General features: G+C 38.7%; 1 protein-coding gene and 1 pseudogene across 2 annotated transcripts; both read right to left on the reverse strand.

Moving 5' to 3' along the window:
- Positions 1 to 28,005: 28,005 nt before the first annotated feature.
- LOC308666605 (cytochrome b5 type B-like) lies at positions 28,006 to 28,919 on the reverse strand (the record flags this gene model as incomplete). The annotated part of the gene is made up of 2 exons (XM_081325498.1): positions 28,156 to 28,919; positions 28,006 to 28,108 (listed from the first exon to the last, which is right to left on the reverse strand). Exons 1-2 carry the CDS (start codon positions 28,533 to 28,535, stop codon positions 28,006 to 28,008), a joined length of 483 nt encoding a protein of 160 aa, XP_081181624.1. The 5' UTR covers positions 28,536 to 28,919.
- Positions 28,920 to 34,204: 5,285 nt separating this feature from the next.
- Positions 34,205 to 34,633, reverse strand: LOC308665612 (small ribosomal subunit protein uS19-like; annotated as a pseudogene). Its single transcript has one exon. The product of its transcript is annotated as a small ribosomal subunit protein uS19-like (transcript).
- Positions 34,634 to 72,089: the final 37,456 nt, after the last annotated feature.

Below are 72,089 nucleotides of genomic sequence, written 5' to 3' on the forward strand. Positions count from 1 at the left end.
GGATTCAAATAACTGGCATGAGATTGAGATTTTAATCTGGAAACAAGGAGACGTTAAAGGTAACTCCTTTTCTATTCATATGGCAACCAGATTATTATCCATGTCTGTTTATGGTAATCCAGAAATTGTCAAAATTGTCAAAATTGTATCAACAGTCTTTCCCTGACTCCAAATCTAGTCTAAGGCTACTTCGAGAACTCAAAATATTTTGGTATGGTATGCTTGAGGCAGTTATTAGTTAATTCATCTATGGACCTTTTCTAGTCCTCCTGCCTAGACAAGACTCCCAAAGCTCAAAAGAAAAGATGGTGAGTTGAAATATGCCAGTTGATCTGATTTTGTTTCCATCTTCATTCTCTGCAATGACATAAAAGACATTGGGGTTACTGGGGTTCAGTTCCTCTAGTTACCTAACTAACATTAAAAATCACCTCTTCTCTTGATTCAGTTGATTTCTATATACTGTACATATTTGAGTCTGTGTGACTCTGGATAATTAATTAGGCCCCTATATAATTAATGCAGACATATACATATTTACAAATAACACTTCTTATATATGTCACAGAGGGACACGGTGGCTCAGTGGGTTAGGACGCTGAGCTTGTCGATTAGATGGTCGGCAGTTTGGTGGGTTGAATCCCGAGTGCCACGTAGCAGAGTGAGCGCCATCTTCTGCCATCTTCTGCCAACCTAGCAGTTCAAAAGCACATAAAAATGCAAGTAGAAAAATAGGGACCACTACGGTGGGAAGGTAACAGCGTTCCGTGTGCCTTTGGCATCTAGTCATGCCAGCCACATGACCATGGAGACATCCTTTGTAGCGAAGGTTGTTGAGAGTGTTGTAGCGCATCAGCTTCCGCAATTCCTGGATGAAGCGGACTATCTGGACCCGTACCAGTCCGGTTTCAGACCCAGTTACAGCACAGAAACGGCATTGGTCGCACTGGTAGATGATCTCTGGCAGGCCCGGGACAGGGGTTGTTCCTCTGTCCTGGTCCTACTTGACCTCCCAGCGGCTTTTGATACCATCGACCATGGTATCCTGCTGTGACGGCTCGAGGGGTTGGGAGTGGGAAGCACTGTTTTACGGTGGTTCTCCTCCTACCTCTTGGGCCATTCCCAGTTCATAGTGGCAGGGGGGCAGAGATCTACCCCAAGGCCCCTTTCTTGTGGGGTACCCCAGGGGTCGGTTCTCTCCCCCCTCCTTTTTAACATCTATATGAAGCCGCTGGGTGAGATCATCCATGGCTTTGGGGTGAGGTATCACCAATATGCCGCTGATACCCAGTTGTTTATCTCTACCCTGAGCCAACCCAGTGATGCCCTTGATGTGATGTCCCAGTGCCTGGAGGCGGTGCGGGTCTGGATGGGAAGGAACAGGCTCAGGCTGAACCCCTCCAAGACTGAGTGGCTGTGGATACCGGCATCTCGTATTGTCCAACATGTTCCACCTCTTTTGATGGGGAGGAGAAAGGGCCTGCAACTTGGGTATCCTCCTGGATTCACGGCTTAATTTGGAGTATCATCTAACTGCTGTGACCAGGGGGACCTTTGCACAGGGTCTCCTGGTGCTCCAGTTGTGCCCCTTTTTGGACCAAGATGCCCTATGCACGGTCACCCATGCCCTTGTCACTTCTTGCCTAGATTACTGCAATGCTCTCTACATGGGGCTGCCCTTGAGGTGCACCCGGAGGCTTCAAGTGGTGCAAAATGCGGCCGCATGAGTGCTTATGGGAGTATCTCTATACTCCCATGTTACACCACTCCTGCGCGAGCTGCATTGGCTTCCGGTTGCCCTCTGGGTGTGATTCAAGGTGCTGGTAATTACCTTTAAAACCCTACATGGCTTAGGCCTGGGGTACTTGCGAGACTACCTGTTGCCAATTCAACCTCCCATCGCCTGGTTCGCTCCCACAGAGTTGGCCTCCTCAGGGTGCCGTCGGCCAGGCAATGATGGCTGGTGACCCCCAGGGGGAGAGCCTTCTCTGTGGGTGCGCCGACCCTCTGGAATGAACTGCCGCCGGAGCTGCGGACGGCCCCTGACCTTCGATCCTTCTGCCGTGACCTGAAGACATGGTTGTTCCAACAAGCAGGCCTGGACTGATCATGGTTTTTTAAATTTGGTTTTTATCGGTTTAAATTGTCCTTTATTTTTTATTTATTGTTTAATTCTTTTTTAATCTTTGTATTCTATGTTTTTTAATTTTTTATTGTTGTGAGCTGCCCTGAGTCCTTAGGGAGAATGGCGGCATATAAATTTAATAAATCATCATCATCATCATCATCATCATCCTTGGACAAGCGCTAGCTCTTCGGCTTTGAAATGGAGATGAGCACCGGCCCCTAGAGTCGGAAACGACTAGCACGCATGTCCGGGGGAACCTTTACCTTTACCTATATATGTAATTCATAGGAGATAAGTATGCTTCTTATTACAAATGGTGTTTTTTAAGTTTATTTTTTATCTCCTCTTTTCTTCAAAAGCTCATGAGGTGAACTTAGTCCTCTCTTCCTTACATTTTTCCTCTTGGCTTGAGCTGAGAAAGTATGCTGACCCCAAAATTACCCAGTGATTTCTTTGGCTGGGTAGGCTTACATTCTGTGTAAGTCAATTTTGTCCTACACTGAATGCATGAAAAACAGAGTGCATAAATCCTACTTAAAGCTGGGCATAGAAGCAGAAATACTTTTTTTTCTGAAACATTTTGGCCTACATAAGGGGAAAGAAGGAGCAGGAAGAGGAGGAGGAGGAAGAGGAGGAAGAGGAGAAGGAGGAGGACAATCCTCACACAAAGCAACAGATATTTCCCATCTGAGCCAATGGTATTCAGGTGGAAAAGAATCCAATAGATGTGAGAAAAATGCCAGAGTGGAATTTGCTTGTTGGAAATTTATGGGAACTACAACAATTTGGACCCATTGCATACAAGGCAGCTAGTTATGATTTTGGGTTAGGCAGCATATTTCAATATGTGAACAATAAAAGTGGTAAATCTGAATTTGTTTATCTAGATGTATCTCTGGATACAAAAGGACAAATAGATCTGGAGGTTTCATAAACATCCTCTTTAAGACTCTCAGTGTGAGATAGCAAATATATCTGTGAACATATGTGTAGTGTGTGTGTGTGTTTGTATGTATGAGACTGTGTGTGGATGATAGATAAAGATAGATAGATAGATAGATAGATAGATAGATAGATAGATAGATAGATAGATAGATAGATAGATAGATAGATAGATAGATAGATGATAGATAGATGATAGATAGATAGATAGATAGATAGATAGATAGACAGACAGACAGACAGACAGACAGACAGACAGACAGACAGACAGACAGACAGATAGATAGATATTGATGATGGATGGATGGACAAAGACACACATAGATAAAACATACACACTTAAGAAGGGGCTACAATCAGTGACATGTGCTCTGAACACAGACACAGATAGGGACATGTACCACCATCTTCTGGAAGAAGTGGATGACCTGTTCTCTTTTCACTTTCTGGAGGAGAGATTGATGACTTCTCCTGTACTTGACTGTGATAGCTAGTAATACTGGGTGACTGATTCAGATTGAAAAAGCTCCCCAAACTTAGAACTATCTGAGCAGCAAGGCTTTTCTCAGATTCGAATCTGGCGAAATCAGACCTGCGCTCAGCTACTAAAAGCTTTTTATCGGAGAAGAAAACAAAAATAAATGTTAAAAGAAAAGGATACAGTGGGGGAAAAAATTCATTCCTTTGTATCCTTGACATCCCGCGCATGTGAGATCAAACAGAAGCACTATTAAGGCACACAGAATAGACAATATTTGGCTGCTACTGTTAGTGACCCACCTTTAGATCATAAATTCCAGGATACAAATGGACTTCCTGGCCTGGAAACCTCCTATTATTCTCATGGTATGACTATGTCAGAGACTTCTTCCTAGAGTCTTTGCTCATTGCTTTTTACGGAGTGCATTTCTGGCAGTTTTATCCTTTCTCTCTCACCCTTAGATAACTTCAGCATGAAAAACAAGGCTTTACAGGAAGACTGCATGTTCCTTCTACCCTATTAGAGGTTAAATACTGTCTTCTGCTATCTTGCAAATTTAGCATTCACAATTCAGAACATTGCCTTACTCACCAAAACAACACCTCCCCATCTCTTCCCAGGTCTTTCTTCTTTCCCTTCCCTTCCTTCCTCAGAATAAATAATCATGTCCCAAGGCGACTTTTCCTTTGGATATCCCCCAAATAGTGAAATCAAACTATGCTGTTTTTCATTTCTCACCAGAGAGGGAAGCAACAGCACAACAATCCCAAGCAGAGGAAAAAACTGCTTTTCCTACAGGAATTAAGATCAATACCAACACTAACCATCATGTAGATAACCTGGACCAAGCCAACATCCACACACCCAGAAGCGGCATTGGATTCACTAGCATACGGTTGAGATTTTTGCTTTCCTTTGGAATTCCTGATTAATCAAATAATTTTTTAGAAATTGTTTGTTTGTATCCTGCCTTTTTTATTTTTAGAAACAACTCAAGGCAGCTAATATATCCAATGTGCATATCTAACATACCTTCCTTCTCTTATTTTCCCCACAACGACAATCCTGTGATTGTTGGGCTCTCCCTTGGCTGAGAGAGAGTGACTGGGCCAAAGTCATCCAGATGACTTTCATGTTTAAGGTAGGACTGGAACTGACGGTCTCCCTCTTTCTAACCTGGTGCCTGCCCTTAACCACTAGACCAAACTGCCTCAAAGGTAACTAACTGAAGTAAATACAATTCCACTGCTCAAGTTTGAAACTCTTTCTTTTCCCAGAGATGAGATCTTCCTCTCATTCAAGATTTTTAAGAAGAAAAAAGAGAAACAGACCAAAGGTCTAGCTTGAAATACAAAGCTAATGGGACCAGTCATCATAAATATGAATAACATCTTCCCTCAGAGATGTTAAATGTTCATAGCTAAATCTGACCGGTACCTAGCCAATCGAACATACTTAGTTTTCATATTCATATTCTGGTTGAATGCAAGTTGAATAAAGTGCAACAAGTATGCAAAATCTAAGTTTGCATGTTTTACATATTCTTCTCCCCACTGCTGGCTTTGAGTTTTCATTTTCAACAAAGCTGCCCCCCCTTTTTTTTTTTACATATTCACAAACTGCAGGCAATCCATTTCTAGACAAACCAACTTCAAAGCATGGTTTGGGAACCTGGCTTCTTGGTTAATAAAACATAACTTCTGATGCTAAGCAGCCAGAAGCCAGCATTCATTGAAATTTAATCTAAACACCAACAATGTGCTTCTAGACATTTGTCAGAAAAAGATAAAGAAAGGAGGTTGGGGAAGCTAGAGAGTTGTTCAGGCTTGTTTCAGCCTTGGTATGGCACTAAAATGTATCATGGTGAGTGAATCATCAATATTCCTAAAAAGAAGCTAAGAAGGCAGAAAGCCTTTGAAGGTTGAATACTGAAAAAGAGCCTTTGGTGTGGTTATTATCCAGATCTGCCTCTGTGGAACATAGCAAGACAGAAGTTCCTGGGCTTTACATACATGGTTTTGGCACCTTTTGCTATAGCTTCCTGTCTGGACTCGTGATTATTACTTTTACAGTGGTAATAATCTTGGTGGTCTTGATGATTTCATGGACATGCCAAGCAGTTTTCTTGGAGACAGTACAGAAGGGATTTACCTTATGCCTAGCAGCATAGCACGGGTTTTGGCCTGCCTAAGGCAATATCATAGATGTACAATATGAAGCAAGAACTATCCAAATCTCTTGGCCTTGGATTTTATTAGCTGATCCACAGTACAAATTTTTTTTGGGATGAATGTAAATCATCTCTGCATGAAGAGTACTTAGAGTTCTCAAGATTTTTTTTATTTTTATTTTAGAAAAAGACTAGCATCATTTTCTTTTTGTTTCTGTTGGAAAGCCATTACACTGCTTACCTAAATCACTTCAACAGGGAGGTTTCCAGGTAGCAATTTCTTGAGCACAATAAATGACAGTTTAATCTTTACATGTCTGAAAAGCAGCTATTTGTAAGCTGCAGATGTCCAGGCTTTTGACAGAAGCAGATTTCTACCCATGGGACGCAAAAGGTAGGAAGGAAGGAAGGAAGGAAGGAAGGAAGGAAGGAAGGAAGGAAGGAAGGAAGGAAGGAAGGAAGGAAGGAAGGAAGGAAAACCTTTTTAAAATAAAAAGCATGTTGTAACTTGACTCTTTTCTGGTTTTTTTATTCCTACTAAATTTCATGCACAATATTTTGACATTTTCAAAGATTAAAAAGATCCTACTATAAAGAAAGTTTCCTTTGGATCAGGAATAACAGAGGTCATTCATATGCCTTATTCAAACTTGTAAAAAAATGCAGTTGCATTTTTGAAAGCTGATAAAAAAATTCTATAGATTCACTGCTCTGAAAGTTCCTGTGTGTTTAACCTTTGAGTTAGTAAATATATTCTTACTTCATTCTTCTTATTACATGATTTTTATTCTAAGTATTATACGCATGAAACTGTGGACAAAATAGACTATTTTAATACATAAACTGTTTATTGCTCTGTTCAGTTTGCTTCCCCACCTTAACTTTATTTGGTAACTTTGATATGCTAAAGGTATCTTCTGTTTATTCTGAAAACCATTTCCATTCATTCTTATTCATTTGATGGAAGAGAAACACTTTTTAGAAATGTTTGTGGAGATTCTGTCATCCAGGTCATGGTTGTCCCAAAGGTGCTTTTTCAAAAGGCAATTGGGCTTTGTTTTTGGTTGAAGATGTTTCACTTCTCATCCAAGAAGCTTCTTCAGTTTTGATAGAATGGTGGAGAACCATTCATTCTCCACCATTCATTCAGAACTGAAGAAGCTACTTGGATGAGAAGTGAAATGTCTTCAAGGAAAAAGAAAGGAAGCCCAGTTGCCTTTTGAAAAAGCACCTTTGGGATGTTTTTTTAGAAATGTTGCCAAAGAAGAAAAATTCAGTCGCAGGAGGAGTGGTTCTTGTATTTAGCTGACTAGAATTATGTCCCATGAAGTTAGTGTTAACTTTTAGCAACCATATAGGTAGATTTTTTCCCCACAGATGATCTGTTCCTACCTTGGCTCTTCAAAATCTCCTAGTAGTGCACCCATCAACGCTGTAATCAATTTCTCCACTGTCAATCCTCCCAGATAAACCAGACAGAAACACAACTAGATGAATTAATTCTACTTTATTGTAAAACTGAATTAACAGAATCTTGCAACTCTGAGAGTACAAACTTCCTATTGCCACTTTTAACTTCTTGACCCATTATAGCAGTGGGGGGAGGTCAAACTGCCGGCCCACAGCAGGTCAAACTGCCAGCCCATCATCTGGAAACTGCACCCACCCCATTGCTGGCAATGGAGAAAAAGCTCCGATACGTCACGCGACGTCACGTGATGTTGCGAGTTTGACATGTCTACATTTTAGCAGGTCCTTCCTAGGCTTCTTTCTCTGTTAAACCTCTGGGGTCTCCTTCTCCTCTTGCCTGATTCCTGGGCAGCATTTCTTATCCTCATTCCCCAAGGCCATCCACATATCCCATTACATCCATCTTGCCTCTGGTACTCCTTGTCTTCCCTTTCTTTCATCTTTCTCAGGATTATAGACTTCTCAAGAGAGAGGAGAAAGCTATGTGTGTACATAATGTATCTAAATAATTTGAGTTTTGGAGACATGTGCCTTCAGTGAGAATGCTAGATTGATTTGTTCTATGATTTCTTTGCTTTCTTGGCTATCAAAAAAAAAACAACAACAGTCTTCTCTAGCATCAACATTCAAGTGGCAGTCTTCAGTCTACTCCACAGCAACTTTTACATCCATAAATTGTCACACAGTTGGTTTGGAATATATCTTGTGTTGATATGGCTAAAAGTTATGGAAACTGTTATCCAAAACAACTGGCAGGCATCACGTTAGTCCAAATTATCTTGAAAACACCAGGCAATTTCACTTGATTATAAAGTCTGCATCTTTGTAAAAACCCATCTAATTTTTTGACATGGAAATCTAAACTTAAAATCCTTCATCCTTATTTTGGGATGAAGGAAACAAGATATATGGTTTCGCTATGAGATTTTCAGGTTTCTCAAATCACTTTAAATGGCAAGTTTCAATTAGTTTATTATAAATGGCAAAGAGCAGGAAAACAGTTTTGCATAGATCAAATTTAAATTTATAAAATGTCCCCGTATTTTGCCACTTGAGAAGTACTATACAAGCCGCAGATGTGTATGCAAAACATTCTGACTTGTTTCTAGGTGTGTATGTGATTGTATATTTTCATATATATGTATATGAAAATAATATGAAAAATAAGAGAATAGCCCAGCAGTCAGTAAAGCTCTCAATCCTTGATAGAAAAGAGTCACATACATTTCTAAATAAGTGTATGTCTATATCTTATGGAATAGATGTGATTGACTCTAACAAGCATTTATGTACTGCAAATATTTCTTGGTTTATTGTGAAACTCATTTTTCTCCAAGTTTCAGACGTATTCAGTGACTAATAAAGCTGGAAGGTGCATGATACGAATAAAATGAACAACCTGTGTTTTCTAATTTATGAATGCTGGCATAAACTTTTACTCTGGAAAATCTTTTTCTATTAGAGTAATTGCCTCTTATATAATAACATCCTAGATCAGTGGTGTAGACAACAGCTATTTAGGCAGCAGTTATTAGATGGAAACTGAGTATTCAGAGGAAGAATATTTGGGAAACCTTTAACACATTTTTTTTGGAGTGAGTTCTCCAATTCCTCTTCCGCTAATAATGACCTATTTATTAGAGAGAAACAGCATAAATCTCTTTTATTCTGGAGGTACACCATTACCCCATATGTATTTTTCCCCCTCAGTTTGACTGCATGTCCAGCGACCAAAATACCACATACTAATGAAAGAAACTGAGTCTCAAAGTGAACATGGGCATAAACAATTAATAGCCTTTCTGAAGCAGAACTGAATCAAAGAACAGGATTTGGAGAAGTGACAGAAATAGGAAGAAAAGCCTAAGAGAAAGAGATGGGGCAGAGCCAGCTAGGGGAAAAAGTTGCCTGTGGAGATCTGAGGGGTGGGGGTGGGGGAATTCTTGTCAGATACTGCTAAATTGGGGTTGTTCAGAGGTTGTAACTCAAGCTATCTTGGTGACCAAGCTGAAGTTCAAACAGTGGAACATAAGGTTTCTTTATCAATGTCTTTTTCCTCAAATGTTGATCTAAACAAAGGGAACATATGTCTGGGAATAATACTGCCTTATCCAAGTTCACCAAACAATTCAAGGTTATCCTGCTCATGATAGAGAAAACTGTCAGGTCAAATAAGCCAACCAATATCCTGTCTCCTACTCCTACAGATGAATGTATTTCTCATTTATTAATGCAGCACCCTAAAATGTTTCATTTCCTAACCTTCAGGTTATTGCTAACTATATTCTCTAGCGTAGCTATTTTCAATCCTGAAATGAACAAGAAGCCAAATTTACTGTAACGTAGTTTATTTGCCAGAAAACCAACCAGACATTTCCCACAAGATTTAGAAAAGGCTGCAGTTCAGTTTGAGAGGAAGACCTGATCCAACGCTCAGATTTTTTTTCCCCAGAGTTTCAGATTTTGTATTTTATTGGGCTGTTTCCCCCCCCCCACCCACACACACACTTGGTCTTTTCATGTGGTCTACAGAAAGCCACTGTCATTTATAATTATGCTTGCTGGTAAAACAAGATATAATAATAAAACCCGATGGTACTGCGACAGAGATAAAACAATTATTTTAGAAGATCAGCAGGGTGGCCTATTGAATAGAGCTCCTTTCCCACAGCTTTGATTCTGTTTGTCTTCTAGTTACTGAGACATAACAAAGAAAGAAGAAAACAATAAGCTTGAGAAACCAAGCCTGTTTATCATGTAGCTAGAGTGAGTATGAAAGCACAAAGCTTGATGGGAGTCTTATGGAATTCAGATAAGAATTCTTTGCCCTGAAGAAAGGTTTGTTTTTTTTATAAACAGATCCAAGGAGCCTTAGTAGGATTCAAGTATTAGAAGCCAGAAAGGATGAAATAATGAAATAATCAGCTCCACCTGGGATTATGGCTTCGTTCTTCTAATTTGACCCCTGATCTGAATCTGATACACTTACAGGACACTTTGTTTATGCTGTACGTAGTGTTATTCATTAATATGGAAATATTCTAGAGATAAACAGGAAAAAAAGTATTTATGGGGAAGAAGAGTCCAAAGTCCAGGTTCAACAACATTTTATTCCCTCTTTTAAACTAAACTGGCAGGAGTAGTCCACATCCCAGAAGACAAGCTTAGGATTCAAAGAGATCTCGACAAACTTGAACAACGGGCCCTATTCAAAAAAATGAGTTTTAACGTGGAGAAAAGCAAAGTTTTACATTTAGGCAGGAAAAATCAAATATATAAGTACTGATCAGGTGAGGCCTGGCTCAAAAACTGTAACTGTGAGAGGGACCTTGGAGTCCTAATGGACGATCACTTGACTATGAGCCAGCAATGTGCAGCAGCAGCCAAAAAAGCTAATCCATCCTGGATTGTATAAAGAGAAGCATAGAATCAAGATTACACAAGGTATTAGTACCGCTTTATAAAACCCTGGTGAGACCACACCTGGAATACTGCAATCAATTTTGGCCACCGTATTTATAAAAAAGATGTTGAGACCTTGGAAAAAGTTCAGAGAAGAGCAACTAAGATGATCAAAGGCTTGGAGACTAAAACATATGAAGAACGGCTGCAGGTCTTGGGTTTGGCTAGTCTAAAGAAAAGAAAAAATAGGGGAGACATGATAACAGTATTCCAGTATTTGAGAAGCAGTCACAAAGAAGAGAGGGTCAAATTATTCTCCAAAACATCAGAGGGCAGGACAAGAAACAATGGCTAGAAACTGATCAAAGAGAGAAGCGACCTGGGATTAAGGAGAAAGTTCATAACAGTGAGGACAGATAACCAGTAGAACAGCTTTCCTTCAGAAATTGTGGGTGCTCCATCACTGGCGGTTTTTAAGAAGACACCAGACAGTCACTTATCTGACATGGTATAGGTTCTCCTGCTTGAGCAGGGGGTTGGACTAGAAGATCTTCAAGGTCCCTTCCAGCTCTATTCTATTCTATTCTTTTCTATATAAGGGCTCAGCGAGGTGGCAACACCTAACTGATTAAAAAGCCAAGCAGGATTGTACATGTTTCATACCTGAATGGGAGACCCCCAAAATACCAAGACCATGGGCTGGATTGAGATGTCAAAAATACCTTTTAAGTGTATACAATGCTAAATGACTTTTGTACTGTTGCTAAGAAATACATAAGTGTGTCCATGAAGTTTGCAAGGCTTGATTTTATTCTGTTATAAGAAATATGAATAACATTAACACACTAAACAAGGGCTGATTGATCTACAGAGATTTTCTTCCAACCCTGTGCCATTTAGTTATAATGGAAGACATTAATTCCCAGCCAAGGTCACCAGCATCCAAACTCTCTGCAGAATTTTGGGCGTGTTAACATACTTGAAAAGCACCTGGTTGAACTTAAACACGGGAATGATCCACAAGTTACAAAAACTTTGTAGCCCAAGCCTATAAAGACTGGCATGCATGTATTGAAAAGATCCATAGATGGATGTTCCCAAAGTTTTCTGAATGATAGGCTATTTTACCCATATTGGGTCCATTTGATATGAACTTTCTTTATGTGGTTATTCACCAGACTTCGTATGGGATCAACCCAGCCAAGCACATCTTAAAGGCTATGTGCCATCATCCAACAGGATCTTGATAAAGCTCCTGTCTTTACTACCTACATAAGACTTGGAATGCATGTTATTAAGCATCTTATAGGATGCTTTCAGGTATGTGGCATTCAGTTTGGTGGGTCACCAATTAGTTAAGACTTCCACTTATGATGTATGGTACATTGTAGTTCACAATCTAAGTTACTTATATAAATAGATAAGAAACCCTCAATAATCAGTTCCTTCTTGATTCATATACACTCGCTTAAATGTGTAAGATTTACTAATAAGGAGAAACTATATGAAACCATCACTGGTGACATGGATTCAGATGATCATTTTCTTTTTGCTATAAAACACATTAAACTGCTTTTTTCCCCCTCAATGAAATGCATCTAACATTAAGGCAGCAGAAGCAATCTCCATGTTGTTTTGTTAGTAGTGATGATGTCATGATTCAAGTAAGCTTAAAACTGTGAAACAGCATATGCTCACAATATTTATGTTTGATCAGAGTTGGCAAACTGAGTTTGGTCTGTTTGTTTTCTGTATTTGGCATTTAGAAAAGTTAGAAAGCATGGGATGGCGGTGGAATAATATCACTTATGTGCTTCTCAAGTGAAACAATGCTGATGTAAATTAACTGGCTGTATTACTTCTCAGTAGATATTTAAATTCAAGTCTTTCCAGACTAATCCAAAATACTTTCACTTGGATGATTGCCAGCACTACCAATCTAAATATACTGGGAAGCTACTGTGGTTTTCCTTAACTTTTATTTCTAATCTGTGAAAGGAAAAACCATGAAAAGAACAAAAGGATGATATGGGAAGAGGATTATAATTGATATACAAAGTCATAATATTTCTTGACTGTACAAAAAAAAAAGAACACCCTTACAATTATGCCACCCTGAAGAAGGATGGGAAGGAGAAAAATAAGAATCTGTGCTGATCATGCCAGTAATAAAGACCACTACACTCTAAAACCATTTTACAAGATCATCCAGGCTAATACTAAACTGTATTTTTAAATGGACCCAGCTGGACTTTTATGGCTGATTAAGATTTCTGTTAAACAACAGGCTACTTTAATTTTTCTTGAGAATTTCTTTTTTTTTTCTTTTTTCTTTCTTTCTTTTCTTTTCTTTTTTTGTAGAAAGTAAATAAAATTTATCAATAGCTGGAACAGGTGGTTCCCAAGCCACATCATTGTTTTAGCGAAACAAATTGAACATGATGCAGGCAGTGGAGTACAATCAGTGTGTTTTTCAGGAAGTAATTCTAGACATCTCTGCAAAAAAAAAAACACCAGTTCAGATGCTTTCCCACAAGAAGCAGCAAAATATGGATTTTTCCAGATGGTCCATTTTCTTCTGCCCGGTGGCTGTTGATCAGTTAATGATGATCCTTTGTTAGTTTATTTCCTAGCAGATTTACTTTTAACTCATGAGCTATTTTCATGCTGTTAAATAAATATTCAAATAGATATTAGCCATATCCATTTCCTTAAACTTCTAAGTAATGCTTTGCATGCAGAAATAATGCTGGTTTAACTCTGTGTCTATAGGCAGGGTAAATTAAGAACTTTTCAAATTCCAGAGAGGCACTGTGACTGAGTTAGACAAAACATGGCTTGTTTGATCCAACCCATGTTCCAGGCCTAGAATACAGTTGTTCAAAAGATGGTTATTCCTTTTGAAAAACCACCTCTGAATAAGCTATAGCTTAACTACAGATTTATAATCAGAAACCAATAAATAAATGAGTGAGTGAGTGAGTGAGTGAGTGAATTGTACTAGAAAGGTTGTCATTAAATTAGTAAACCATTATAAGTTCAATATTTCTGATTCTAGAGTAGACTGATCACATAAGATACTTTGTGAATGCTCAGGTTTTAAATCAAGCTCACATAAGCCCTTGTGCCATCTTTCTCTTTGATCCTCTGCAGCCCTTCCAAAGTTGCCATCAAATGATAATGTTTAAACTGATAGATATAAAATCACACTAAAATTACAGTAAAATACAAGTTATGACTAAAGATGGGGAAGAAAGGAGGGGAATATCTGGGCGGGGTGTGGGAACTGCTGTTAACTGATCAACCACCACCAGTATGAAATGGTCCCATCAGGACCCCAAGCCAACTGGTAGAGCTAGGTCTCCAGGCTCTTATGGAAAGTCAGGAGGGTAGGAGCCAATCTCACCCCGGAGGGCAAGATGTTCCAAACGGCTCTCACCATGCCAGAGGAGGCTCTTCTCCTGGACCCTGTCAGCTGAAATTCCTTGACTGACGGGATACTTGGAAAGCCGATCAGCTCAGATATTTCCTATGAAATGTCCAGAGAAGGATGGAAAGCCACAGCCAGGCTCCTTTTCCTGCCCAAAAGTTTTTTTTGTTTTTTTTAGCTGACAATATATGTCATCTCTGTGCCTCCACATTTGGGCTTATAGGATTCATAATTCAGGTATCTTGGAAGACTCTTGATGCAGGAGGATTAAGGCAGTGATTAATCTCTCCCTTTTAGTAGATCATCATAAAATACAAGGAAGCTCCCTTTATGCCACACTGCAGACAGGTATCATTCACCCTGTGTCTTTTGCTATTAATTCAAAATGATATTAGATTAACCTCACAATACTTTGCACTTGGCTGAGTTAAACCACGTTTCATCAAGTATCCTTTTGCTGAAGTGGTCAGATCAGGGTTTCAGAAAGGAATATCCCTTATCCCTTGCGTTCAATCATGTATTAATTAGAGGTATAATTGCCCCTAGAAATGGAGGTTCAATTTCACACTCTTATTTAATAAATACTTGGCAGACCTCTTCAGCTCAGTACTTTTGTACTGAATTTTTTTTCCAGAGGACTTCAAAGGAAATTATTTTAGCAGAATCTTAAGATCTATAGAACTGATCAGGAAAGGGACACCACTTAGAATAGTTTAAAAAAAACCTGTACATATCTTTAGGTTTACCCAGATGGAGGCTTTGTGAAGAAAAATAGAAGAGAAAAAAATTAAAATACAGCATATAATATGTTATTACAACAGTAATTTGTCTTCATTTATTTTTAACCACTTGTAATTTATGTGTGTGTGTGTGTGTGTGTGTGTGTGTATATATATATATATATATATATATATATATATATATATATATATATATATATATATATATATATATATATATATATATATATATATATATATATATATATATACTGCTCAAAAAAATAAAGGGAACACTTAAACAACACAATGTACTGTATTTAATAGTAGGATGTCTTATCTTGTGTTCCCTTTATTTTTTTGAGCAGTATATATGTATATATATATATATATATATATATATATATATATATATATATATATATATGTATATGTGTATATATATATATATATATATATATATATATATATATATATATATGTATATATATATATATATGTATATGTATATATATATATATATATATATATATATATATATATATATATATATATATATATATATATATATATATATATATATATATATATATATATATAAAGGTAAAGGTTCCCCCGCACATGCGTGCTAGTCGTTTCCAACTCTAGGGGCTGGTGCTCATCTCCATTTCAAAGCCGAAGAGCCAGCGCTTGTCTGAGGACGTCTCCGTGGTCATGTGGCCGGCATGACTAGACGCCAAAGGCGCACAGAACACTGTTCAAGTTTCAAGTTTCAAGTTTTATTTAATTTGTATACCGCCCTTCTCCTTGGTAGGGACTCAGGGCGGTTCACAGGGCATATATAAAAAAGACAATACAAAAATTAAAAAAGATTAAACCCATGCCCAGTTAAGAACAGTAATACAAATCTAAAACGACAAATTAAAACCCATAATCCCCCGTCAGGCCAGACCAGCCATTTCAAATAGGTGGGTCTTCAGGCCACGACGGAAAGTTCGGAGGTCTGATGCCGTCCGGAGCTCCACCGGCAGTTGGTTCCATAATGCCAGGGCGCCCACAGAGAAGGCCCTCCCCCTGGGGGCCACCAGTCGGCATTCCTTGACTGGCGGCACCCTGAGGAGGCCCTCTCTGTGGGAACGCACAGGGCGGAGGGGAGTTGATGCCGGCAGCAGGTGGTCCCTGAGGTATCCCGGACCCATGCCATGTAGGGACTTAAAGATCGTAACCAAAACCTTGAACCTCACCCGAAAGACAACTGGTAACCAATGCAGCTCACGGAGCAAAGGTGTAACATGGGAGTACCGGGAAACTCCCAAGACAACTCTCGCGGCCGCATTCTGTACCAGTTGGAGCCTCCGAGTGGTCTTCAAGGGAAGCCCCATGTAGAGAGCATTGCAATAGTCAAGACGAGAGGTCACGAGCGCATGAGTGACCGTACACAGGGCATCCCGGTCTAGATAGGGCTGCAACTGCCGCACCAGGCGAACCTGTGCGAAAGCCCCCCTGGTCACGGCTACTACATGATCTTCTAAGGTGAGCCGTGCATCAAGGAGGACTCCCAAGTTGCGAGCCCTATCTACGGGGGGTAAAGACTCACCCCCCATAGAAAGTGATGGAACGTTTTGAATGTCCCGGGATGCCGGAATGTACAGCCACTCAGTCTTGTCAGGGTTGAGTTGAAGTCTGTTCCTCCCCATCCAGACCCGAACCACCTCCAGGCAACGGGACATCACATCGAGGGCATCACTGGGGTGGTTTGGGGTCGAAATGAAAAGTTGGGTATCATCAGCATATTGATGATACCCAACTCCAAAACCACGAATGATCTCACCCAGCGGTTTCATGTAGATGTTGAACAGGAGAGGCGAGAGAACCGAACCCTGAGGAACTCCACAAACGAGAGACCTAGGGGCCGATCTCTGCCCCCCTGCCAACACCGACTGCGAACGTCCCAGGAGATAGGAGGAGAACCACCGAAGAACTGTGCCTCCCACTCCCAATCCCCTGAGACGCCGCAGCAGGATACCATGGTCGATGGTATCGAAAGCCGCCGAGAGGTCTAATAGGACCAGGACAGAGGAATATCCCCTATCCCGGGCCCTCCAGAGATCATTCACCAGAGCGACCAATGCCGTCTCCGTGCTGTACCCGGGCCTGAAACCCGATTGGTACGGGTCCAGATAATCCGCTTCATCCAGGACCAGAGGGAGCTGGTGCGCCACCACACTCTCAACAACCTTCGCAAGAAAGCGAAGGTTGGAGACTCGACGAAAGTTGTTCAAAACAGCTGGGTCCAAGGCAGGCTTCTTGAGGAGAGGTCTCACCACCGCCTCCTTCAAGACGGTGGGGAAATTACCCTCACTCAAAGAAGCAGATATCACCGCCTGGAACCAGCCTCGTGTCCTCTCCCTGGCTGCATAAACCAGCCAGGAAGGGCACGGATCCAATAAACATGTGGTGGAGCTCAACCTCCCCATAATCCTGTCCACTTCATCAGGGGTCACAGAATCAAACTCCTCCCAGATAACATTGACAAGACCGCCCGTGTCCTGATCGTCAGACTCTGCCCAGCTGGAGTCCAAACCGGTTCGAATCCGAGCGATTTTATCCGACAGATGTTGACCAAACTCCTCGGCACGACCCTGCAAGGGATCCTCCCTCACCTCCTGATTAAGGAGGGAGCGAGTCACCCTAAACAGGGCGGCCGGGCGATTATCTGCGGACGCGATGAGGGCAGAGAAGTAATTACACCTCGCTGCCCTCATCGCTGCGAGATAAGACCTAATATACACTGTTACCTTCCCACCATAGTGGTCCCTATTTTTCTACTTGCATTTTTACATGCTTTTGAACTGCTAGGTTGGCAGAAGCTGGGACGAGTAACAGGCACTCACTCTGTTACGCAGCACTTGGGATTCGACCCGCCAAACTGCTGACCTTCTGATTGACAAGCTCAGCATCCTAACCCATTGAGGCACCGCGTCCCATATATATATATATATATATATATATATATATATATATATATATATATATATATATATATATATATATATATATATATATATATATATATATATATATATATATATATATATATATATATATATATATATATAGTTCCCCTTGTTGTTGTTTTTTCCTTTTATTATTTTAAAAGCAATAAAAATATTTTAAAAATCAATATTAATACTGGAGACTTTAACAGACCTGAATCCTGTAACAAAATAACAGTGTTGTTTTTTTTATTTATGTAGCAAAACATCTGAAATATTTCCATTTAAAAGACACCATAAAAGGAGTCAGAACAATTGAGAATTTGCAAGGTTTTTAAACTGCAGCAAAGAGATTATACACTGTGGAAAGACAAGCTGCTGACCAAAAGCTGGTGTCATTTCCAGCTATGCTAATTCTCTTTATTTTGCAGTGATTGTTGGTTTACCTTCAAAACGTTTAAGGAAGTAAGAGAAAAAGGGAAATTATGAAATCAAAATGGAGCTGACTAATTATAATTCCACAGGTGTGCCAAAGCTGTGCTTGTGTTTTTAAAAGATTAATAACAAACAAACAAATAAGTAAGTACCAGAGAATGAATGGCCTCTTAAAGAAATAAGAGCATTGCTTTCAATGCTTTTGGAAGAGTTTCAAAAATGAGAAATGATCTACAGACATGACTTTCTCTCCAGAGCCAAAACATACTCTTTAGTTTAACGTGGGGGAAAATCTGTAGCTCATTTCACCAGTAAATGGAGATGAAACATCTGGAATGATCACACATTTCCCCCCAAAAAATTTCCTAATGCCATTCATTTGGATGCGTGACCTGAGTCCAGCTAAAATATGGGAAAAGTGGGCTAATAATGCAGTGATTAATATATTCCAAAGAGGCATTTATTTCAGTCTGCAAATATGTTTGAAATCTGCCTATAAATTTGAGATACCACTTAATATATAAATCTACCTAAAAATTCAGAGTGCATGGTTTTCTATGCCATTTATAGCACCTTACGATGTAATTTGGAGAATAAAAAGTGCTCAGGACACATGTTTTCTGAAGTTTCCCATTTTTTCGAAATCCATTTGGTACAATTTGACAATGCAATTGATGTGTCCCATACAATGGTTTTGCTCAATTACTGGAGGTTTTCAAGAAAAGATTGGAGAACATTTATTTAGAATGGAATAAGATCTCCTCCCTCCAGCAGGGCATTGGACTAGAAGTCCTTCAAAGTTCCTTACAGCATTATGATTCTATGATTCTTTTTACTTTCTTCTTTTAAGACCCTCCATGTGTTATTTACCTGATCACTGAGTGTAATCTTATTTGGCTTTTATAAACATATTTTTTTTTACTATTTCTGCCTGATGTGTAGAATAAAGTCTAGTGCTGATATAGAGAATCTCAATCCAATGTGATACCCCAACCTTGTATTAGATGGCAACTCCCATCAACTCTAATTAGCCTCTCAGCAATAGTCTGAATGGCTATGGGAATCTTGGCAGGTGTAATCCAACACTTTTGTACAATACAACTCTGGGAAATGCTGCACTAAGGAAAAACAGCAGTTTGCAAGAATTTAACCTTGTGTGTACATGAGTAGTTACAAAGTTAGAAAGCTTCATGAGTTCCAGACTGTACTGTTCACATAATTTATATAATCAGTATATTTGGTTACATCATTTCCTGCTTTGTTCTAATAATTTACAGAACACCAAAGAAAACCTAGGATGCTGCCTCTGTTTAAAAATCAACAGCCAGTTACTGATTAACCATAAATTGTGCCTTGCAGTTAAATTGTTAAAAAGAACAAGAGACTGAGATTGTGGGTGTGATTATTTCTGGCTGTTGATTCTTGGCAGCGGCAATGTTATATCCACGAGAAAAAGCATTTTAGATTCTTGGCCATAATGAACTATAAAACCAAAAAATCCTGATGCCAATCATACAGAACTGAACAATTATGAAAAGAGAAAAGGAATAATATAAATTCTTTTCTTTCTTTTGTTTTTGTTTTGCTTTCTTTTTACAGGAAAGCAAAAATATTGTCTGTGCGTAACTAATTCATAGGATTGCAAGATTGATATTTCAACCCATTCTACAACTTTTTATAATCTACTTACATACAGATGTATGACTGTCAATAGTAGGCAATATGAAAACTAAAGATAAAATGGAGGGAGTTAGCTATTCAGAATATTAACTTCTAGAGATTCTGTGAAGAGAATTCCATTTCTATCACCCCATAAGTATAACAGTAACACATTAAAAGGGTAGCAATTCACATTAACAATATACAAATATATACCCAAAAGATAAAACAGAGCCAATGAATAATCAAAGAACAAAACCTGGTAAAGCAATACTAATCCAAACCTTTTATCTTTTCCTGAATCTTTATTGCTGAAATCTAGAATAGATTTCAAACATAATGGAATGAATGTGGGTTCTCTTTATTGTGCAACTCCAATGCTGTTGGGGGAAAATCTCTGTGGAAATTATAAGGAAACAAGGAAATGTTCATGACTGGACCCAACCTGTAGCTCACTCAGAGAATTTGGGATCTGTCAGGCTAAACCCAAGAACAATGTACAACAAGTCAGCCAGAGTTCAGTTCTTTATTTGGTTACACACAACAGGCAGAAGCTTGCCAGACTAAATCCTGACTACTTTCAGCCTAATGGATATTTCCTGGGAGATTCCAAGGTATGGTTATTCTTTCTCTCTTCCTCTGTCTCCTATCCAGCTCTGGGCTGGGCTGCCTTTTTCTGGCCCCCAATTTTCTGGAATGTGCTCCCTCCTTTCTAGGAAATTGCTGCTTCACTGTAGTCCACTAAACCAGCTTGCCCTGTGTAGGCATCATCTCTCAGAGAATCCATTTATATGACAATGCACACATAAATATACATAAACACACATAAGTATGCACACACATATTTGATAGAACACAGAACATTGTGTGGGATAGTGGTGAATATCTATAGCTGAGAGTGGAAGTTCGTTCTCCAAGCTTGTAGGTTGGTTTTCAAATATTTTGTGACCAGTCAAAGTAATATCTTCAGCAAAGTTTAGGGAATGTCAGCATTGGTGGTGTTCTGCTTACAAGGACTTTGTGTGGTCTTGTGATGGGCGGGTCATGTCAGGAGAGGGTCGTGATGGATCTAGTGATGGGTCTTGTGATGGGTCAGGTGAGGTCTTGTGGTGGGTCTTATGATGAGGAGGTCACGTCAGATGAAGGTCATCAGGATGTGATGTGATGGTTGGGGGGGAGGGTTGTGTGGATTGGTTGAGGATTGGTGCCATCACTGGTTGGTTGTGCAGTTCTTTTGAATTCTCAGGGATTTATAGGCTGGTTATATGTTAATGTAATGTTGATGGAATTGCTTGTGGAGGTGATACAGTAAGTTATAAGATTTTACAGGGATCAAAGATTTCATTGCATATGTAAACGAAGATTGGGTGGGTTACATAAGAATTCCTTCACAGATTTCTTTAGTTTGACAGCTGCATTCTTTTCAGAGTGTGACAAGACAAACTATTAGATTGCCTAGTGCCTGCTATTTCTTTTTTTTTTTAAAAAAAACACGTGTTATTATTATGCAAGGCCAAATATCCTATAAATGTTGATAATGTGAGAGACAACTGTATCAGTGGTAAAACTGAAAGGAGCTTGCTGCCTTATGCAGTAGCTCAATTTGGAAGAGAAAGAAACTTGACTTTAAAGCAGGGGTCTTCAAACTTGGCCCTTTTATGACTTGTGGACTTCTCCCAGAGTTCTTCAGAGAGCATGCCTGGCTGAGGAATTCTGGGAGTTGAAGTCCACAAGTCCTAAAAGGGCCAAGTTTGAAGACCCCTGCTTTAAAGGCATCTGAATCAATCCCCATTTCAAATTAAATTTGGAATGTTCCTATGGAGCTCAAGGATGTAGCTCCATTAATTATGTGCAGTTAAAGAACAAACATTTTTTTCCCCATTTGGAAGAAATTGAACAAGGATTACACAAAACATCAAACACTTTCCGTGCCATTTTTCTCCATGAAAGTCAAGTTAACAATTCTCTGGCTTTAATCATATGTGCTCCAGAGATCATTTTGACAGGAAAGAAATAGTGCTGACTTTTCTCTCTTTCCTCTTCCCAATAGCCAAATGAACCCAGGCAGGCATCAGGTTGTGGAACACTGCTTAAGAGATTTACCTACTTATACTATAGCACGTGGGACGTGGTGGCTCAGTGGGTTAGGACGCTGAGCTTGTTGATCAGAAGGTCGGCAGTTTGGCGGGTCAAATCCCAAGTGCCGCGTAACAGAGTGAGCGCCTGTTACTCATCCCAGCTTCTGCCAACCTAGCAGTTCAAAAGCACGTAAAAAGTCAAGTAGAAAAATAGGGACCACTCCGGTGGGAAGGTAACAGCATTCCATGCGCCTTTGGCGTCTAGTCATGCCGGCCACATGACCGCGGAGACATCCTCGGACAAGCGCTGGCTCTTCGGCTTTGAAACGGAGATGAGCACTGGCCCCTAGAGTCAGAAACGACTAGCACGCATGTGCGGGGGAACCTTTACCTTTACCTTTACCTTACTATACCACTGAACAACCATGCCTTGGCAACATTTTTTTCCCCTGCCCTGTCCCAAGGAAGATGCCTTCATCTCATCCTTAGCCATGAATGAAAAAGCCTTTAGGTTATCTTTAATGGCGTCAGTGTTATAGTTGTGTTTTCTGTCATATTTCATCATCATCCAAGAACAGCCTCAAGGTGGGTCAGGACTTAGGTCTATTAGGCTTTATCTCCGATTGTCTAGGAAATAAGTCAGATGACTGACAGGGACTTGAACGTGAGTCAGTATCGTAGGAAAAGGAACAGCCATGCGGACAAAGAAATCACGCTGGAGTAGTTTTCTACCTATTCAAGCATGGGTAACTCAACTGTAGAGAAAGTCCCTTTAAGAGGAAAGATAGCTTTTACTGATAATCAGAACATGAAGTACTCAGAGAACTGTATTGACTTCAGTACCAGATATTTTTTGAGTTAATTTTAAGGTGTCATATGGTTATAGAAGGTGAGAGGGAAGGCCTCTGTTTTAATTTCTTGTAGAGTTCAAAGATGTCCCAATGCAATGAAATGCAATACAAACATTGTATTGAGGGATAATTTATGAGGTCTTTTTATTTTTGTATTAGTGTTACATGCATTCATAATAAACCCACACTGGATTTCTTCAGTAATCCAAAAATTATGTAATCCAAAATTATGCATGCCAGTTTCTGGAGATACTGGTCCCTATGAGATAAGGCAGACTAATAATCAGATTTATTACACATCCCTAATTTTGAAATAGATGCAGGTATATGGTAAAAAAAGTAAAGATCCAACATATACTCACATGGACAATAATATGAAAATGGTACCATTTGTTTCTTATGAGACGTTCAAAAAAAGAAAATCTAGTCTGATTTACAGCCTTCATGGTTTTCCATCATCAAATATTAGCCATTCTATCCCTGATAAATATTTTTGACATCAACCAAGCTGGATATTGTCATATAAAGGTCATCATATTCTCTACTTAGGAAGGGAAGTCTGCAAATTGGATGGAACTTTGGAGAATTTGGAAAATAGTTGACTGAGTTCATATAAAGACAAATGTTTCTTATTTAACAGAGGAAAATATGGAATGGGCTATCCATTGGCATACACATAACTATTAGGTGTATGCATGCAAAATGCAAGAGAATTTACAATTAATTAAATAAATATAAGTTCTTATGGAAGAAAGCAGACCAGATTTCTGCTTTGTACTGAGTTATTGGAATAATTCTTGTTCCTTTCCCCCATGTAGCCATAGATTCTTCTAATGCACATATACATACTTTTTGTGCTTCGTTTGGCTTGTGTCATCTCATTAAAACGTTGCCATGTAAATGTATCATAAGTGTTGCCTGAAGATTTCTGTCTCATGCAAAATTTAGCTTAAATTCTTCTGGCATCAAATACTTTCTTATGCACAAACCTTCTGTTTGCTTTGCTGACATTCCTTCTTAGCTGGCTCTCATGGTGATTCATTATCTCGTGATATGGATTTACAAGTATCATCTTTGCATTGATTTTTATATCTTTAATAACCTCTCCACTGAAGATGGCTCCACTTGGTGTCATTGATCGCATCAAAAATTCAAGGCTTACAGAAATACTAGAGGGCTAATTGGTAGTAGAACATTTCAGAATTAATCTTAATGTGGTCTTAATCTTTTGCACTAAACCTACCTGGAGTATTGTTCATTGGAACTAAAGGGGAAAAAATGAGTATTCATCTGAAAATTACCTGGTTTAAGATACACAAGACACACAGAAAACCCAGATAGTTGAATTTGGAATAATTAAAATCAAGCTGCTTTTGGCAATTGACTTTGAAACTCTGGATTATCAGTGTCTTTCAGTACTAAATCATTTTGTTCTCTATAACCATAAAATGAATATACATCTGCTGTCAGACAAAAGACAGTCTGTCTAAGCATCCATTTTGAGGTTTAAATGCATTGTTCATATAGATTGATATGCCATTGTGCTCCTGATTTAGCAAGTGTATATAGAACCATTTTACCTGATCCCAACATTTACAAGGGCCTACAAAGGCCCATCTTGTGTTTTTTTTCTGGTTTGGCAGCTCATTCCTTGAATGACATGGCACACCTGAAATTACTAGTCAAACTTGCATTTATTTATCAACCTCATATGCTGCCCACCTCACCAAAGGCAGCTTTACAGACATTGAATAAAATGTGCCATAAAACGTGAAAAACAATAAATAAGGATCTTAAATTTAAAATTCATTAAAAGATAACTAAACAGGATGGAGATGGAGGGAGCAAAGTGGACACTAGGAGGAGATGAAATTATCTACTCCATTACCCACCTCCAAAGTGGGTAATGGAGTAGAGCATGTTACTCAATGGGACTCCAGACTAGTTGGCGCAGCCATGCTTCAAGGCCTTTCAGAAGGCCCAAAGAGTAGAAGTGAATCTGACCTCAGGGCAAAATGTTCCAGAGGGCGGGAGTCATTGCAGAAAAGGCACTTTTCCTGGATGCAGCTAGCTGGAATTCCTTGTCTAACAGGGTCTGCAGCATGTATGTATCTTCTGCCAGTAAGGGTGGGGTGGACTGATCCCATTGTGGTGAGCTGGTCTCTCAGATAGTCTGGACCTCAACAAATTGGGGTAATACAAATATGTTGGTAATGCAAGCACTGAACAATTAGTCAATACAGGCATAATTGCTGAAAGTTGGAATGTATAATCTCACTGTATCGGGAGGTTCAATTTGGAGAAGACTGCCTCAAATGTCTCAGCCCAAAGATGCTCTTTCACAAAGCAACTGGAGTTTCTTGTTTTTCTTTGAAGACATTTTGCTTCTCAACCAAGAAGCTTCTTCAGAGCATGATTAAAACAACTGAAGTTGGGCACCTATATAACAGCCAGATCTATTCCTGCAAATGATTTTGGGGTGGCAAATAAGTTTTATGGAAAAGAATTAAGGTTGAAACATTTCATTCATTAATCTGATAGATGATTTGATTTGTTTAATTATTTAAAATGCTATCTGGCAGCTTCAGCTACCGGGGATGCGAAATAATAAGGGTTATTGTATAGCAGCATTTCTGATTAATCAGGCAGGGAAGAAATGGAGGAAGGAAGAGAGGATGGATATGTTGTTTCAATCCCTTCTAAAAATGCCAGATCCCCAAAGCCATTTTAAAAACGTCACTTACCATCCTCTGTCATTGACTTGGGTGCACATGGTCACAGTGGATGAAATCATACTTGCTTATGTCTAAAATGGAAGTATGACTCCTATTTTAACACAAACTGTAATATACACACATCTAATACAACTAATGGATTAACTGAATGAAAGACTAAACTTTCTATAATCAAATTTCAATTGTAATACGATTTTAGTAGCAAAAGAGAGGTGGTAGTCATTTTTTTTCGGATTTACTATATAAGTACATATTGCAACAATGGCAGGAGCAGAGTTTTATTTCCAACCAAGATTGGTAAATTGAGCTATATTAAATATTGCTGGATATATATTCCCATCATCATTGTCTGTTAGGTGCATGATCTGGAAGTGAAGGGAGTTTGTTGCAAGCTGCCTGCATCTATGTATTACTAAATAGTGAATTAACAGTTGGAAATCCAAGTACAAGAGAAGCCTACAGAAAATCCTCCCAAGCAAGCCCTGTTGGCAGATGCTGGTGGGATCATTTTTCATAGGAAACGTGGCTGCCTACCAGCTGCTAACAGTGCTTGATAGGACAAGCTGGCAAAGGCGGAGACTGCCACTCTACATCAGAATCAGTTAAATAAAAATGACTTGTAGCCGATGCCTGAAAAAGCACATCATAGTGGAATGTCAGTTCCTGGAATTTACAGCAAAGATGGTGGTTTTCCTAGATCCTTGGTTGGCTTTGCAGGTAGCAGAGGCACTAAACTGATGGATAGAAGTGAAAGACATCTGGAAGCCATCAGAAGTTAGAAAACATCTACAGCTGTCAATGGAGTGACGTGGGTGCAGATAACTCTTGCAGACTCAGGTCAGGAGGATTTCCCATCCGTTATGTAGTAACAATACATCAAGCCCAGAACCAAGGCTCCCAGGATAGGGATCAGCCAGACCGTCCAGATGCTTGACTCATGGAATGTGCTTGGAACCTTGGAGGCATCAGGTTTGCGATCATCCGGATGGATCTCTCCTATGAGATACTGCTTGAGCATTTAATTTAATTTAATTTAATAACATTTATATACCGCCCTTCTCCCTGAGGACTCAGGGCGGTTCACAGGGCAGAATAAAATAGCAAATACAAACATTAAAAAAGATTAAACAATTGCCCTAGTTAAAAACAATATAAATACAACGCTAAAAACCCCCAGAAAAATTAAAAAGCGAAAGATAAAACAACCCCAACACACCCCCCTCAGGCTAGGCCGGCTTGTACAAACAGAAATGTCTTGAGATCGCGACGAAAGGAGCGAAGATCGGGCGCCGTCCGGAGCTCTACCGGTAGCTGATTCCACAGCTCCGGAGCGCCCACAGAGAAGGATCTCCCCCTGGGGGCCACCAATCGACATTCTCTGATCGGTGGCACCCTGAGGAGGCCCTCTCTGTGGGAACGCACAGGGCGCAGGGAGCTTGATGCCGGCAGCAGATGTTCCCTGAGGTACTCCGGCCCCATGCCATGGAGTGCTTTGAATACCATTACCAGTACCTTGAATCTCACCCGGAAGACAACTGGCAACCAATGCAGCTCACGGAGCAGAGGTGTAACGTGGGAGTATCGGGAGACTCCCAACACCACTCTCGCGGCTGCATTCTGTACCAGTTGGAGCTTCCGAGTGGTCCTCAAGGGCAGCCCCATGTAGAGAGCGTTGCAGTAGTCCAGACGAGAGGACACGAGCGCATGAGTGACCGTGCATAGATCATCCCGGCTAAGATAGGGCCGCAACTGACGCACCAGGCGAACCTGTGCGAAGGCCCCCCTAGTCACGGCTCCTATATGATCTTCCAAGGTGAGCCGTGAATCTAGGAGGACCCCCAAGTTGCGAGCCCTATCTACGGGGGGTAATAATTCACCCCCCATAGCTAGAGGTGGAATGTCCGAATAAACCCGGGATGAAGATATGCAAAGCCACTCAGTCTTGTCGGGGTTGAGCTGGAGTCTGTTCCTCCCCATCCAGACCCGAACCGCCTCCAGGCAACGGGACATCACGTTGAGGGCATCACTGGGGTGGTTTGGGGTCGAAAAGAAAAGTTGGGTATCATCAGCGTACTGATGATACCCAACTCCAAAGCCACGAATGATCTCACCCAGCGGCTTCATGTAGATGTTGAACAGGAGAGGCGAGAGGACCGACCCCTGAGGAACTCCACAAATGAGAGACCTCGCGGTCGACCTCTGCCCCCCTGCCAACACCGACTGCGAACGTCCCAAGAGATAGGAGGAGAACCACTGTAAAACTGTGCCTCCCACTCCCAATCCCCTGAGACGCCGCAGCAAGATACCATGGTCGATGGTATCGAAAGCCGCCGAGAGGTCTAATAGGACTAGGACAGAGGAATGCCCCCTGTCCCGAGCCCTCCAGAGATCATTCACCAGCGCGACCAATGCCGTCTCCGTGCTGTGCCCGGGCCTGAAACCCGATTGGTACGGGTCTAGATAATCCGCTTCATCCAGGACCAGAGGGAGCTGATGCGCCACCACACTCTCAACAACCTTGTTTAGCATCTGTGGAATGGCCAACATCTTCAAAACTCTCTGTGGCATCTCTACCAGCTTGTTCAAGCAGAACCTTATCTCCACCTGGATGCCTGTGATTAGTTGTTTTCATGCCTGTAATATATTCAAGCAAGAAGACAGTTGAAGATATTCCTCGTCGAGGAAGCGGGTGACGTCATAGACACGATCGCGGATGACCAGCCAGGCCTCCCGGTCGGTGCTGTGCTTCGCCACCTCGGCCAAGGTGAAAAACGGGCCGGCCTCCGGCCTCGCGCCGCCACACTCTCCGGGCGTCCCCATCCGCCGTATTACTAAATACATAATCTTTATTTGGATAAAATGATACATCACAAGGTGACAATTTTTTGAACCAAGGTACCTCAAGAAAAGAATCCTCAGAGCAATGAGAGATTTGCTTGTGATCTTGCTAACAAATATTGAACTAACCATTGTTAACAATTGTATCCTCCAAATCAAATGATCAATAATCCTAAAATCATGACTGACAAGAGATACCATGAACAAGCTCTTCTATATTTCCAAAATAATTTTTTTTAAAAATGAGACATTCAGAAAGACTTGAAGAAAAAACAAAACAAAAAAACAAAAAAATGGTACAATTAATTAAAATGGTCGCAGTCAAGAATTACTGCATGAAACACAATACAACAGAGAAAAACAGCAATAATTTATACCATACAATGAGTCCCTATTTGTCATTGTCATTGTTATTATCTTGATCCTCACTAAAGCTGGGGAGATAGAGATGTTCCTGTTGCTTTAGCATCATCCAGTACTGCAGCAACATTGAGGCCTGCTGGTAGGACAGCATATTCAAGATTCAAGATACCCCTCAAAGTGAATTTAAATGCTCTTTGTAACATGAAAAAACTTCCAATACTGCAAATTTGCTTCAACATGCAAGATTTATTGTCTGGAATGAGAGCATGATTAGGAAAGATAGCTTTGAAGCCATAGACTGGACTCTACTTTTTATATGTGGCAAGAATGAGACATTTTGGGAAATTTCTGTCAGCTTCTACCAGTTGTAGAAATATGAAATGATGATGGTGTAAAGCAGGCATGTCAAACTGCCGGCCCACAGGCCGGATGCATCATACTGAAACTGCACCCACCCTATTAGTGGCAATGGGGGAAAAGTCGTGATATTTCGCGAGTTTGACATGCCTGGTGTAAAGAATTTATGCATCAAAAAATCATAATTATGGAGAAGCTTTGCCAGGTTACAATTGAATAGAAACATGAAGTTGAGTGAGAAAGAAGGAAAATATTTTAAGTTCTTATGGTGGAGATACCATAAGAAAGAGCATCAAATTCAGAAAAATCAAAATGAGGAAATAGAATTACCTGAAGATGTAGTTTTGCCTATAAGAATTATGGAAGAATGTATAGATTTCACCTACCCAGCATTTGACAATCTTACAGAACTGTTCTTCAAAAACTATATCTTGGTTCCTCTCAATGAAATGATTATAAAAATCAATTCCACATGCACTGAGCATTTCCTTAAATGCTGTCAGTGAAGGAGCTAACACTATTCATTTTCCAACAGAATTCCTTGATTGATTGATCAAGATTGATTGATTGATTGATTGATTGATTGATTGATTGAACTCTCTGGATTGTCACCACATAAACAGGAATTGAAGACAGACTCTCCTATCATTTCAACAAGCAACTTGGATCTTCCAAGGTTTTGCAGTTGAATTCAGTAGATCATGGAAGAACTCAAAAATCACATTGTAGCAAAGATAAACATTGGTCAGCTACATGTCTATTTAAGCTGAGGAAATAGAAGTTGAAACATTGGAGTATTAAAGAATGGCAGATTAAACACAATGTTTTCATCCAAAACATTCTCTATTCTATAGGGAAAGCATCTATATTTATCTCGCTAACCAACTCTCTTCTTTAATAAAATGTTTTCTTTAATTTTAAAACCAAAACAATAGCCATCTGCCCACGGTCACTGTGTTTTCTGTTTAGGTGAGGAAATATCATTGAAAGGATGGCCCAATGGGTCATGAGTTGTCTACTCTCATCTAAAGGCAGAGGACACAGCCATCTTGTTGAAATTAAACCAGTCTGGATCTGATTACTTGCACTGAAAACCACTTGTGAACCTCACAAATACCATCCAGCTTTCCAGGATGAGATATAAATAAGCAAATAATAAATCAAATGACTCAAAGGCTTATAAACTTGATCAGGTCTGGGAATAGTTAAGAAAGCATAAATTTGAATATTCAGTATGTTCTTCTTAACCCATAATTTTTTAAAAGACTAAATGCACACATTATATCCCCTTAAAAATGTTAAATGCTTTTTAACAGATGCACTGCTTGCTGGCACTTTCACCATTACAATGTTCATGCCCACGTAGGCTTCCCAGTACTAAAGTACAAAAATCCCGATGACCACAGATGACAGCAAAGAGATGAAGAGAACTCTAGCCTTCCTCTCATCTTATGGTTACACGGATTTTTTCCCCCCCATCTTAGACTCAAAAAATCACAAGGCTGTTTTCAGTTTCAATTTATTTATATGCACAACAAAGGTCAGTCCCTGGAATGTGACACTAAAAGCATTTGATAGGTCTCCCAATAACAGTGAATTGAAAAGTGAAGAAAGGAAAGGAAAGTAACTATGGCACTTTTACAGGCAGACACTTTAACCTGTACAAAACAAATACTTTGGTCCAACAGGTGCTTTGAGAGTTGTTGATTTACAACCCACAATTGAGCCAACATTTTTGTGCTAAGCAAGACAGTTGTTAAGTGAGTTTTGCAACTCCATTTCACAACTTTTCTTGCCGCAGATGTTAAGTGGATCATTGCAGTTGTTAAGTTAGTAATACAGTTTTTAAGTGAATCTGGCTTCCTCATTGACTTGTCAGAAGATCACAAAAAGTGATCACATGACCCTGGAACACGGCAACTGTCATCAATATGAGTCAGTTGCCCAGCATCTGAATTTTGATCATGTAGCCCTGGGGCTGCTGCAATGATTGCAGGTGTGAAAAATGGTCACAAGTCACTTTTTTTTCAGTGCCATGGTAACTTTGAATGGTCACTAAATGAACTGCTATAAGTTGAGGACTACCTGTACTTCTGGTTGCCCCAGACCAAGTAGGAGGCTCTGTAATCTTCTGCCTCTTGTTTCAGGATGAATGAAAGTCTGTCAGAATGGATAAAGGCACAGCCTTGAAGGCAACCTAGGTGCAAATTGAAGGCAAATTATTGAAGAACCTATGACAGTAATTCTACCTAACAAAAGGTCTACCTAACCTTACTATTGCTTATTTTTGAGAAGGCAAAAGGGGATGACAGAGGATGAGGGGGTTAGATAGTATCATCGGCATAGTGGGCATGGGTTTGGGCAGACTCAGGGAGACAGTGGAGGAGAGGGAGGGGCTGGCATGCTGTGGTCCATGGGTCCTGAAGAGTTGGTCACGACTTAGTGGCTGAACAACAACAAAAATTGAGAAGGAGTAGGCATATGTATGATAGGATTGTAAAAGTGGTGAGAACGCCTGTTTTTATTTTTACCAGATACACTTAATCCAACTTCTTTTTTCTTCTGTTAGGCTTGGGATTGAATGGTTGGGGTGAGAATCCAAGATTCTACTGTACATTGCTAAGAGACAATTGGTTCTCCAGAACGATAGAGGACAGCAGGGCAGTTGGCTGCTTCAGCCTCTGCATTGCTTATTGGCATAACAGATCTACTGTACATGCCTTACCCTGAATGGTCCTTTTTCAGAGACTGGCTGGGGAATCGTAGGATTAATCCCATCTTTAAGTTGCCAAGGTTGAGAAACTCTGACTCAGATATTAGTGATCTATTGGCCTCCTTGTCCACAATGTTTTTGTCTTTTTTCTTTCTTCAAAAAAGACCCAGTTTGTAAGATACTACAAAGGGGAAAAGCAGCTTCTCCAGCCTCTGAAGTTAGATATCTTGGTTGTTTGTGATGATTATGTAGGGATTTTAGTCCATGAAACTACTACCATAATTCTTGAATAAATATTTAGTTCTGTTTCTTTGCTAAATCACTATACTCCAAGTTCTGAACAGAGCTTGGCTATGCTTTCGACGTGATTGAGAAAAAGTACTTCAGAGTATATAAAAGCTTCACCAATGCACCTGTTTATGATTCATTAAGTCTCCCTTGATTGTTCCCAAATGTCTTAACCTGCATGCAGTCACTTTTCATCAGAACATCTTTTACGTGTCAAAACTGTCCAAGTAATTTGGAGAGTTAGAGGGGGTTGACAGGCTGCATCCAGAGTATGGATCAGCAGTTAAAATGATCAGATGTTTTGCTATTTTTCATGCAAAGGGTTTAGACACTTTTCATTTAATGGATTAATCAGTTAAAATATAAATATAAAATATAATTATTTAATATTTTTGGATTCCCCCATCGTCTCATCTCCTTGGGAAATTGACTTCAGTGAAGAAATCAAGAAAAATTATATTGACATAGGAAGTAATTAAAAAAATGATGTTGGTGCTCAAATAAACATTTTACCTCCAGGCACTTCTGTAACCTACTACCATAAATCAAGGATTTAGTGATTTTCTCCCTTTCATCCTGTTTATTTTTACTGATTACAAATCGCATCAAATTCAGTTAGAATAAGCACCTTATTAAGAATGGGGCAGCAGTAAAATACGTTCCGCCAGTCTGCTTATGGCCAAACCAAGCCAATTGTGACAGAGTGAAGACATGGATAAAGCAATCCACTTTCGAAAAACTGAAGTGCGCTGCTATAAAAGCTGTAATTTTATTTTTCTATAAAGAACCTTAAATGTTTTAATTTTGAAAGCTAATACGGGGCATTTTCACTATCCCTTTTGTCTTTTAATAGGACTGTGCTTTTTATGGGGAGTCCTGAAGGCTAGAGTGCTTAGGAATCATATAATAGGCATGAGTTAGGTGAACATGATGTGTTTGGCTCATAAAATTGAAAGCTGGAGATTTATACAGATGTGCAGCAACATCTGGAGAGGATTTACATGAGAGCACACCTGCACCTGGACATCAAATGTAACTAGGGCAAGGAGGGGGGAAACCCTCAGGTCTGAACACAGAGGCAAGCTGAGAGGGAATTTGGAGCAGCACTGCCAGATCAAACGTTATCCAGATGTCTCCTACATTGTTTTGTTCTCAATAGATTTTCTTTTTTAAATATTTTATTTTTCCTTTGGTCCAGGATTATTATATACCTGGAGCAAATAATGGAAGTAAAGAATCCTCTGCACCAATTCTTCTATTAGAGACAGAAAGCATCTTTCCATGAGTCTAGTGGAAGGAAAAAATTGATACACATGAGAAACGCATTAGGAGAGAAAGGAGTGGGAAACAAAGAATTTCTTTTAGGTAATGAAGTCTGAAATTTAGGAGGCAAATTACCATCATTGGATGGGTTAACCTTTTCACTTCATTCCATCTGAAGTCTTTTCACTTGGCTTCCCTAGTTTCTCTTCTGAAAAATGAAGACAAATAGTCTTTATAAATAGTAGTGCTCAAATTGTTCTTAGACAAGGCACTTCTCTCTTTATGTCACTTAAATTTGTAATTGGACCAATACATTTTCTTGCCTGAATGTAGTGTAATTCTACTTAAGGAGTCCAACATCTTTTTTCAGCAGTAGGAATATCTCAGTGTCACTGCAGTTCATGTTCTACATAGTGGATTAGCTAAAGGTTTTGGAACACAACCTGTGCCTGTGCAGTCCTGTTTTGCAAGACAAAGGAAGAGAATGATTGCTGGGTTGTTGTTGTTTTCTTCATTTTCTGAAGCTTGTTGGGGGAAACAAAAGGAAGTGGAGGTAGCAGGCTCTGTTAATGTTAATAAGACATATAGCGCTTCACATTTTTGAAACCATCAAGTGTCAATTCTCTTCCCTAATGAGATCCTTCAACAAAATGAACCACTATTTCTTCCCATTCAAATAGAAATTAGAGCTGCAAATATTTTGTAAAATTTCACTGAGCCATAGATGGTAAATACAAAATCTTTGTGTTCTGTATGGCAAGAGGATCGAAAACTTCCTTTATTATTTCTGATAATTACTTTGTGTGGATTTTTCAATGATTCATTTTCTTTTTGGTTTTGGAACTGCCTTTATTTACACATAAAAATATTCTTCCCCAAAACACTCTCATTTAAGAGGAATGAACTGAGATGAGTGGGTGATGCTGATCCCAGGTCAACCATGTTTCACAGGCTTGTATGTGATGGAAAATTCTCCCAAATAGTGGCCAATTATTTCAGGCTTGTTCTCCACACGGTTGAAGGTCTTCCCACTGTACACATCCAGCATGCTGCCCATCATCTCTGGAAGAGTGATGGTGACATGCAAGTGGGTCTTCATTACTTCTGGCTTTTCCTTGGGAGGTGCCTCCTTCCTAGCCTTGTGGAGATGGTTGAATAATTTGCAGTGCAAACCACAGTTTAGCTTCCAGCACTGGCAGGTGTTATATTACAGCATCAGCTGCTCATAAGACATGTTGAGGAGCTAATCCAGGTCAACACCTCCATAGGTGAATTTCCAGAAAGTTTGCTTCTTATTCTGCTCCGCTTCTACCATCTTAGCTACAGTCTTCCCTGAGAAAAGTAGATGCTAGCTTTCTGTCCATTCCTTTCCTCTTCAAATTTTGCAAGCACACACAACCATTGTTCTGTATGTTCTGTATGTCTGCAAACATATTGCGATAATCCACAGAGAATGCAGCTGTTTGTCTTTATTGCTATATAATCCTCATTTCTAGGCCTAACTCTTTTTATACATCTAGAAAATAAACCAAGAGTAAATTAGGTTTCTTGACTTAACTTCTGAGCCCTGACTCAGAAAAATCAGGAAATCTCCGAAAGAGCATGATATTTTGCATATGCTCAGAGGCACGTTTGTAGCTTCTTAATTTAAAAAACATGTAGGAAATAATTGAATTGCACCTAGCTCCTGAAAGATTACAGCTTTGGAAACCTATGCTATCTGCTCATAGCTGAATTATATCCAGGGTAGCTGCATAAGTTCAACAAGCTTTTGGAAGAAAACATATTATAAAGTGACAACTCTGAAGACCCTTTTAGAAAGTTTAGTATTCATTATGCAAAAATTACTGAGTGACAAATATATGCAAAACCTGAAGATCTCACTTTATAACAATTCATGAGACTGCTTTCCAATTCAAATGGAAGCTTCTTCCCAGTGCAGACATTTCTTTAACAAGCAGAAGAACGCTTGAAAGTTGCATGAATGAAACAGCGCTGTACACACTTGCACAGGGGCAAACATACACATACAGAAAGCCCTATTACATCTCTTTTCTGCCCTCTCTTTTACGGTGCCAAATGCCCAAGGAATCGCAAAACCTGAACAGTCTATCCATTTGCCGCAATTCATTTTAGCTAATCCAGACATCTAGCACAGCAGGGGGAACAAAAACGCTGTATCTACTGAAACAAGAGCATGAATAATTAAAACTCTGTTATTAATGAACTTCCAGTCGTTATGTAAATGAAACAGATTTCAAGTCTAATTTGTCAGCCTGAATTCTTTTTCAATTCTTCCTTTGTCTGGGACAAGAACTCATCATAATGGACTTGATAATAAAACATTGGCAGACACGCTCTGTGCAGAGCCCATCCATGTTAGGGCTTTTAGAGATTTCAATTGATACAGTTCCTGCAAGAGAAGTCCATAAGGCATTTTGTGTGGCTGAGCAGCATTTACAATGAGTGCTTTAAATACAATGGAACTGGTCTTTTTGTGCATGTTTCCCCGTTCCTTTATACTTTTACATTAGAGGTGCATTTGTAATTGTTGTTTGATAAATAATGTCCCCCTTCTTTCTTTTTCTTCTTTCTTTCTTTCTTTCTTTCTTTCTTTCTTTCTTTCTTTCTTTCTTTCTTTCTTTCTTTCTTTTTCGCTCAATGAAAGCAAGACTTCAAGAGGTTCACAGGCAGATAAGGGTAGAAAAGTTCCTTAAAGAGCTGGCCGAAGAGGTGGTGCATTTTTGTTTTGTTTTAATTGGCTTGTAAAATGATGAAGTGCCAGTCAGTTGGGGCCAATTTACTCCTTTCATTTTATGGGAAAGATGCAGCTACTTTAAATACTCCATGGTGCTGTCTCTCTTCTCTTGACCCCTTGGTCGGCTGGTTTTCAGGCTTTGTCAAATTCCCCAGCAATGACTTTTTGAAATATTGTGTAACAAATTTAATGAGGCTCAAGGAGTATCTATACATTGTCTAAGGTTACACAACTGAATGTGGGTTCATCAGTCTCACACCCCTGGCAAGTATCCTATATTTTCTAGGGTTGTGGAGAATGGTTGTCAGTCAACCTTGTATTCTAGCAACATCCCACTGGATTTTCTAATATTTACCTATCTGGGGCTGTCAGCTGACTGTACCTTCAGGAATATCTGCAGCATTCATGTAGATTCTCTTACTCCATTGGGTATGGTCATGCCACAAACATTTGGATTATATCCCTTTATGTTCTTCAAGTAAAGCGTATGCCCGAGGACTAAAAATCAGACCTGTTTCCATTCTTTTTTTTAGACTTGTGATTTAATAAACAGTTACAAGATGCATAAATCTTCAGAGAATAGGGAAAAAGGAGGAGGTAGTTAAAAATCAGGGCATGGTGGAAATGTCTCTAAAGATGTTTGTAAGTCTTGCTTTCTGTTTGTCTGATGTTAAACTCTTTCCATGTGTCAAAAAGTCTTTTCAGAGTGTTGAAACTCTTCCTTAGAACTTTGTGGGTCTCTTGGAGGGCGAGTTAGACTGAGAAAGGATTCTTGGAGAAAGTAACAGCATTTATGGTAAGATAGTTGCTTGCATTTTTAGTTTTTGTGGTTAGCTGGCATTTTATATACACCTGCAAAATCCAAAGATGACATAAAAAGGCAAAGAAGAAAGGTAATTTTTTAAAAATCTCCTAAAATGTGACTTGATAAAATTATATCAAAGCAAACACAAAATAAAGCTTTTAACAAGAGAGAAGAGAGAGGGAGGGGGGGACAGAGAGAAAGAAACATGAAGATGGATATGAATAGATAAGAATCATGTGACCAACTCATCTCTGGAAATAGGAATTATATATATATATGCAAATCTTAATAGGACTTAGCCAGAAAACACCAGTGTGGTGCTACAACATGTTATGTTCCATGTCAGTGTTTCTCAACCTTGGCAACTTTAAGGCACGTGGACTTCAATTCCCATGATGGCTAGGGAATTCGGGCAGTTGAAGTCTACACATCCTAAAGTTGCTAAGGTTGAGAAACACTGACATGGAATGTAACATGTTATAACACCAAACTGGTGTTTTCTGGCTAAGCAGAATGAGCCTGGTTAGTACATTATTTGGGGGAATATTAAAGACTGCCAAGACTGTAGTTAGTTGAGCAAGTTTTCCCACCAACCCTAATCACAAATAATGGCAAGACATTTCTGTCCAGTTGCCAAGAAAACAGCAATCAACCCTATAGTTAGCAAGGGTTGAGCTCAACTTGAAGAAGACTTTATCTTAACCTTAGAATTGGCTCCAATAATTTATTTGTCTTTGGTGTCAGTAATAGCTGTCTGGTTTTCAGGCATATCCATTTTATAGTATCTGCCAAACATAAAGAACAAGCAAATTGCTTTGGACATTTATACTTTTGAAGGGAATTCAGGTGATGGATGCCAAAACCCTTACAACTTGATCCTCACATTTTCTTATGCAATATTTAGAAACAGCCTTTTCTCTGCCATTATCATCAGAGGACCAATTAGCAGACCTTTACATGGTTGCTCCAGGTTTAGAAACTCCTTGTCCAGGATAATGCCACCTGCACTATCCTTCTTTCATCAGGCTGTACCCTTTTATTCACACAGGCTCTTGGCTTTAAAGCTGATTTGTTTCCAGGTCTATCTGTGAATGCAGTTTCTTTCATGTGCTGTAGCTAAATGTATTATGGGTTTGCTATTTATTCATTTTGCTGATATCTACTTTTTCTCCAGAAATTCAGAGGCAGAGTATACAGTTTTCCCTCCCAAGCACCAACAATCAGGTTTGGTATGTTGGGCTGGGAGCCAATGATCATTGTTATGTGATATAGGAAATTGCATGACTGTAGGGGAATTTAAAAGGGTGGGGGCTCATTGTTGCACAAGCCTGCACTGATCAGAGGTTAATGCTGGGCCCTGGATACCACAGTGCTGTAAGTCTTGGGAATTTGAGCTGATTGCTTATTTTCTCCAGAGAAAACACCAGAGGATAACTTTACAGTGTCTTCTCTGGGCAGATATTTCATTAGAAATCCCTCTACCCACCTGCTGTTTTTAGAGATTTCTCCCCCACCCCCTTGTCCCTTTGGCAGTCAAGGTGTCATAAAATCTTGCTACCATCTTTCCCAATCACTTGGTGATGGGAGGGAGAAGAGTTGCTGCATCCTTTGTTCATTGGCTTGAGTGGAGCTTCCATTGATTTTACCTCATTCTGTATGGTACAGAAAGAGCAAAGATTGTAACTGAATGTGGTTATTGTTATCATTTTGGACTCATCACCATTGGTTGACACAAAGGACCATTGTGGCTGAGTGGAAGGATGGAGTAGACACACTAGGGTGCAAAATTGCTGGAACAGGTTTGAGATGGCTGACTAGGCTTATTCTCATGCTTTAATGACTGCATTGTTGTGAGTGATTCTTTTAAGAAATTACAATTATGATTTTGAATTTTCTTCTGTATTTAATAAGCACAACCCAAAGTTAACACCTATGATATAAATTATATCTGTAAGAAATTGTCTTCCTTCCTTCCTTCCTTCCTTCCTTCCTTCCTTCCTTCCTTCCTTCCTTCCTTCCTTCCTTCCTTCATTTTGGCATCACTTTAAAACACTTTTAGTTATTAATTTTATTCTTATTTATATTCACTGTTAAATATTATTATTTCAAAAGTTTTCCTAAACTGTTTTCTTTCTGTGTTCATACTGAAAAACAGTAAGCAGATTTGACTGCACAAAAAGCTCTATAAAATTAAATCCTCATAGAATATTCAGTCTTACACATTTGGGGCTGAAATCTTATTCCAGAATCCTGCATTAACCTCTGTGGGATCGTCCTGTAGGAAAAATGAAAGATAATGTGTTATTTTTTTAGCATCAAATGATTAATGTCCATCTTTGATAAAATAAGCTGCCTTCTCACAATCTGAAAATGGATACACTTGCTACATTTTGAACATTTTAGGAACAGCACGATGGTTAACACTGCAGTTCTTGAATAAGTCGTAAAAATTCACTTTACTGTCTTCTACAGAATTTTTAAAAATCTATACCAAACTATATTTCTATGTATTAAAACATATGAAGATATGTAATTGCAATTTACACCCCAGTTTACATAAATAGAAAAATAATGTCTAGCTTAAGCAAATAGAATTTAACTTTCAACAACCAATTTGTGTGGGGTTTAAACCATTTTTTCCATAACTTCCTTATTATTTTATCCATATGTTATACTTAGAAAAAGAAGAAAACTGAATAATTTTCAGCATCAAAGTTTCAAAAATTCTGTAATAACTGATCTATAACTGTGTATAATTTCATTCAGAGAATCAATTAAAAGCATCATTATTCAATTTTTTACCTTTGTTAAAAATAAAACAATAATGCAAGAATGTATTTTTTTTCCTGTTTCCTGTATGATCCAAGTGATCACCTGATGACATTGAACAAAGCTGTGATTTCTTTGGTTTTGCATTTCCCATAAAGGTAAAATGAAAAATGCAAACTGGGAATCTATGGTGGAACTGCAGGCTTCATTATCTGGATGCGAGCATCTTGGGTTTTTAATTATGGAGGCAAGACTTCAAGTTGCACCTAAGTCCCTGTTTATAATTCACTGAAAAGTTCCCTACATCATAAAGTTATAAGAAAGTTGTACATTTTATAAGAGAGTCTTGGTGTTAGAACATTTTCACTTGCTAGAATGGAGAAGAGTCTTCAACAACACAGGGGGGCTCTTACCCTGAATTTCACCTCCCACGGCTGAGCCAACTCTGTCTGAGACTGGAAAATTCAGACAATGAAACAGGTTATGCCAGGGGCTAGGGATAGAGCTAAAGGAGTTAAGAAGCTGATGAGACCTAAATCCACTCAGCTGTCTGACTTACCCATGGCCTGAATTTCAATCTCACTTTTTAAAATGCCCTAGAAGTAAATAGAGAAGAAAACATCTCCCTGTTAAAATGTCTGCCCTGCCAACCAACAGCTTGTTTTTATTTGTCTGTCTCACTCATTTTCTCTGTCTCTGTCTCTGTTTCTCTCTCTCTCTGGAAATTCTGTTTCATGTTTTCACTGATCAATGTTTTGCGTATAAGGAGCTTTGCCCCTGAGATTGGGATACTTTGCAGTGGTGGGATTCAAATATGTGAACAAATGGTTCTCTGGGTGGATGCCACTTCTGGAAGTCCTTTCTGGGCCTGGCAACAAAAAATTAGCTAACCGGTGTGAACTGGCTGAATCACACCACTGATACTTTGGCTAGTGAATAGGATTTGTGTATTAATTGCATCACTGTTTTATGTTGTCCATAGATCAAAATCCTCTCGTTCCTATGTGTTTTTTTAGGAGAGGGTCTCCTCACTGAATAACCATTTACTCTACAGCCAGCACCATGAAATGATTGTAAAGTTTAGCACTATTCATCTATTGTGGTTTAATGTAGTGAGCTACTGGAGAACCTTTTAAAAATAGATTGGCAATTCTTCATAGGCTTCCTGAATTGGTTGGTGGAATTGGTCCTATCACTGTGCAAACTAAAAGAGTCTTCTCAAGCAGCAGGTAAGAGAAGAAAAACAGTGATAGCTTTTCACTATTTTGTTTGGAATCCATAGTTTTCTTTTTTGCCTTTCTGGACCACCAAAACTAGCCTTCTGCCTTTGTGAGGCTTTAAAAACCAAGAAAGACACACTGCAATTCTTCTAAGCAGATTTCTCAGCGTGCCTGGCTGAGAAATTCTGGGAGTTGAAGTCGACAAGTCAAAAAAGGACCAAGTTTAAAGACCGCTGCTCTATTGCTCCTCACCTGTATACAGAATCTTGCCAAACTAAAGCAGGCTACCTGCCCCATAAAACATATACTCTTGGAAATAATAGGGAGGAGCCATCTTTGCCCTCTTTCTATCACACAAATTATGTGAAGTTTGTGATCTCTTGCTCTTCTGGAATTCATTCTTTCCCTTTAGGGAATCTGGACAACATTCCATCTCAGCTTTAAGTGATGAGAATAACAGACATGATATGAAATATAGCTGCATATAGCCAATATTTATGTCTGGAGTACGGAATGGGTACCAACCTACTTTTAATTCAAGTGGCAAATTGTTTTGAGCTTGCAATCATATTTTGGAATAACATGGCAGAAACTGACTTATCATTATTAAAAATCAGGATGGGAAAATAGCACAAATGGTTGGAATAAATAAAGAAGAATATATGTAGCTCAAGGTTGAAATGAGGAATCCTTGGGGCTTCTCTGAGTGTGGTTGTTTTCTTGCAGATGTTTAATTTCCCAAACCACGTAACACCATCAGTGCTATGGTTGGAATTGCTGAAAATATTCACATTTAGATCAAGGTTGTTGATAAAAGCTTTCCAAGCTGTCTCCACAAAGTCAATTGTTGAATGCATGTTACATTTGTTTCATAATGCGCTCTATGTTATCATTGCTCTGAAATGAATCCTTAGATTCTAAAAAGTGATATTTGTTTATTTCCTATATTGCACAGTAAGTGCTGCATGTTGAAATTTGACTTTATGAATAAAAGAAATTACTTTATTGGTGTTAGTGGTTGGAAAGTTACCCAGGAATTATAGTAGAAGATTTTGAAATTATTATATGTTTTATATGCAATGGCTAAAGGGCACATCTAATTTGTCCTTTAGAAGCAGACTAGAATGTTACCTTTATAGAATAATAAATATCTCTCAAACTACACTACTGACATTAAAATTCTGTTATCTGATAATTACTAAACTGTTTCAACTGCATAGTACATTGCAATTCATTGTTCTCCTTTTACCATCACCCTTGTTCAAATTTAATTGAAGACTATTTTAATGCCTACTTTAATTTAGCTACAATTTTGTTTTATTTATTTTTTACAGTAGTAGCATTTAATAGAGTCTGTAGAAATCTTTTGTACTTGCGTGAAATTAAATTCCAAAATTTAAAGATTTTTTAAAAAAATAAAATAAAATAAAAATAAACCCATTTAGTTTTTGGCTGTACAATGAAGTGACAAAGGAAGGAAGGATTTCTTTCCTTTTTGAGAAGCATGAACATGCTGTTGCATTAGACTAGGTATTTATAAAGCAGTTCTTTGGACATTCAGTATGCTGCTTTATGATTTAATGGAGCTAACATCCATTTGATAATGTTCTGAATTACAGCAGCTGAATCTAAAGTGATAGTAAAGGTTGTAGGTTTCTTTTGGGTCAATGCTTGTTGGCAAATCTATCCAGGAAAGTAATTTCAATTTCCTCCTGCATGGCAAGCAGCTCTGAATATTATTTTAAAAATAATTGTTGTTGTTTTTAAGGCTTAGGAAAGATGCTTAAGGACTAGATGGCATTGTGGATGAAATTATTGTGAAACAAATTTGATCTCTCTCTCTCTCTCTCTCTCGATCTCTCTCTCTCTTTCTCTCTCTGTGTGTGTGTGTGTGTGTGTGTGTGTGTGCCAATTTGCAGAACCAGACTGGTCAAACTTTATAGAACAAGCATGATTGCAAGAATATGAGTCAGTTGACTTTTTAATTTGTTTATTTACTTATTTATATTGCACCTTTATTATTTCTTACAAATTACTCAAGGTGGAAAATATAGCCAATACAACAATCCTGGGAGGTGACATGAGCTGAGAGAGGGTGACTGCCTCAATGACAGTCATCTGGCTTTCAGGAATAAGACAGGATTAGAACTTACAGTCCCCTGGTTTCTTGCCTAATGCTTTAACTACTAGACCAAACTGGCTTTCATTTGCTTCATGGGTATTCACCAGAAAGTTGCCCCACCTAGCATCTCAGTTAGAAAGGCAGGGCACTATTTGAAAGGGGTTGAATGCAGCTTTGAAAATAAAAGGATCCCAGCACTTCACCTTTTATGCTCACACAGGATGCTTGCCCATAAATATGAGGTAGTGAGTGGTCTAAAGTGTTTTGTTGGCATACGTATATGTAACCAAGGAATGCTTTTGCCCTTCATGATATTCAGTAACAGGATTCAAACAGGGCAAATATAAAATGTGCCAGACTACAACAGCATCCGTGAATCAAGAATTCTTGAAAATCCAGATGACCATCTGGGCATTGAGCTGGACACGTAAGAATGCTAAACTCTATTTAACCATTTGGGTCCTGCTATCCTGACTTTGATATGGTTGAGAATTATCAATATTCTACTATTCAGTTCTATGTATTGTTGAGTGCAGGGTTCCTTTTTCTGAAGAAATCATTAATTAGCACTGGATAGGAATAAAGGCTTTATCAGATGGTCCTGCTATAATTTTGAGTTTGAACTATCATCAGTGTGGCATGGCTTAGAGACAAAAGGAAGTAATTTTCCAAAATCAGTCATGATGCTTCTATCATCAATCTAGTGGTAAAGTATAGAGAGTTGTTAACAAAGAACACCCATCCAGATGTACTTCTGTCCTATCACAATTGCCAATCACTTATTTCTGGGTATTTTTGTACAAGAAGCCTAAGACTGAGACAGGTTATAATACATCGCAAAGAAAAAAAAAGTGAAAGTTATTAAGAGAGTTGTGACTCTCTAAGAGGTCATAAATCATTTAGAGATGGTCACAAAGGGTTTTTTTTTAAAGTTGATTAGGCTTGTGCAGAAAAGTGAAAGCATTGTTAAAAACAAGTTTTCATTTTGTCTGAACAAGCCTTAACTGGGGCTTGCTTGAGCAGACTGAACAGTTATACTGAATACTAGTTTGGGAAGATGGCTCATCACCTATCCCCCAGTTGTAGTAGTTCTGCTGCTTGTTTGTTTGTTAAATAATTTTATTCACAAATTATATATTCAAGCGTCCCCTATTTTAGGGTTCCTACCATCCCCACAATCACGTATAAATATCTCTGTTGAAGAACCTTAGAAGTGGTTTTTGGGGACTGCACTCACACAGACATATAGACCCAATTTTCTGTCATTCTAATGACTACATAGAAAAGACACATATTAGGGCTACTCCCACCATCACTTTCTTTTGTAGTTTCTTGAACTGTTCCCTCTGCTCCATCTCCCCAGAGGGTGGAAGATGGTTAAAAAATAGCCTGGAGGTTTCATGGGCAAGCTGAGACTTTGCTTCAATTAATATATAGTATCTTCTCCTTGCGTTCTTCTTACCAGTAATATTTGGAACTGACAAGTAGGTTATAATAAAGTCCTCTAAAAGCAACTCTTTCTATACATGAGCATGTAGGAAAATGTATACGTTAAAGGCAATATAATAACTCCTCTCTCAAATAAATCCAAACTGGATTATTACTTTTTGAGGTAGGGAAAGCAATATATATTACCATCTAAAGATATATCCAAGACAAACATTGCCTGACCGCATCACTGCACAAACACATAATTAAAGCAACAAAATGTAATGGAAATACCCCAGTGTGTTTTTTTCCCCTTTCAGTTATTGAGAAAAAAGCATTTTTGCTGTGAGTTACCCAAGAAAATTGAATTCTGAAGTTTAATTGTAAAATGTTAAGCAGTGAAACCACCTTGCTTGTGTTCTGAAAAGAAGTATGTGTTTCTGTGTGTACGTGTGTATATGTGCATATGTTTTTTTTTAAGATACAGTAGCTTAGATGTGAAAGACATAACATTTGCTATATTCCACATATATATGAAGCCGCTGGGTGAGATCATTCGTGGTTTTGGGGTGGGGTATCATCAATACGCTGATGATACCCAACTTTTTCTTTCCACCCCGAACCAACTCAGTGATGCCCTCGACGTGATGTCCTGTTGCCTGGAGGCGGTTCGGGTTTGGATGGGGAGAAACAGGCTCCGACTCAATCCTGCCAAGACTGAGTGGCTGTGCGTACTGGCATCTCAAGTGAACCATTCTTCTCCATCTTTAATGATGGGGGGTGAGGTGTTACCCCCCATCGATAGGGCTCGTAACTTGGGCGTTCTCCTGGATTCATGGCTCAGTTTGGAAGATCATATAGGAGCCATGACCAGGGGGGTCTTTTGCCCAGGTTCACCTGGTGCACCAGTTGCGGCTCTATCTGGACCGGGATGCCCTGAGTACAGTCACTCATGCGCTCGTGACCTTCCGGTTGGACTACTGCAATGCTCTCTACATGGGGCTGCCCTTGAGGACCACTCGGAGGCTTCAGCTGGTGCAGAATGCAGCTGCGCAAGTAGTAATGGGAGTTTCCCGATATTTTCATGTAACACCTCTTCTCCGCGAGATGCATTGGTTTCCAGTTGCCCTCCGGGTGAGATTCAAGGTGCTGGTGATGACCTATAAAGCCCTAAATGGCATGGGTCTGGATTATCTTAGGGAGCACCTGCTGCCAGCATCAGCTTCCCATCGTCCTGTGCGCGCCTATAGGGAGGGCCTCCTTAGGGTTCCGCCGGTCAGAGATTGCTGGCGGGTGATTCCCAGGGGGAGGGCATTCTCTGTGAGTGCGCCCGCCCTTTGGAACGAACTGCCGATGGAGCTTCGGACTGCCCCCGACCTTTGCTCGTTTCACCGAGATTTAAAAACTTGGTTGTTTGAATTGTCTGGCCTGGACTGAGGGATTTCAAGTTATATTAATTAAATTAAATTAAATTAAATTAAATTAAATTAAATTAAATTAAATTAAATTAAATTAATTTTAATTTTTAATGTTATCTTAATTGTGGGCTGTATTAATTTAATTTAATTTTATTCTCTCTTTTGTATTGTTTTTAACTTGCCCTGTGAACCGCCCTGAGTCCTTCGGGAACAGGGCGGTATATAAATTCAACTAATAAATAAATAAATAAATAAATAAATAAATAAATAAATATTATTTTTCATAATTTCTAAACAAAAATCCAGTGGTTGCTTTTATATCCTTGGGTCCTGAAGTAACAGTGTGTTGAATGGCTCTTTTCTGTATGTCTGGCTTTTGCAAGCCATTACGGCTTGTCACTGGAGGGCCCCTGCTGTGATAGGGAGTATTAAGTGTGAGATGTCCTAATAAAGGTAAACAATTAGCAAGATCTTTAAAAAGAGAGAGGGAGAATCAGCTTGGAAAGGCCTGCAAAAGAGCATTGGGCTAATGAAAGGATTTCTGAGCACTACATCTGAGTGTATCCATAATATAGAAGAGAAAAAGAAAAAAATAAATAAAAGGGACAATGACTGCTTCCACTAATGCTGAAGCCAAAAAAAATTACCCACTCCTCACAGCTATGAGATTTCACAGCAGTTCAGACAGAGCACAGATAATGAATATAAGTTATCTTGGTGAGGTTTGCCTGACTTTGAAATTTAAGTCTTAGCCTTTGGACGCGAGGGAGGGAAGCTAGACTTAATCAATTCTGTTGTGCAGTTCCTTTCCCAAGCGAAATTTCCTTTCCATCCATGACCAATTGGTTCTATTTATTTATTTATTTATGCCACGGCTGGTACTTTTGTCTACCACACTGGAATTTTCTGGTAGTGATTAGTACCTTTCATTGGTGAGTGGCAGGTTCTAGCGGCAAGGAGACAATGAGAAGAATCATTAGGAATTCAAATGCAAGTTTGCACTTCCACCTCGCAAAGGCTGGATTCAAACAAAAAGTGTAATTTATGTTGTTGAGCAATCAATTTTCATTTATTTTTTAAAGCCCTCCGCTTTTGTTTTTAAATGGTGAAAAAGAATAAATGGAAATTGGAATCGTGGAAGTTACCCAGGTCTCTTTTCATTCACACAGTTTTATAGTGTTAATTGTTATCCATTCATTCCTTTATAATCCGACCAAGTGGGTAGGGAACTGCCGATATAGGAGCACTTGTTACTACATCTATTGAACACAATGCCCAGTGAGATATTTATTCAAGCTTTTCAATATGTATTATATTGCATAATGTAAATTACATATTGTAAATTACAGAAAATATGAAACATCCCAAATAAATGTTGCAAATGCTCACCACCAAAACAAAAAAACAAAAAACAAAAAAAATGACAAATATATTCCATTCAAAGACGTGGCAACATACAGTATATCATAGGTTTGTATTCCAGTGATGATTATTCACATATGAAAGTAATTAAATAGTGGTACATGTTCTTATGACTTCCTTTTGTGTCTTTTTTTGCTTCATATAGAATTGCTGGTTTCCAATTTCTCAATAACTGTATCAATCAAAAAGAGAATTTCAAAAGGGTGTCTGTTATCAAACAATGGGAAAATGCATCAAAAGGTCTTTATAGCTAGAAAGAAATGGCTGTATGAGGTAACAATTATGATGACAATTCAGTTTCCGAATAGTAATTTTCTAATATTTTCCATTATGTATACTCGGTTAATATGGAACCAATAGCCTCTAAAGCTGACAAAAGTGACTTATTCATAATATATTACTTTTGTATTAAACAGAGGTTATGAGTTTATTATACCATACTTGACAATTTAAACTTTGTAAGGTAATGCAGAATTATACAAATGTAATCACAGAACAGAGGAAAAATGGATGGATGTGTTTTTTTTCTAATATTCTCAAAAGATTTGTTGTTGATATTGTTCAGACATAACAATTAGTCTCTACCAAGACTGCCAAGTAGGTAGAAAAACATATGGAAAGGGTATTACTTTGAATAAAATTGCAGATATGCTGAAAAACAGATTTTGTATTTTATTATGTTGCATTATTTAAAATAGGGGAGAGTAAATCAAATACTCTTTAGATGAAACAATTACTACACCCGATTTTTATGCAGATCCTCTGTGTTCTTCAGAGATAAGACAGCCTTTCTGAATGTGTTGGGACTAATTTATGCCAAGTTTTCATCAAGCTAGCATTTTTCCTCTTTCAATTGGCACACAAGGGTCCGTAATTCATACATTTAGGATTTTAATATACTCAGATTAACTGAGGAAAAACACAGAACCAGAGTTACTGTAACATTGTCAATAAATGGAAGTTTGTCTTAAAGGTGATGGATGACAAACTGATAAGCTAACTCTAAAATCACTTTAGTACAGGTGTCCTCAAAGTTATGACCACAAGTGAGCCCAAAATTTCTGTTGCTAAGTGAGGCAGATGTTAAAGTGAGTCATGCCTCATTTTACGACAATTTTTGATACAGATGTTAAGCAAATCATTATAGCAGTTCAGTGAATCATGCGGTTGTTAAGTGAATCTGGCGTCCCCCAGTGACTTTGCTTGTCAGAAGCCAGCTGGGAAGGTTACAAATAATGTTCACATGATCCTAGGACAGTGCAATTGTCATTAACACATGCCAGTTGCCAAGTACCCAAATTTTGATCATTGACCTTTGTGTCTTCAACTCCAAAAGATTTGGGGGAAAATATGACATGGAAACACCACAAAGTAAATAATCTGAATATAATAAATGATATGATTATAACAACATTCAAAATAACATTGGTCAGGAAATTGTTCCCATGATTAATTTGATGTGTCAAAGCATGGCAATATAAATTAAAATGATAGTTCTATCTGAGTAGTTCATTTCATACCCATGTTGTAGTCCTCCGGTCAACAATACCTACCCCTTACAACAGGGTACAAGAAATGATTTGTGTTTCTATTAGTTAAGAATTTCCTGTCTTAATGTTATCAGAAACATGTGTTAGTTAAAAATATGAGTATTAATGAAGATTTTTTTCTCTTGCAGCCATAAGTACTATCAACATTATCACTATGGATATTTGGGTATCATGCCCCCAACTAGACAGTAAGATTGAGTCTTCAAGACCAAAAAACCTAGATAGATCTTGAACTTAACTAATCCTCTTTTAAATTATTAAAGCATCACATCACTAGGCTAAATCAGTATATATTAATGCTTGGTTGCTATGGTATTTCTGCCTAAATTTAGGTCAGAAAAGGCAACTGAATATATATATATATATATATATATATATATATATATATATATATATATATATATATATATATATATATATATATATATATATATATATATATATATATATATATATATATATATGGATAACATAACAATTGAGAATCGACAGCACAATATTTATTCTTACCCACTGTTTCTTATTCCCAGAATTATAGTCTCAAGATCCTAGGGAGGGAGCAGGGAGTGTGATTCAGGACAACATCATAATGTAGCATTTTGAGAAAATAAATGACAATAACGATCACCTTCATCTAGAATTTGATGTAAGCATGTCCTAAGAGGCCTTGTGGAGATGGATCTTTCTTTGACTTTTCTTTCTTTTGATCATCACAACTCAACCTCTTTGCTTGATGTTCAATTTTTGAAAGCTTTCCTTTCTGCAGATGCAGGATTACTCTGCATTAGCACTAATATAGGATACATTATGATTTTACAGTGATTCCAGAAGTCAACAGTGGAAATCACGAATGACTCAAAAGTCACTTTTAAAGATACATGGGTCTCGGCTATATACTTTTTTCTTTTTCTTCTTTTTTTTACATAGTGCCCTTTGGGACTCTGTAGGGGGAGATAAGAGAAGACTTGTAGATAAAGACTTTCAATGAGTTTTCATTGAAAGTTTCTGGTCATGTGCCCCTAATTAGCACTTAATCACTTTTAGCTATGTGTCATCCAGCTGACAAGAGGCTGATACCCTCACCTCAATTTGTCCCCTCCCCCCTCTACAGCTGGAGCTTTTATTGACAATGTAGTCTTGCTTTTGGAAAAGAAATTGGGGTTCTTTCTAAGAATAGTTTTCTTCATCTCTCTTGTGTTGTGCCTTAGGCAATTCCTAATTAGCCAAATTAGATGCAAGAATCCTTCCAGCTTTGATTTTTGGGTTGGTTTTTTTTTTAACCTTCCTTTTGGTATTGATATTCTTACTATTATTCTAAGTGCAAAAGCTGGTTGGGAGAGATGCATCTAGAAGTACTCTGTGCTGATTAAAATTCATTCTTTTGCTCGGCCTATTTTTTTTTTAAGGAAGATTCACCAGATCTCAATGTTAACTTTATTTTATTGTTCTCAAAATAAAATCTTTTATGAGAGGAAATTACAATTCATTATTCCTCATCTCCATGAGGAATTACTTGAGTATTGGATTTGGGTGCTGCTCTGTGAAGGATAAAGATACAATGTTTCTCATTAAAATTATTTTATTTCTAATAACAATACCTTAGCATTTTATTTCAAATAATAATAATTATCTAATTAAATAATAATGAAAGTATGCGCTAAAAATAATAGCTCAACTGAATGGTACCTCCTAGAAAATCCAATATATGCACTAGATTTGTAATGCAAACCCATTTTTGCAGCTCTGAGATCCTTTTTTTTTAAAAAAAAAGAAATTCAGAGAGATATTTTTTTATTGCTGAAGCATCAGAGTCTTGTAGCAAAGTTCCATCACTGTTATGAAGTGCAAATCTGAGTAACTGATATTTCCCTGTGGAAGCAAATAATAATTTTGATATAATGAGGCAAACAAAAATAGGAAAAATAAAAAAAATGTCTCCATAATATTTTGATAGGGGTTATCATGAAAATATTAATCGGCATTCCATTGGATAGTGAAGTGTCATAAATACAGTAGATCATGTCATGGCCTGCATATGTTTGCTAAGGCATAGATAGCATTCAGACCTTTCCAGGAAATGTTGCTTACTGACGTGGCTGACTGAGAGGGGGGAAAAATGCATTGCCAAAAATGAAAAAGAGCAGAAAATGAAACACATGTTTATATTAAAACAAATCAATATTCACTAGTGCAAAATAAGTGTGTGTGTATATATGTGTGTGCATGTGTGAGAGCATTATAGTAAAATATTTTATATACCTGCTCAATTAGTCCAGATGCTAAGTCTAAAGAGCAACTTCAGAAGTCTTTCTCTTCCTCTTTATGATTCTGTAGCAAGTTTTATGCGAAGGACAAACACAGCAGTGGGATTCACATAATGTGTGAAATGACATGCACCATATTTAATAGGTATATAATTTGCATTGTGCAGGAGTATAGTCCCAGTGCTGCCTTCCATTTGTTTAAGCATTCCAGGTTAATCAAGATTAAAGTTAACATAATAACTTATTTTTTTTAGGTCTACAAATGCATTATCTTGAACATAGAGATACATCATATCTAAAATTAGATCTTCAATTTTAAATATCAGAACTTCAACTAACAAATACTGGGATGATTTTTTCTCTCTCTCTCTTTTTTTAAAAAAATATAGGTTTATAGCTTAAAGAATTCACAAATTATCCCTTTTGGTCTGTTTTCAAAAGTGACTCTATCCTTTGGGCCATATTTCTCATTTTAATATAATGTTTTATATTTTTACTGCGATTCCAAGAAAATTTGTTGTAGCCAAACTCCTGTCTCCTTCCCACTTTAAGTGCTTTTTAAATAATTAAAAATATTTGGCTCTTAAATTTAAATATCACCAAATTAACACCAAGGATCCAGATACAGAATGGCATAAATGAAAAATCATAAACATCTATGTAATGTAGCCTGTGTGTATATCTATATAAATATACATACATATGTATGCATTTATAAAAAAAATAAACCTTTATATTTTAATCATCAAAATCAGTTTCTGTTGTTTTTGTACATCCCTACATCCCTATTTTTTACTATATTGTGAGCCACACAGAGTTGTCCTGGACAGTTAGATAGGTGGCATATAAATTTAATAAATAAATAAATAAAAGTCATTAGATAAGCCTGAAATTGAAAGGAACACGGGAGAATCCTGCATATAATACCAGCAAAAGATGAACCAGATTTTTATTTTCTCTCTCTCCAATGCCTTTTTTTTTCATGGCTTCTAACTTGATGAATAGTTCTTAGAAGCTAGAAAGGTTGCAAGGATTTGGTAGAACATTAGTGCAGAAGTTCCCAACCTTTTGGGCACCAAGGACCAGTTCTGTGGAGAAATGTTTTTCCATGGACCAGAGAGTGCATGGTTTTGTGTGCTGCCTGCATCCCACGGATGAGGCTTTGCTTGTTTGTGCGGCCCGGTTGCTGACATGCCACGGCCTGGTACCAGTCCACAGACTGGGGGTTGGGGACCCCTGCATTAGCGTACTTAACAAAATTCTTACCTATATGGATGCTCTGGATTGCCCTAGACTCTTATGTGGTACAAGAAGCATATGCCCCTCATTGGTATAAGACATAGACTTAACTAGTGCAACCCGACTTTTCAATTAATGACTTCAGGCTCCTGGAAAGAGTGATTTGTCTGCAGTCTAGCTGCCAACTGGATGGAAAGGAGATGGTGACAAAGAAAAGTGGAAAGAAGACTTTGTCTAAACAGTGTCCAATGTATTAATCTGTAAAGAAATACATGCCTGTGCAACATCCCTGCCCTTCTCCCATTAAAACCCAAGAGTATTTCTGTCCACCTAGAGATATGACTGATCTGCTATTCTTGTTCTGTTTATTATTAAATATCATCTATGGTGTATGACCATAATTCATACGATGAATGGATTTTTAAGAACTTTTCAGTGTACATAACAGGGGAAAAAAGTATATTTGTGTAAATACTGAAGCCCGTGTCTAAATTCACCGGGAAGAGTCAGGAGGGAATAGATATTCTCATATTTCATTACACACAAATTTAAACATATGGAGCACTCTGACATACATAAAAATATAGTTCCACGTTTATGATGATTCTATAAATATAGATGCTCGCTGATTATCACTGGAGCTGTTCATTAAAATTCAGGACAGCGTGCAAAATTGTATCTGTGTGTGCGTTTGTGTGCAGGCACATTCGTGCGAAAAACGGAAAACTAAAAATAGCTACCCTTTAGCTTTCTGATGAAGGCCTTTTGCAGTGTATTTCAGCATTTGTCACAGAGCAGGAAACTCTCACAGAAGGAAAATTAATTGTCAGAGGAAAGTGAAAAAAGGAAATGTAATTGCTCCGAAACCTTATGCAGAAACAGAGTTCAAAGGAAAGTGCACCGACGCCTTCCCCTGGGAACTTTATCCTGCTACTGTTGGTTAAACCAAAGCAGTAATTCAGAAAATTTGGAAATGATACTTTCATAATAATGACTTCACGTTGCAACAAAGTTAATTCCCCCCAATGGACATTTTCACTGAATGGCTGTGGAGAAGAAGGAGAAAAGAAAGTAGTTGCTCAAGCAATGCTGTTCATCAAAACAGAGATGAAGAGGTCATATAACCCAAGATAGCCAACTCCTGGGTCAGTACAGGAATCCAAATGAAAGCATCCAAATCTAACCACCTCTTGAGCACTTCTGGTGAAGGCAATTGAATTAAACTTTTCTTACTCTTAAAAAGGTTTGTTTTTGAGGGGTTCTTGGTGCACTCTGAGGTTCTCTTTAGATGTTTTCTTGCAAACATTTCATTATCCAAACTAGGTAACAAACTACTGTATTTTTTCGGGTATAAGACGTTATTTTTTTCCCCCTGTAAACACCCTGTTCAAAAGTCAGGTGCGTCTTATGCAAGTGTAGCATCTTATACACAGAAAAATAATGGTAACCTCCGCAGCCCAGGAGATGCCTGTGTGGGTTGCCATGCCACCTGGTGCAGGTGTCAAGCCCACGTGGGCTTGCCACTAATGGGAGGGGGGAGGGGGCAAGATCGTTGGCCGGCCAAACTTCAGAATTTGCTGGCTCAGCTGTTTGGCGCTCCGCCGAACAGCTGATCGGCACGGAGAGAAACTCGCATGCCAGAGTGTCTTATACAAGCATGTTTTTCTTTCTTATAGATGGAAAAATACGGTAGGTTGTTCCCCCTCCCCCTAATGTTCAGTTCTCTATATTAAACCTATTAGATCTTACCAGTGCTTTTTTTGAAGGAAAAAAAAGGTGCCGGAACTCACGCACATCATACAACCTGCCTTGTCTACCCTACAAGGTTTACCTTTGTAGTTGAAAAAAAAACATTTAATTTTTAGTGTATCTAAAAGACTAGGATTTTGTTCAAGGTAAGTTAATACTATTAATGTTACCATGCACTGTGTGGCTTTAAATTACAAGAATTTAAATTATTTAAATTTAAATAAATAAATTTATTTATAATTATTTAAATTATTAATCTTTTGGGACATTTACCATTGGCATACCCATTTAGTTTCATGAGTGGAAATGTCAGCTTTCTATGTGGAATGAAATTGGCCCAATAAAACAAAATTTGGTTGCTTGTAGAAGATTGAACTATTTTTAAGAAGTTGTCAAACAAGGTGGCAAAATTTACATTTGGAGTTTAATATGGATATTGACTTGAAACAAATTAAAGTTGAAACTTTGTCAGTGAACAGATTACTTTTAATTTACCTTTAAGTTAAACCCAATTTAATAAATAAAGGTAAAGGTTCCCCCACACATGCGTGCTAGTCAATTCCAACTCTAGGGGCCGGTTCTCATCTCCGTTTCAAAGCCGAAGAGCCAGCGCTTGTCCGAGGACGTCTCCATGGTCATGTGGCTGGCATGACTAGACACCAAAGGCACATGGAACACTGTTACCTTCCCACCGTAGTGGTCTCTATTTTTCTACTTGCATTTTTATGTGCTTTTGAACTGCTAGGTTGGCAGAAGCTGGGACAAGTAACAGGCACTCACTCTGCTACGTGGCACTCGGGATTTGACCCACCAAACTGCCGACCTTCTGATCGACAAGCTCAGCGTCCTAACCCACTGAGCCACCATGTCCCTGTAATTTAATAAATAGATCTGATTAAACCTCATACTGTAGGTCTACCTTTACATCTGACCAATACATAATTAATATATATTATTATTGGTAATAATACCTCCAAATCACAAGACATTGGCTTTATTCTTATTCTTCCCCTCTGAGGTTTGAATAAAGGTAAAAGGTAAAGGTTCCCCCGCACATGCGTGCTAGTCATTTCCAACTCTAGGGGCCGGTGCTCAGCTCCGTTTCAAAGCTGAAGAGCCAGCGTTTGTCCGAGGACGTCTCCGTCGTCATGTGACCAGCATGACTAGATGCCAAAGGCGCATGGAACGCTGTTACCTTCCCACTGTAGTGGTCCCTATTTTTCTACTTGCAAACTGCTAGGTTGGCAGAAGCTGGGACAAGTAACAGGCGCTCACTCTGCTACGTGGCACTCGGGATTCGACCCGCCAAACTGCCAATCTTCTGATCGACAAGCTCAGCATCCTAACCCACTGAGCCACCACATCCAGAAGTTTGAATATAAAGTATAAAAGACTGAAAAGAGATTTTTGTAGACATTCCAGCCTTTGAACTACCCAAAGGAACCAAAACAGCAAAGTTTTGCTTTCAGGCAACCTTCCATGCCAGCCACCTTTCTTTCCTCTTGCTTCACCTCTTTTTACCCTCACACCCCACCTTCTGCAAGGGAAGGGAAAAGGCTCACTCACCCTCTCATGAAAGATGGCCTCCATGTTTATGTGTCTCCCACTGCCATCATCGGCTTCCACACCACATGGCCCAACCCAGCCAATCAAGCTACGCTCTGGCTGTGGTGCTCTGGCACCTCATGGCTCCTCCTAGAGGAGGCAGACAGCACCAAAGTGGGGCATTTTCAAAAACAAACAAGGATAGGAAGGGAAACAATAGGAAAAGAACACAACTCTAGAAAATCCATCAGAAAAAGGTGCTGGAACTACATTCCGGTGCATTCTATGACAAAAAAAAGCCCTGGATCTTACACTCAGGAACCAAAGAAAACATATTTTGACCTTCATACAGACTCAGGATAAAACCCATTTAACTCTAGAGTGCTGGGGAAATGACCTTAGAGAAGGGAACCAAAAGCTGATAGGACAATATGAGGGAAGGTAGAAGAAGTAGAATGAAGGCCCACAAAAAGGCTCAGAGTAGACCTCCTCCTCCAATTTCTTGGGTATAAGATAGAGAGAAAAGTAAGATAGGAAAGACCCGGGTAATTATTATAGCCTATTTCAATGATGTTGGTTCCAGTCTTCCTGTGGTGTCAGGATATTCATCTGATCCACCTCATAAAACTGATATTAATTAAGGTGAATTAATATCAAAACAAACAAATATCATACTGGCTGATCTGGGGAAAAACAATATATCTGTCATAATTTTGCCTATTTTTATTCTTTGTAACTTTTCCCATTTTGATTGCCAATACTATTTGAAACACAAGGAAGGTGATTTAAACTGTTTATTCTTGTGAAAGGAAAACTTCAGAACTTCCTAAGAGTATCTTTGGAGACATGACACTGCAGCACTTTTAGTCAAAGACCTCAGAAAAAAACCTTTGAACTTCTTATGTGCATTTTACTCTTGGTATGAAAGTCAGAAGGTATACAAACCCATACAGAAATAGTTATATTTATAGATCAAACCACTATTAGACTCTGGCAACACTATCACATCTTAACCTCCCCAACTTTGGAGATGAATTATAGCAAGAGTAACAATGGATTCTAAATATTTTATACAAAATTCAATTCATCAGAATTTAGGCTCAGGTAAAGTGAATGTAGGATTGTGTTAGAAGAGTCTTCTCTTGATCTATATTCTTTTGCTTGCTGACACAGCATGTGTGCTTCTGTTTTGTCTAAGTATGTGCAGTAGGCTGACTTAATCTTCAATAGAATAACCAGATATGTTGCCAGCCAGAAGGTATGAGCAATCCATCTATTTATTTATTTTTTTCCAAATAGGAGATCAGTACTGTCACATGCTGATCAATAGAAAAGCAGGAGGATTTCTTACATTCCATATGACCACTACTTATCTAGGTCAGAACTGTTGGACTCTATCTTTCTAAGACTTCATACCAGAACCATTATTAGCTCTACTTGGGAGTTTTTGTTTGTTTGTTTTTAACCATTTAAGTCATGTTCGACTCTTGGTGATTTTGCTACCCTGTCAACAAACAGCTTCTTTCAATTGTTGTATGTTCAACTTTGTATCAGATTTGATTTCCCAAGCCAGCATGTTCTTTGCTTGACCCTTGATCTTTGTCCACTAACCATTCCTAACATCATCGCCTTCTCCAATGAATTTGCATGCGTAACATGGCCAAAGTAAAAAGTGCATGTACTTCTAAAAAGTGCTTAGAGTTAGGGTTGCAAAAATGAGTAAATAAGTCATGTCTCTATCTTTGACCACATTAGTATACCATTAGTTCAGGTTCATCTTTTTTGTTGTTCAGGTTTGTTTGATGGAAGAAATGAAAATATTTAGGTTCAAGCTGATTGGCTGTGAAGTCCAGTAGAAAAAGGATGACCACAGTCCTTGTTTCTTCCCTCTCCCACTTGAAAATGAAACTATGGTGGAATTCTTTACATCCTTATTAGGGATTAAGTCAGTGGACATATCTTGTATTTTAGCAGAAAACTGTGTACTTCCATATTATTTATTTATTTATTTATTTATTTATTTATTTATTAGTTGAATTTATATACTGCCCTATTCCCGAAGGACTCAGGGCGGTTCACAGGGCAGTTAAAACAGTACAAAAAAGAGAATAAAATGAAATTAAATTAGTACAAGCCCACAATTAATAATAACAGTAAAAATTAAAATTTTAAAATTCATTTAATTTAATTTAATTTAATTTGATTTAATTAATATAATTTAAAATTTAAAATCCCTCAGTCCAGGCCAGACAATTCAAACAAACCAGGTTTTTAAGTCCCGGCGAAACAAGCAAAGGTCGGGGGCAGTCCGAAGCTCCATCGGCAGTTCGTTCCAAAGGGCGGGCGCACTCACAGAGAACACCCTCCCCTATCGACGGGGGGTAACACCTCTCCCCCCATCATTAAAGATGGAGAAGAATGGTTCACTCGAGATGCCAGTACGCACAGCCACTCAGTCTTGGCAGGATTGAGTCGGAGCCTGTTTCTCCCCATCCAAACCCAAACCCTGACTATATGAATTAGAAATAACATGTATGGTTTAAAAGCAATAATAATCTTGATCAGAGGTCATCAACCTTCTGGGCACCAGGGACTGGTTCCATGGAGAGAGGTTTTTCTGCAGACTGGAGGGTGCATGGTTTTATGTGCTCCCTGCATCCCACAGATGAGGCTTTGCTTGTTTGTGCGGACCGGTTGCTGGCATGCCGCGGCCTGGTACTGGTCCACGAACCAGGGGCTGGGGACCCGTGCCCTAGATGGTTTGTGTTTTTTCTTTTGCTTTTCCCATGTAAACAGAAAAATGTAATCTCTATGACTGAAGCTTGCAATATTGGAAATATTTATTTATTTTCCCATTGCAAATACTGCCTTCTCGTTAGAGAAGTGAGAAAAAAATATTTATTTAGCTAAAAAAAATGGTCAAAATTTCTGGCCAAAAATAAAGAACCTACTGGATTATAGGTCATGCAATACAAGTAGCCTTTGTTTAGGGACTTCCTCGTTTAGTGACTGTTCATACTTAGAAATGTGATATAGAAGTAACTTTGTGACCAATCCTTGTGCTTATGACTTTAAAGACTTTTGCGGATCTGTAAAGAAAAGGAAAGTTGAAGAATGATCATAAGTATAGTTGTGATTTAACAACCAGTTTAGTTAATGATTTAGTGAGTTGTTGGTCTCAATTGTGGTAATTAAACAAGAACTACCTAGAGTGGCAAATATTTGCGATATTTTTATAGGGATTTTTTTTAAAAAAATAAAACAGTATAAAGTAAAAAACAACAGTATAAAGTAAAAAAAAATAGGCGAGAAAGCTGATGAACATTAAAATGAATATGATCCAGAGTAACATATACATATACTTTTTAAAGCAATTCAGCCCATCCTATGAACGGTGTAAGTTAAGATATAAAAGTATGGAACAACATATTGTCAGGTGCAATAAAAAAGATTTAGCTGCATGTAAATTTAGATAGATCAGCAAGAGATGAGACTTGATATCACTTTATTGCACACACCTATCTGTTTGAGAAGCCATATGGATTGGAATACAAATTGGCTGAGACACATTAATCATGTGTCTTTTCTCTTTAAAATGAAAGGTTCGTGTAAATATTCTGCCCTCTAAAGATGATATAAATAGGAATGATCAAACTAAAAGAGGTTTACGTTTGTTGGGTTTTTTTAAAAGAAAGGATGGAAAAATATCACAACAATTGCATTTTCAAACAAAACCCTTATCATCATTGAAGTGATTCAAATAAAATGGACACTGGGGAAAAATAACGCATTTGGGGAGGACCTGTGAGCTAATGACAATATCATTTCCATTATTCACATCTTGCAGGAGGAGGACTTGTAATGTAGATGGAAGGTGGGACAATTTTCCCATGCAGTGGATGCTTATGACATGTGGACAAAGTGCAGTAGAGTAATCCATGAATAAGCCTGCAATTGCTAAGACGTTCCAGCAGGGCTTTTGTTCTCATAGAACGCTCAGAACGGAGTTCCGGCACCTTTTTTGGATGGAACCTTGTAGGATAGGCAAGGTGGGTTGTATGACATGTGTGAGTTCCGGCACCTTTTTCTTATACAAAAAAAGCACTGCGTTCCAGAGTAACTTTCCAACCGTGGTTAGAAAGACTGACAGAGGCTACTAACACTACAATCCTTGCTCAGCATAGCCTGCTCTTTTATACCTTTCAGTAGTTCTGGTCTTTCTTTAACAGGAAAAAGACAAACAAACATTGAAAATATTTCTATTTCTCTAGGAGTGCCTAAACCTTGGTAAAGCAAATAATCAGAACCCTACAAAACTATATCTATTAAATCTTTGTTGAATTGCATCTGGTATTATTATTATTATTATTATTATTATTATTATTATTATTATTATTATTATTATTATTATTATTATTATTATTATTATTATTATTATTTTGGAAGATGGAGTATTTATATGGCACTGATACAACAAACTCAGTAGAGGATTTACCAACTGTTTTATATAAAGCAGGATGAAAAACACAAAATACAAAGAAGTCTTTTCTCTGAAGTTCCACTATGTGGTCTTCTGTATAGGTTTGTCTCTGTATTTTAACCAGAGCTATTTATTTTTATTTTATTTATTTTATTTTAATTCCATTTATATCCCGCCCTTCTCTGAAGACTCAGGGCGGCTTACAAGCTTAGCAGTAGCCTTCATTCTATGTATATGCCTGCTTATTAGGGCTTTCACACACACCCCAAGTGGCATTATTACAAAGTCAGCTTAATTGCCCCCAACAATCTGGGTCCTCATTTTACCTACCTCGGAAGGATGGAAGGCTGAGTCAACCTAATGTATTTGAGGGATGAATCAAACACACAAAATATTTATCTGATTACCTTGGATCCCTCTGTCCAACTCCTTTTTTAAAAAATCTCATGCAATAAAGCAAGAATAAGCACCTTAGTACAGGGTTGTCAAACTGCTGGCCTGCGGGCCGGATGCGTCATGTCAAAACCGCGCCCAGCCCATTGCCAGCAATGGGAAAAAAGTCACGCTACATCATGACACATCACATAATGTTGTGAGTTTGACACCCCTGCCTTAGTACCTACCTAATGTTTTTGAATTATAATTCTCATAAGCTTCAGTGAGCCAAAAACCTTGTAGAACCTTGGTTTACCATCCAGGATTAATTCGAATTAAAATAGCAGCCACAACATAGCAGATGAGAAAGAGTTAAAGTCATCTATCCTTAGTCATGGACACTACTTGGGTGACTTTGGGTGGTTGCCCAAGATCACCCAGGAAGTGTCCATGACTAAAGGTAGATCTGAATCCTCTGTGTGTGTTTTTTTTAGTCCTAATCTAAGATCTTAATGAAAGTTCAGAACTCCAAAAAATGTGTACTTAGCACTTAGGAGGAAACAATAATTTGTCCAAGTAGTTTAACATTTTTTGGGAGCAGATATGACTGTGATAGTTTTAAGATGCTTCTGGGTGGGCATTTTATGTTCACATTTTCAAACTTCAAGACAAACTTCAGATGTATTGCAACTGCCATGTTTTGATCTGCATGAAGAAAAGATGATCTTCTCTTGCTTATCGCTGCTTTCAAGAATGAGAAAATAACTGGGGCCCACTCAATAGGAAAAGATGCAATCTCTGCCTGTATGTGTGGTTCAGGAGCTAGAAGTACTGAAAGCTTCATTAAATAAAGTTTTAATGAAATTAAAACTTAATTTAAGTAAATTAAGTTTTTTCATCCCAACTAATTTTATCTAGTATGACTTGCAGAGTTCTGTGTATTCTCAAGCAATTTTTTTTATTTATTGCTATTTTAATAAACTTTTATAAGCTAAGACATTTACTTTCCAAACATTGTACAATTCCCAGAATTCTTGTGCCACAATTATACAATTCCCAAAATTCATAGGCAGCATAGCATGGCATGCCAGCTAGGAATTTTGGCAGTCATGCTTGGCCAATAAAGTATTCTAACCCTCTTAAGTTATATTCCCACTACAGCTGTAGGACTGACAGGTTAAGGAGACCAGCATTAAGTCCTTTGCCTCTGTTATAAACTTTAAATATTTATTAAGCATCTCTATTTTCAGAACCTTACGATCCTTAGAAAGTTTCTCTATGCTGTTATGCTTTTTTTAGAAAAGAAATCATGTTTGTTAAAGTCAGGCAATCTGTTGACATTGTAAACTGCTGTGTACAGAAAGTGCTACAAAATTAAACTCAATGAAATATATTGTTTAGCAAGCCCTCTGGAAACAAATTGTGTAGCATTCAGAATTTATCTCCTGTTCAGGTTGCAGTTTTGGCATAAAGATAATTGTTGCTCATATATCTTTATATGATCACCTTTCAGGCTAGAAGCAAATTGAAATTAACTACCCCAGCAAAGGATGTCACTTGTGGTCTAGTTTTGAAAATGAACGTTAACAGAGACCTTGCAGACCTCTGAACTCCATAAATCCACAGGTGTTTAAGTAGGCCTAAAGGTTGGGTCACATAGCAGGCTTGTTTTAATCTAATTTTACAAGGATTTAGTACTGTGTAAATGGCCCTTGCAAGTTTGTTTCTCTTTACTGCTGAATAAGACCAGCAACTCTTTGAGCCACTCCTGAGTTTTGAGCCATAAAAGGCCAGTTGCTCTTCATTATCCTTTGTAGTGAAAGCATTTTAAAACCCAAATGCAGGTAAATTTAAGCTTTTTGCTCATTTTAGTGTTGCCTGTTAAGCATTTGTACTGTGCAAGATGACTAAGTGTAGACTGACTTTTATTGCAGAACGATCAACAGAGGCTCCTTTGCTGTGAAGTTTTGTCATTTCTGTTCATCCTGCAAACTTAGCTTTCCTTGCAGGGTTGTTCATAAGCAGAAAGAGGCCAGTTCATCCCCTCCAGAGGTGTTGACATGTGAAGGTCTCTCTATCCTTTCCAGCAAAGGGACATGGGAATTATATTCCAATATATCCAGAAGGAAATAGATGGAAGAATATTTAATTCAGGCAGACCATCTTTTCCTGGCAAAATAGGTGTGTATAAGATTTAAGGGGTGACATGATAGCAGTGTTCAAATATCTCAGGGGTTGCCACAAGGAAGAGGGAGTCAAGCTATTCTCCAAAGCACCTGAAGGCAGGACCAGAAGGAACATATGGAAACTAGTCAAGGAGAGAAGCAACCTAGAACTAAGGAGAAATTCCCTGACAGTTAGAATAATTAATCAGTGGAACAACCTGCCTCCAGAAGCTGTGAATGCTCCAGCACTGGAAGTTTTTAAGAAGAGACTGGACAGCCATTTGTCTGAAATGGTATAGGGTTTCGTGCCTGAGCAGGGAGTTGGACTAGATGACCTCCAAGGTCCCTTCCAACTTCATCATCATCATCATCATTAACAATAATAATAATATTTACCGGTATATTGCAAAATAAATTAACGTTGCAACAAAAATACTTCATCGCATATGACTACACCATCTGAAATAACGTTTATATTTATACTTAGGCATAGTAGAGTTCACTGAAGTCTAATAATACCAAGAATAGAAGTAGCCAAAGTAATGGCTCTAAAATTGCATCAATGAGGCTATTCCCATATTTTAAAACCTAGATCCAAATTCAGTTTTGCCGAAGGAATACTTTGTGGATAAAATTTTATTGGTGTGTGAATGCTATATCTTTATATAGGCTGGACATGGCATTGTATGATAAATTATGTAATTAGTAAGCCTCTGACTGGACATAAAGACTGAAAACAGCCTGGCTATTTATTACTTGCAGCGAGGTTCAAGTGTCTGCCTATCAGCATGTCTGGGGGTTGAAAACGGGGGGGGGGGGAGGGCTGCTATGCTGAGGGTTGTAAAACAGCTTGAACTGTGACATCTGATTCTGAGAAGTGAAGGTAGGAAGAAAGAAAAGAGCCAGGCAGAAAAAAATGTATAGTTGCTTAGAACCAAGTAATTAGGAATCACTAAGGAAATGAGATTCACAAGAAAGGGTTAGTGTTTCCCTTGTGAAGCCAGAGTGGAAGAAACGTTAAACAAGCATCACATGGAAGAACATTTAATGTGCACCATTTATTCCAGAAGAGAGAGAGAGAAAAACCCCAAACCTTCATTTCTATTGATTATAAACTGTTTACATAATATAGCAGTGTATGTTAACAAGAGGGACGCGGTGGCTCAGTGGGTTAGGACGCTGAGCTTGTCGATCAGAAGGTCGGCAGTTTGGCGGGTCGAATCCCGAGTGCCGCGGAACAGAGTGAGCGCCTGTTACTCGTCCCAGCTTCTGCCAACCTAGCAGTTCAAGAGCACGTAAAAAATGCAAGTAGAAAAATAGGGACCACTACGGTGGGAAGGTAACAGCGTTCCGTGCGCCTTTGGTGTCTAGTCATGCCGGCCACATGACCACGGAGACGTCCTCGGACAAGCGCTGGCTCTTCGACTTTGAAACGGAGATGAGCACCGGCCCCTAGAGTCGGAAACGACTAGCACACATGTGCGGGGGAACCTTTACCTTTACCTTTACCTTTATGTTAACAAGCCGATCCTATTTGTGGTGGCAAAGAGGGCCTACTATGGATCTGCCAGTCAACTGAACTGGGATCCAGAAGAAGAGCCTTTTCTGCCACAGTGCTTGCCCTTTAGAGCAGGCATGTCAAACTTGCAATGTCACATGATGTCATGTGATGTATTGGGACTTTTTCCCCATTGCCGCCAATGGGGTGGTCATGGTTTCGGTGTGACGCATCCAGTCAGTGGGCCAGCAGTTTGACATGGCTGCTTTAGAGCATAGATGTCAAACTCACCATGTCACATGATGTGTCATGATGTATTGTGTCGTTTTTTGCATTGCCAGAGCTGGGGTGGGTGCGGTCTCTGGATGATGCAACTGGCCCACAGGCTGGCAGTTTGACATCCTGCTTTAGAGCATTCTACTATCTAAGGCAGAGGTAGGGAACTATAGCCCCTTTATGACTTGTGGATTTCAACATGGCTTTATTAAAATCTGCTTTTCTGGACTTTGAACATGGCTGGCATAGGAATTCTGGGAGTTGAAGCCCACAAGTAAGTCATAAAAGGCCCATAATTCCCTACCCCTGCTTTAAGGTAAGATATCCCCCACCCTCTTATTATTCTGGAGAAGCATGAAAACCTGGTTCTGCCAAGTGCCCTTGGGATAAAATGGGGGAGTTCCACACTGGAGGTGGCTGCTGGATTGATGGCAGAGTCTACCTCCCCCCCCAACCCTTGCTCTCTGCTCTTAACCCATCTATCTTTTTTATCATATTGATGTATTCCTGTTTTATTTTTCATTTTTCATTATATTGCCCCATTATTTGACTCCTGTTTTGTTTATACCGGTACTCTTCTCATTTCTTCCTTTTTATCTTTGTAAGCCACCTAGAGTAGCTCCATGGTGAGATAAGCAGAAAATAAATTTAACAAATAAATAGATTTTACACCATCAGCCATGACAATTCAAGCAACTCATTTTCCTTTCTTACAATTTTTAACACCACAACGATGCACTTTGATTATTTTCTCTTTTTTTCAACAGATGAGAGACAAATAGAGATGTGTGCTTGTGGTATATGTGTGTGTGAGTACCTATCATAATTTATTAGAATTGGGAAGATAGGTTATACACCATGTCATCGTAGGTACTGACACAATAGCTTCTGAAATAAGATGTCACCATTCAGCTTTCAATATCCTATGTACTAAAATGCTCAGTTTTACTAAACAAAAACAAAACAAAGCATGCGCACAAACACATACACTGAGATCTTAGAAGAGACATGAGAACACTTACGGGAGCACCTGCTGCCGGCATCAACTTCCCTTCGTCCAGTGCGCTCCCACAGAGAGGGCCTCCTTAGGGTGCCGTTGGTCAAAGAGTGTCGACTGGCAGCCCCCAGGGGGAGGGCGTTCTCTGTGGGCACGCCAGACCTTTGGAACCGTTTACCGGTGGAGCTCCGGATGGCTCCCGACCTTCGCTCCTTCCGACGTGACCTTAAAACATATTTATTTGAACAAGCCGGCCTGGTCTGATGGATTTAGGGGTATTTTAACGTTTTGTATTAATCTACTGAATTGGGCTGTTGTATTTAATATTTCTTTTAATTTTTATATATTGTATTTTATTGTATTGCCCTGTACACCGCCCTGAGTCCTTCGGGAGAAGGGCGGTATAAAAATTAAATTATTATTATTATTATTATTATTATTATTATTATTATTATTATTATTATTATTATTATTATTATTATTATTATTATTATTATTAAACACTAAGTAACTCTTCTTTTCATTTTAGAAAACTTTCTCATATACATTAAATAGTTCCAATAATGGGAAGGAAATGTTATTTTCTTTACTTCAGCTGTGGATAGCAGAAAATGCTATGCATGCAAAAGCCAATTGAATCCAGTTTACAGTGCAGATTTTTGAGGGGTGACGGTAGGGCTTTAATCATCTTCACATAGAAAAATTCATTTCTCTGGTATACAAGTTAAAAAAATCCAATAGTTTCAATATAATATATCTATTCTTACCCAGTTATTAGTATTTGACAGGCCAAAGTATCCTGAGTACCCATGACACTTTTTCAAGGTCAGCAATGCCAGCATTTGATCTTTTGAATTTCAACATATTTACCCAATACTTATTACCAAGGCCAGATGTCTTTACCTCATAGGAAACTTCAGCACAGTGCTAGTAGGTTGGAACTTTCCTTTAAATCATAAAGTCCCACTTCCTATTTTGTACAGCATTTCTATCATTTTATTTAATTATTTTACTTTATTTTGTTATGGTTGTTGTTAAGCAAACTGTGCAATATAAAAATATTAAAGACACATGGGAGAAAGGAAATAAAGCCGACAGCCCGTATGAAACATAAGAAAGTAAGAAAAAGTTCTCTGCTCAGTCTAAAGTCATTACAGAAGGTATAAAATATAACTGATTTGACACTCGACTTCTGCCTGCTTTAGAGAAAAACTATAGACAACTGCTGTTCAGACAAAATAGACTGTAGCCCACTTTTAAAATAAATTTCCACTTACAATTTGTACACTGAATACTGTTATAGCTCAGGTTCTTGGCAAGTAAAACTTGATGCTAAGTAACAAACGTTGAATGTAAGTACTTTAAGAATTAGCGTCTGAACAGAACGCTGAAAAGCTGTGTTTTTAATTTCAGTGAACCAACCACTATTATTCAACCAATTCATAATGGTTTAATGAGAAAGACAGCAAATGTTCATTTCAAGTAGGTAAAATCTGGTATCAATATTTATTACTTTCTGTTCAGAATTTTTCAGTCAGTCTTCACAGTTGTTGAGAGTTAGGCAGCATAAAGGTAAAGGTTCCCCCGCACATGCGTGCTAGTTGTTTCCGACTCTAGGGGCCGGTGCTCATCTCCGTTTCAAAGCCGAAGAGCCAGCGCTTGTCCGAGGACGTCTCCGTGGTCATGTGGCCAGCATGATAGATGCCAAAGGCGCACGGAATGCTGTTACCTTCCCACCGGAGTGGTCCCTATTTTTCTACTTGCATTTTTACGTGCTTTCGAACTGCTAGGTTGACAGAAGCTGGGATAAGTAACAATAATAAATTATTGTGGGTTGCACAGTCAGCCAGACGTTTAGACTGGAGTTGGCATTTTGTCCACCTATCAAGTCCTTCCTAAGGACCACAGATAGGCAGATATTGTTATTTAATAATGTTAAAGACATTATTGTAGGATGTAAGCTCTTCTAAGTAAAATGCCTTTGCAATTGACTGACAGTGATTTTTGTCAATGCTGGTGCTCCAGAGGTTTTGGAATTGCACCCAAAGTACCTATGACTATTGGTACAATATTTGCTTTCTTTCACCATTTTACATCTATTTGGAAGCCGGTATGTTTTGTGATTTTCTTCAGTTCTTTCTCTTGTATTCTGCTGTCTTCGGAGTATTACAATGTTCTCTATCCAGATCTTTTTGTCTTTCTTATCAACAGTTGTTAAGCCTGGGGTTTTGAATGAGAGATGCTTGTCTATTTGAATTCTAAAATCCCAGAGTACTTTAGCTTTTTTTCATTTTCTGTTACTTTGTCTATTTTGTGGTCCCACCAGTTGTTGCTTGCAGGCAAAGGCTATTTCTTGCAGATATTGAAATCCACCATTGTTGCTATTTTGTCCTGCCGTTGTTTGTACTCAGTCTGTGCCATCTTCTTGCAGCAGCTAAGTAGGTGGTCTGCTGGAAATTGAGTCATGTCAATTAGACTTCTTTTCTTTCTGATTTGAAATGTTTCACTGCTTATCGCTGTTTCTTCAGCTTCTTTGCAGAGAGGGCATTTGCTGAATGTTGCTGTCTTCTCAATTCTGGCTTTATGTGCATTTGTTCTTAAGGTTTGGTCTTGTGCAGCCAGAATTAGCCCCTCTGTCTCTTTCTTCAATTTTTCTGTTGTTATCCATTGCCAGGTCTTGTTATTATCAGCTTTGCTCACTATTTTTTTTTTAATGTACTGGCCGTGTAATATTTTGTCTTGCCATGTTACTTTTCTATTCTTCCTTTGGACTTTGTTGTAGGCCAGTCCCTTCAGTGCACAATAAGCCTTTCTGGTATGTTAGTTTCAATGCATCTACTTCACTATCCTTCAGATATTCTTTCAATGCCCCTTTTTCTTCTTCAACTGTCTGGTGTACTTACAATATTCCACACTCAATAACAAGAAGAAGAAGAAGAAGAAGAAGAAGAAGAAGAAGAAGAAGAAGAAGAAGAAGAAGAAGAAGAAGAAGAAGAAGAAGAAGAAGAAGAAGAAGAAGAAGAAGAAGAAGAAGAAGAAGAAGAAGAAGAAGAAGAAGAACAACAACAACAACAACAACAACAACAACAACAACAACAATGTTGGAAGAGTCCTTGGAGGTCATCTAGTCCAACCCCCTACTCAAGCAGGAAACCCTATACCATTTCAGACAAATGGCTGCTGGTCTCTTCTTAAAAACTTCCAGGGTTGGAGCATTCACAGCTTTTGGAGGCAGGTTGCTCCATTGATTAATTGTTCTAACTGTCAAGAAATTTCTCCTTAGTTCTAGGTTGCTTCTCTCTTTCATTAGTTTCCATCCATTGCTTCTTGTCTTGCCTTCAGGTGCTTTGGAGAATAGCTTGACTCCCTCTTCCTTGTGGCAGCTCCTGAGATATTAAACTAGACATACCCAATTCCAGCAAATGTTCCTTATATGTTTTAACCTCCAATCCCCTGATCATCTTAGTTGTTCTTCTCTGTATTTCTAGAGTCTCAACATTGTGGTGACCAAAACTGGATGCAGTATTCCAAGTGTGGCCTTACCAAGGCATTGTAAAGTGTATTAACACTTCACATGATCTTGATTCTATCCCACTGTTAATGCAGCTTAGCACTGTGTTGGCTTTTTTGGCAGCTGCAGCACACTGCTGGCTCATATTTTTCATGTAAGTAGAGTCTGTCAACATTATTGCATGGATGAAGGACATGAGGACATGAGGATGAAGGACATGAGGACCCAGATTGTTGGGGGCAATTAATCTGACTTTGTAATAATGCCGCTTGGGGGGGGTGAAAGCCCTAATAAGCAGGCATATACATAGAATGAAGGCTACTGCTAAGCTTGTAAGCCGCCCTGAGTCTTCGGAGAAGGGTGGGATATAAATGGAATTAAAAAAATAAAAAAAATGATCTGTCATCATTTTTCTGATCTTCCTTTCCAGAGCTTTTAGTTCTGTCTGAATCCAGTCCATTGGTTCCAGCTGTTTCTAATGATTGGAACACAGGTGTTAATTACTGTGATGTATTTCATCCATAAAGTTTGAACTTTAGGATCTTCTTCACTCTCATGATGCATTCAATAGTAACTTTCTTGACTTCAGTGTGCTTGATGTTGTCAGCCTCGAAGTATTTTGTCTATAATTATTCAGTATTACAAACTTGATCTGGATCTCCCTGAGACAGGCATATTTTTAAATGAGAGAAAAATTAACTGGAATTAAGATAAAGGCAGGTCACACCTATTACAATAATAGTATTTTTTTTCTAACCTTTTCTTCCCAGCTTCCATTATTCTTCTGCTCTCTTTCTTCTGCTTACTATCTTTCTCCTTCTATATTTCACAAGTAAGAAACTGTTTCTTGCCTTATTTTAACAGTATAATTCTTCCATCATCATTTTTGTTTCTTTTCCATCCAGGTAATTTTAGATTAACGATGCCAGGTTTTTGTTTTGTTTTGTTTTGTTTTTTAAAAAAAACTATTGCTTTCTAAAATGCATTCTCTTATCTTCTGGCATTTATATTCCAGATAATAACTGCCCTCACAAAAGGCATCTAAAATAATGAAGCTGTTAAGGAGCATTGAAATTTATTTCCCCTCATCTCTTTTCTTCATTTTAATGAAATTAATCTGGCCCTCTAAGCCCTCAGAAAACGAGCCATCACAGGGCCATGCCGCTGACAGAGACAGATCTCCATTAACTCCTTTTTAAGCTTTAAAATGCCTCTGAATGCCACAGTAAAGAACCTCAAACTGCAGATCTTATTCAAATGAATTAAGCTAGACCAGATGGCTGAAGGAAGGCATACAAGGAAGAAGTAAATCTCCTCTTCTCCCTTTCTGATTACTTTGCCCACAGAGGAATAACGATTCAAAGAAAATCACTAATCATGGCAGATGTCATTAGCATATTCCCAACAAGGAAGCTTACATTAAAAAAAAAATCTAGGGAAAATGAATGGTTGCTGGAAGATCAATGCGGAAACAGCACACTTCCAGCTGCCTGCGAAGCTAGTGGCTTCAGGATGTGGTAAAATAAAATAAATAAATAAATAAATCCATCTCAGAACTCCTAAGTAGGAGGGGGTTAAGGGGGTGTTTGGTTAATGAACTAAAAGATATAAATCTGTCAGGATTTCCAGTTGTGACACAACAGGGCTCAGTAGCAAAGGTGCCTTGTTGGAAGGGAAATCTTAGCAGTGCTCCCAATAAAACACGGAGACCTTTGCTATTGAATATCTTGTTTGCTTTTAAATAGAAGACTATGTGAGTTGCAGTGGACTCTGACTATTTTCTTCCCCTGATTACATTATTGTGAATCCATGTGGTAAAACACTTTTATTAAAAACAAAAACAAAAACATTGAACTCACCCTACCACCAGTGACAAGGTAAAACATTCAAGGCTAAAGGTTTGTTTTTCTGCATAGAAGGCAGGATTATGGGCAATGCTAGATGGCATGTTTCAGTGCCATGAAAATGTGATGTCAACATGGGGAAAGATGGGGCACTTTACCCATGCAGACAATAGACTTCCCCTTACATGCCAAGTTCTGAGGAATTCCCAGTTTCATATGAAAACTGATTCCTTATAATCAGTATTTGTATTCAGCTGCATTACGTTAATAGCATTTAGTTGCCATGGTTTGGTCACACATAACTTCCTAGTTAAGAGCTGGCAGGTGAAATATTACCTCTGACACTTCTGAACATAGTTCATCAGGTTCATAAGAAAAAGAGAGGTCCACCTGCAGGAAGTAGATTTATGGGACTTTTGATTCCATCTTGCAGTGGTCCACTGTTAACCCTGGCACTCCTCTAACTTTGCTCATGATTTCTGTTTCTTCCACATGAACTCAAATTGAACAGGCACACTAAAATACAAATGCGCCAGTGCACCAGTTGTGGCCCTATCTGGACCGGGATGCCTTGCGTACAGTCACTCATGCACTCATGACCTCTCGGTTAGACTACTGCAATGCTTTCTACATGGGGCTGCCCTTGAGGACCACTCAGAGGCTTCAACTGGTGCAGAATGCAGCCGCGCAAGTTGTGTTGGGGGTCTCCCGATACTCCCATGTTACACCTCTGCTCCGTGAGCTGCATTGGCTTCCAGTTGCCCTCTGGGTGAGATTCAAGGTGCTGGTGATGACCTATAAAGCCCTACATGGCATGGGTCCAGAGTACCTAAGGGAGCACCTGCGGCCGGCGTCAACTTCCCTCTGTCCAGTACGCTCCCACAGAGAAGGCCTCCTCAGGGTGCCACTGGTCAGAGAATGCCGACTGATGGCCCCCAGGGGGAGGGTGTTCTCTGTGGGCGTGCCAGACCTTTGGAACCATTTACCGGTTGAGCTCCGGATGGCTCCTAACCTTCGCTCCTTCCGACGTGATCTAAAACCTTATTTATTTGAACAAGCCGGCCTGGTCTGATAGGTTTGGGGTTTTAATTACTGTTTTTAATTAATTTATTGTATTCGGGCACAATTGTTTAATTTGTTTTTAATTTTTGTATTTTGTACTTTTGGTATTTATTGCCCTGTACACCGCCCTGAGTCCTTCGGGAGGGCGGTATATAAATTGAATTAAATAAATAAATGAATAAATACCTTTGTTCTGAAGATGGAGCAGCAAAGGTTTTTTCTATTGTCTATGAGATGAGAGAATGCTATGACACTTGCTATTAGAGTTTCCCGT

This window comes from Vipera berus (assembly GCF_964194415.1).
Source record: "Vipera berus genome assembly, chromosome: 3".
Classification (NCBI taxonomy): Eukaryota; Metazoa; Chordata; class Lepidosauria; order Squamata; family Viperidae; genus Vipera; species Vipera berus.